This window comes from Erithacus rubecula (assembly GCF_903797595.1).
Source record: "Erithacus rubecula genome assembly, chromosome: Z".
NCBI lineage: Eukaryota > Metazoa > Chordata > Aves > Passeriformes > Muscicapidae > Erithacus > Erithacus rubecula.
In genome coordinates this window covers 6,138,571-6,208,682 of record NC_136661.1, presented here as the reverse complement: position 1 = coordinate 6,208,682, position 70,112 = coordinate 6,138,571, and the positions used below count along the sequence as shown (strand labels likewise).

The 70,112-nt window shown below is 36.4% G+C and overlaps 2 protein-coding genes across 7 annotated transcripts in view; one reads left to right on the top strand and one right to left on the bottom strand.

Moving 5' to 3' along the window:
* The first annotated feature begins 10,926 nt into the window (after nucleotides 1-10,926).
* Nucleotides 10,927-57,430, top strand: RIC1 (RIC1 homolog, RAB6A GEF complex partner 1). Of its 6 annotated transcripts, none has more exons than XM_079329993.1 (26): nucleotides 10,928-11,516; nucleotides 21,225-21,332; nucleotides 25,412-25,488; nucleotides 35,715-35,822; nucleotides 36,889-37,031; nucleotides 37,256-37,389; nucleotides 38,337-38,428; nucleotides 39,489-39,577; nucleotides 40,429-40,573; nucleotides 41,033-41,081; nucleotides 42,170-42,319; nucleotides 42,654-42,857; nucleotides 44,295-44,333; nucleotides 44,599-44,709; nucleotides 45,337-45,426; nucleotides 46,039-46,199; nucleotides 47,236-47,374; nucleotides 48,404-48,520; nucleotides 49,310-50,038; nucleotides 50,362-50,520; nucleotides 50,620-50,753; nucleotides 51,719-52,005; nucleotides 52,762-52,956; nucleotides 54,719-54,908; nucleotides 55,044-55,232; nucleotides 55,528-57,430. In XM_079329993.1, the coding sequence occupies exons 1-26, from the start codon at nucleotides 11,376-11,378 to the stop codon at nucleotides 55,811-55,813; spliced, it is 4,266 nt and encodes a 1,421-aa protein (XP_079186119.1). In that variant the 5' UTR covers nucleotides 10,928-11,375; the 3' UTR covers nucleotides 55,814-57,430. The 6 variants fall into 6 exon arrangements, with proteins under 6 accessions (XP_079186123.1, XP_079186119.1, XP_079186120.1 ...); XM_079329994.1 differs by having other exon boundaries at nucleotides 37,253-37,389; nucleotides 38,340-38,428; XM_079329992.1 differs by having other exon boundaries at nucleotides 10,929-11,516; nucleotides 37,253-37,389.
* Nucleotides 57,431-63,387: 5,957 nt separating this feature from the next.
* The window catches only part of ERMP1 (endoplasmic reticulum metallopeptidase 1), an 18,775-nt gene continuing 12,050 nt past the window's right edge, over nucleotides 63,388-70,112 (bottom strand). The window contains exons 9-15 of the mRNA XM_079330017.1: nucleotides 68,710-68,884; nucleotides 67,973-68,163; nucleotides 67,195-67,347; nucleotides 66,519-66,721; nucleotides 65,705-65,820; nucleotides 65,039-65,202; nucleotides 63,388-63,914 (exon numbers count right to left, since the gene is read on the bottom strand). Coding sequence (XP_079186143.1) covers nucleotides 63,750-63,914; nucleotides 65,039-65,202; nucleotides 65,705-65,820; nucleotides 66,519-66,721; nucleotides 67,195-67,347; nucleotides 67,973-68,163; nucleotides 68,710-68,884 — 1,167 coding nt within the window. The 3' untranslated portion in view covers nucleotides 63,388-63,749. The remainder of the gene's footprint in view (nucleotides 63,915-65,038; nucleotides 65,203-65,704; nucleotides 65,821-66,518; nucleotides 66,722-67,194; nucleotides 67,348-67,972; nucleotides 68,164-68,709; nucleotides 68,885-70,112) is intronic.

Genomic DNA, 70,112 nt, shown 5'->3' with positions numbered 1-70,112 from the left:
AAGACCAGGGCTGCCCCATGAGGGGCTATGGGCCAGGAAAAGAGGGAAACCTCAACACCACATCCTCCCCAGCAGGGCTTAATACCAAGGTTAAGCAGGATGAGGGCTGGTAACACATCCCTAAACAACCCCTTCTCAGTCAAAGTGATTGAGTCAAGTTCAATACCCACCCAGGACACCTGGTTAGGCACAGCCAGCCAGGCTGGAGAGAGGACAACTACACCATGTACCAGTGGCCCAGTCAGAAAAAGCTGCAAGTTAGGATGACAGGGGACAATGCTGGGCACAGACCTATCTACAGCTCAGCTCAGGCAATGTTTGGGTGCCTGGGCATGAACTTAAAAGGGGGTTCATGGGCCAAAGGATGCATTGCTGGGGTCACCAGTGAGGCTGGCCAGGGTAGCCAAAGCCCTCTGTTAGATACAGCCACCCAATAATTAGGAGTCCATTGCCTTCTATAATACATTCTGTGTTCAATACTCCTGGTTTTAATAGCAATCGTTTTTGTACTAGAGTAGGATGTCCCCTATAAGCCTATTTTAAGAGCAGCCACTTCTAGAGTAACTATGTTATTTCTGCTTTAACTGTAGTATTCAACCACTGCCCTGCATATGACTATTTTAAAATACTAAATGGTTTGGAGTTCCTTTTGCAATAAAGAAACACAGATGCTCATATATATTTAATTTAAATGTCTGTTAACAATAGTTGAGTCAGTTAATTTCCAGTTGTTCTTCATTGCACAGCAGCACTATTTTTCCCCTTGTGAAATTCAGAACAGTTTGAGCTCTCGGCAGAGATTTGGAAAACTCTAAGCAGAAATATAGCTGACATGACCCCTGCACTCACTCAAGACTTTTTGTTTTTCTGAAAGTATTAATCAAGGAAAAAACCCTGTCCCAGCTTCTCTTACAGCTAAGTTCTGCTGAATTGACCACAATGCTACTGACAGATCTTATCTCAAGTTAGGAGGATTGGTTACATACTTTATCTACCTATTATCTTTTTTTCAAAATAAACTTGGTTATATCTAAGGAAGTGTCATCTGACATCTGCTTATGATAGATACATATTGTGACTTTGCAATTTTCCTGCTTCTCACAAGTCAGCAGACCAAAAGAGTGGTAGGGCTGATAACACAATTGCAAGTGCTAGAGACCGTTTTTGCAGAAGTTCTGCCTTTACTGAGTAATCACACTTAGGCAAGGTCTTCAAATTAAAAGACAGTGTTATACAAGGTACCACAGAGTACGGAGCCAAGTGATTTTCAGCTAAACAAATCATCAGCACAATTACCACAGACAGACCTATTACCAACCACAGTTAATGGAGAACTATAAAAAGTATCTCATAAGATCTCACCAACTACACGAAAAAACCAACAAAACCAAACTGCAAAATGCAAGAGCAAAGCAAGTACTATTTAAAAAAGAAAATTATGATAACTATGATACTTTCCTGCATCATCTCCACCACACCAACAGGGAATACATTGCTAAAATTCTGAAACAAGTTTGACTAAAGCAGCCTGAGGATGTGAAAAGAAAATAGTTAAATAGCTAAGCAAACTGTATTGATACGCAGTTATTTAACTGCTGTGCTGGCATACTGTGTCTCTCAAACAGCTACAGGATTATAATGGGGGTATTTAATCTGGAATTTGATAGTTAAATTAGTAAAGGTTTTCAGTCCCATTTGCTGTCCGGTTCTTCTTTTCTCCTACAGCCCTCCTCTTCATATTTTGTATTTCAAATTTCTCTTGAGTAGTATGTGCCAACAGCCACAGGGAAAAAAAAAATAGAAAGTACATCATATTTGTTAACATTTTTACCTACATACATAACTAACACTGAGTCAGAGTACCACCCTCAGGCTGATGTTTCGAATAATCCCTTTCTTGCCAGTAAATCTCTAAAAACTTTATTTTACTAATACAGAGATCTAGATATTTTTTGTTCTTTGACTAAGGTGCCATTTCAAGTCAGAATTTATAAATACAGCCAGACAAGCTGTCTGATGCCCAGGCACTGTGCTCTGTACATGGATGTTTGAGGACACATGAGGGATGTTTCTACATGCCTGGAGAAATACAGCTCAAGCTGCTTCTCATAGGAAACACTGAGGGAAAACAACAATATCACTAAGAAATCTGGTTATCTTTCTCCTTCTTTAAAATAAAAAATTTGCTGTGTTTTTTCTTCTTTTTAAGAATATTTGCTGTGCACCAGCAGCACTGTGTTTTGCAGTGTTTCTCCTCATCTCTTCCTTATGGGCCTCCTATGCAAACAGAAACTGCACTCACACAAGCATGGACACAGGTGTTCTGATCCTGCTCCTCCTCTCTGGCTGATCAACAGCAACATATATGCAGGCTCTCACTACTCACATATGTTAAAACTATGTTCACATTTGCAGTCCTTTTCATGCAATGTACAATAATTTTTCACATTCTTTTTGATGAGTTTAACCCTTGGTCAGATCCTACTCAGCAGCCAGCCAGTCCTGAGGCCTTTAATCAGTTCTTGTTGCCCTTGCTGACATCAAAGGGTCAGAACAGCCCACAATATTCATGTGACAATACCAGTCTGAGCTTACTGACAAAATATCTTCTTACTACCATCATAAAGTATTATTGAGCTAGCATTTGTTAGGACAAAACAGTGACTAAAAAGTATTTAAAAGCTGATACTGTAGCTGTAGTTCAGGAGTGTATGCTTCACTGATTTTTAACTTGTCAATAAGAACCTCTTCTCAGTACAGTATGTCACAGTACAAACTACACAGTATATAGCTAAATAATTTAACCTATTTACATACTACTGAAGCCAATGTGAGTTTCTAAGGCACTTAAAGCACGTGCTTGTTAAATGAGTCTTCTGACTCTAAATGAGTCTAAACATCCTCCTGTGCCTGCATCTGACTTCTGTAAGACATACATTTCCTGTCACAGAGATAATTTCAATATATTCATGGTTGATCAGAATTTTTCACTGATCTACATAAGTAAAGCAGAAAAATAACCCTAACGTAAAAGTATAGTATTCTTAATAACATCTGATAGATACTCTTAATGAGAATGTAAGCCAGTTACTCCAAGACCTGTTTTCCCCACAATTACTTAAGAACAACTGGAGCTATGTTACATCACATGATGCCTAAAGAGATGAGTAATGGAAAGTTTTCTGCATGTCCTAAGTAATAACCCAAGTCATGAAGCAGTATCCAAGCTGAAAAACTGGCATTCAATGATAAATAACAGTTACCAAAACAAGTAAGTTTTGTATTTTGTTCTGCCAGTATTTCAACCAGTGTGCATGCCAGTGAATATTTTTGTGGGTATGGTCTACAAAAGCTGAAATTCTCCTCTTTTTCTTATTAACTGGAAATGAGAGCTTTGATTACAATTACAAAAATATCTATTTAACTCTGTCAAGGAACTGCTGCAAAGTTGGCATGATTCAGTGACTGAAAAAATGTGACTGCTGCAGTACAGTCTAAAAGCAGAAGCTCATACAGCACTTCTCCTTTTTACTTTGCTGTTCTGATGCCGATTTAAATCTCCTGAAGAACAAGCTCTACAGCTCCACATAGTGTTCATTTACCGACATCCAACCTCTGAACAGGCTATAGAACACCTATAGATTTTTCTAAATGCGGATAAAGACAACCAATTTTCTATAATTTTTCAAGTGCATTCTTATTTAATAGTTTAATTTTTCCTTTAAGTGATTTAATATTTGTCAGGTCTATCTAGGAATATAACTGACAGTATTCACTGCTTTTTTGTGTGTCTATTTTTAGCCAGCCCTGATGCTACATCATTTGCTACTTCAGATCTCCAGTTTCTGCTGAAGTACAAGCTTCTGCTCGATAAAAACGTCAAATCTGTCTCTTTATAAATAATTTACATACCTAAGTGTGTTGATGCACATATTCTTAATAAGATTTTAGCAACAAAGACTTTGATGACATCTTCAAGACCACAAATATGTCCCTGCACAGTCTCAGACTAGAAGACAGAACTCTTGGCTCGTAACTGTCCTCATTGTTTTGAGCCTCATAATTGGAAAACATACTTTGCCTAATGTGCAGGGCAGAGTCAGGAATGAGAGCAATTTACTAATAAATACAGTAATGAAAAGGCTCTATTTTATGTGATCATATTTTTGCACTGAGTTACCATTTAATCAATGATAATTTGGAATGAGCAATCAATTTTCATGTAATTTATCAAGAGAAAAATTATTTCCAAGTTCTCTGCTGCAACTGGAAGGTACTTTAAGCCATAATACATAGATTATTAACAAATACGTAAAAAAAGAAAGAATTGAAAATAATTTCTTTTACATTGGACTTCTGTGGGAAAATATGGCTTCTATGGCTCAAAATATGATGTCTTCCCAGACATTGGCAATTTCCATTGTACTTGCAGCTGGATTTCAGGGATGTTTGGACAGTTTTATTTCAGTTCTATTACAACTTGGCTGAAAGTGACACAAGGCCCTCACAAAAAAGTTGATTTTTAAATTTTTTGTTCAGTGTAATCATTGTTCATGAAGAACCAAAAGCTGAATTGATCACCTTTTTCTTTCAGACACATTCTGAAAGAAGGTGAGTACAGACAGAAATAAGCTTCTAGGGGAAAGAGAGAGGGTAATTGGAATTCCTGTTGATCAGGACTCTGTATGGTTGTAACACAAAAACCGGTAAGAAACCAGGCTCTTGAAAGAAGTACTTAACTTGTGTGCCATGTTATGAATCACTTACAGCACTCTTGTGTATTCTTTCAAGCAGCTTGGGAATAAAATTCCAAAGTTCAGATGATGCTCTGCTAGGAACATATTTTGAAAGAACCAGCTCAACCACTAAAAACACATAACAAAGACAGAGTGTATCTACTACAGCTCTCTACTCACACGAAAAAAGCCTGCAGAGGGCACTGCTAAACACTGTCTGCATCTTAACATACTTTTAGATGTTATTTAATACACATCTTAGTCCAAATAGGTGCCTACAATGAAGAGACATAAAAGAAAGATAAGGTTAATACCCACTGAGATAATAGAACAAAATCCCAATGTTTTCTTTCTTCCTTTTACCTGTTCCTTATATCTGCTCAAGAAGAAACCTGTGGATGTGTTTTACATCCTGTCACCCTGCCTCTTGGATATAGACTGTGTTCCATGCTGCAGAGGATGTTCAATAGACTGCCAGATCAGGCTCCTGCCTCCAGCATCTGCTGTCCTTTACTGTTCACCTTCAAACCAAAAACATTTAAATTCATCAGCACAGCTGAGGCATGACCTATTTCAGGTAACACCGTATTACACATTTGCTATGACTAACGTGTGGCTTTAATATGTATAGCAATATAATTCAAGTGCATTTCCTTTGAAATTCAGATTATACAATAAAACAGATGTTCACAAGATTTTAGAAACCTAGTATAACCAGTAATTTAAATGTATAATATATGACAAGTCTAGGCCATCCTATCTACCAAAGCTTCCATATGCAATAGCTCCTCTCTCTCCAGCTCTTTAATCTGCTACTCCCATATCCGTCTAATACACTCTAACGCTGCATTTTCATGCAGACAGTGTTACATGGTAAAAACATGTAAAAAAAAAATCACCCAAAAAAATTTTAATCAATTTCTTTCCACACATAGCAGCTTCCATGGTTCTTTGATCAGTTTATTTACAGTGAATATAAAATGTATTTCCAGCACTTGTTCATACAGAAAATTCTGTTAGTAAATGCACGCCAGAGTCAGTTAGCTCCTTCTACAATCCTTTCTTCTTCTTGGAAAATCCTAAATAGTTTATAAACTGACTCTTTATTGAGCAGCAGTGACCCAATGCAATTAAATGACTGCAGTTCATTATGACGATGCTTTGCATAGGAGGCAGCACTGGGTGTTTCAGCATCTAAAATAATTTAATTCTTTTCTAAAGCTGAGATTCCAAAAATGATCTGTGATTTTGGATGTTCTGTCTTCCTAGTATCAAAAATCAAAGGAATGCAGTTTTCTAGACATATTCAGAAACCACAATGGCTTTTGGCAAAATAATTGTGTACACAAAGCAAATACTTCAGTGGTAAGCTATACACAAAACTAAGAGCATATTCACCAGTCACAGAAACCCAGATAATGAAGTCTGAAAGAACAGACTGTATTTCTAGGGATATTTTTAGTGATGTAGAAGATTTTTTTCAAACACCCTCCTCCACTGAACTTACAGCTGTGATGAAAACCAAATTGAAGTCCTCAGGCTGTATAATATGAAGAACACAGATTTTCTGCAAATGTTGTGCTAGCTATGTTAAATCTGACAGACCGTGGTTTTGGCACTTCAAAACTTTGAAATACTTGCCTCCCTTTTAATCTGGCTTTATATATTGGTACGGCTGTTAATGCATGGAATGAGCTCTGTCATGATTTCCCTTTCTATATTCTCAAAGATAATTAAACTAAAGAAAGCATTTTGGCCCCAAATTTATTTGATTTCTAACCTAACTAAATCACAACCTTAACGTTTTTCACTCTAAAATTCACTAGTAAACTTGCAAATTTTAGCTTTGTGTTCTTGAATGCTTGGTGAAAGCCACTTTTCAATAGTATATACATTTAAGAAATTTAGAATACAATTTTTGTCAGTTGATTTGGTTGCCCACTGGGAAAAAAACCTCAAAACAAAACATTGCAACACAATGCTGAATTGTGGGTGGAAGCTGGGTTCTAAAACTACTGGTTATATTGGTTTATGGTCACCCAAATAGCTCAGTCAAAAACTGAAATGTGTGATGTGTGCGAAATACACTATAAAAAGGACGGCAGCATATAACATACAGTCAGAGAATGATCTGAAACCAAGCATTATTAATTGAATTTATAAATTATCAAATGGTAAATAATATTGCCAAATAAATTTTTGACTATTTGTGAGTGACCAATTGCTAGAAAAATCAGGTAGAATTTATATAATTAATTATATTACTTGCACTTTCTTAACTCAAAATTAGAGCTGTACTCTAATTTTACTGTTTTTAAATGTAGCTAGGCACAGTAAACAACTTTGAAAAGTGTCATAAAGTAAATTTAAACATTAGGATTAAGAACTATAGTGTGTTCTGCTCCAGAATTGTTTTTGTCCCAGTACTTCAGGCCATCTCCTGTACCTAAGTACAAACTGCTGTATTGAGTAGTAACAATATAATAAACTGTTCTTCCCCTTCTTCCCAACAACCTTTTCACAGGAATACTCTTTCAGCTCTCTTGGCTGAATTCAGAAATTGTCTGAAATAATCAATGGTTTTCCCCTTTACCAACTAGAGGCAACTAGTTGGTACTAGCCTTAGCACCCAATTGACTGTTAGTTCTGTTTTCTTCCTTTCACTTTTAAAATACACAAGATTTTCTTGTGGTGTTACAAGAAAGCACTTCCCTTTTAATGGGTTCATTTTGGTGTGTTTGGGGTCTTTTAAAATTTCTGATATTATTATTTTTATACTTCTTTAGATTTCATCTTTAAGGATGGAAACAACCATTATAATTCACCCTCTGAGAACACCTCTGTGGATGGTCTGTGGGAAAATTACTTGAATATCTGTACTACCTTATCCTGTTTACCTGGAACTATTCTCAATATAAATGTCGATTTACTGGATCAGAGGATGACTAACAACATGGGCAATTTAAATAACAGACTAGTCTATAGAAATCTTCACACTTCATCAGCAGAAAATTGCAAGGTTTAAGACTCATTTGTGCCACAACCAGTTTTACAAAGTGAAGATGACTTAAGTACATCAAAATCTCTTCATTAACACAGATGCTACTCAGTGTCACGCACTTTCCGTGTTTTATTTGACACAATGCCTGCATGTGTAAGTAGCATGGCAAAAACTTTATGACACTGACTCTGATCATGTCTCACTAACAGTCTTTCTGTGGATTTTCTTCTTTTATTTTGAGCTATATTGCTAGTAGTGACAACAGTGGGGGGTGGAGTAATTACACTTTTTAAACTTAACATGCAGGAACTGACACTGTCACTGTTCACACAAGGGCTGCAGACACATTTAGGTGAGAGCTGCACAGTCTGAAGGACAACTCAGGGCAACAGCTGCATATCAACACCACAAATCTTAACAGAGGAAACTACACAGAACAGCTAACATTGTCCCATATTTTCATTCCAGATCTGCTTTGCCACCAGCAGTGTCTCCTCCTTCCTTTCACTAGTCTGCTAATATCCAAATTATATACCTAGGCTCATGCCATTTCAATGTTCCTGGATGTTTCCACAGCTCCGCAAAAGCTCTTCTTTTCCAGGACAAACAATCTCAGGAGTGCAGTTTTCCAAAACAACATGACTGTCACTGAATAGGCATCTGCAGTCATGACTTATTTTCAATTTGGTGAAGTTGATGACAACTGATAAGTGGACCCTTGTGTATAAAGAGCTTTCACAATTCTGTTGTGCTTTGTTGTCATTGTGATGCCACTATCTCCTGTAATTGTGCCTTGGTAGCCACTGACAGAGCTGTGCAAGAAACTCTCTGAACCAGGTCTACCACACACATTTAATTTCTACACAACTTTTGCATCCTAGAGTATTACAAGTTGCATTCCCACACCACAACACTCAGAAATGTTTTTCTAGACAAGTATGAACAGCCCATTATTAGAAAAAGTCTATCTCTACTGATTTACTATACTAGGCATTTAGATTTGTCCTTGATTCAGCCTACAAAAATGTACCAAAACCATTACATACCTTGAATCACCTCTGTATTATCTCTGAGGATTTTGGTAGTCGCCCTTTCAACAACACACTGCCATCGTCATTATCTCTGATTTCAAATATGTGCCTCATGTCTCTCCACAGAGAAGAACAACAGCAGCAATACACAAATTGCAAAAACTTGCCTCTACTTTTTGCACCATGTACAGTTACCAAAAAATCCTACCATGTAGTTGTTATTAAAAGCAGTAGCTGCTTTCTTCAATAATGCTGGTCTCAGCACACAACCCTGCATTGGTTCACAGGCATGAACAGCACGATCTGGAACATGTTTGCCTCTTACACAAATGTGCCAGGATGCTGCAGCATTAACTAAGGAAACTACACACAAGTATGAAACACATGCAGGTCTCTTACTAACAGGTTTCAAGGAATTTCTTCGACAAATTTCTCCTTATTTTCAAGTAAAATGAGCTTGGCTAAATGCAATTAACCCACAAGAAGGATGATTCTATAGTTTTAACTACTCTTCAGCATGCATTTTGTACCATTTCTTTCATAATCTGTGGAATTGAAGGAGAGTCAGCAAAATGAGATGATGCCACACTCCTAACAAAATTTCCATTTCCTAATTTAGGAGGCTAGCAGTCAAAAACACGGATCAAAAAGGATTCACAGAAGACTAAAGCAAGGACAGTATTTGTAGCATAAAGCACTGGTTGGCATATATTTGAGAGGGGTGAATTTGATTTAAAGGCATTTCCAACTCGTGCAACTAAAAGCCTGAGGCATGAAACATCTGGGTATTTTGTTCTTACAATTTTTTTTCCCCGGGTTGTGTTATGGTTTTCTTAGAATTCTAATATATGTGGACTATTAACTATTTTTTCTTTTTGTGTCCAGATGAAAATATTTCAGCTGGAAAATGGTATTCATATGGTAAATTCATATGGTAACATAACCAGAAAACTGCTGGGAAAAAGGCCTTAGGTGTGCAGATAACTTATGTTCTTTGAAGAGCACTGGGCAATTTGTATGCTGTGAGACCTGTTACCAGACAGCTCAGTCCAGATGAACTCCTCTAACAGGCTGTGCGAGGGGCTGATTCATACACTCTACTGACTATTTCCACCACTAGCTATTTCTTTCCAAGAGGCATTGCCCTTGCAGTGGCACGTGGTTCTCTTCTATGTCCTTCTGTTTTATAGTTACAGAAAGACTAACAAGCCTCATTCACCACCTCTAAAGCTACAGCTTCAGTTTCTACTTTTCATCCTTCACACCACGCACTCCTGCTCTCCCCAGCAGGAGAGAGCAGTGTGTTTTATTCCCAGTATGTGAATAAAAGCACTTGGTCAATGATGAAAACATGATTAACAAGTAAAAATAACCATGGATCCTCCATCCAACTCATCAGCTGGGAGAAATGTTTGTGGTAGCACCTGTCAGAAACCTGATGCCAAGCCCAAGATGCAGCACACTTACTGAGTGAGCAGCTGTGCCCTGCGCTCACGTCGTCCCTAAGACAACCTCAGTGGCAATGTTCACACCGGAGACTCACAAGGCTTCTCACATGAATTTCATCACAGAACCACTGAACAGCCGGGGTCAGAAGGAACTTGAAAGGTCATCTAGTTCCAAGCCCACCGCCATGTGCAGGCTTCCTACCTTCCACCAGGCCAGGCTGCTCAGAGCCCCATCCAACCTGGCCTTGCACACTTCCAGGATGGGTCATCCACAACTTCTCGGGGCAACCTGTGCCAGGGCCCCATCAGGGCCCTCACAGCAAATAACTTCCTCCTCAGAGCACCTCTAAACCCACTCTCTTTGATCCCACACCTCTTTATCCTGCCACCTCCGCTCTGGTTCCCTGCTCCCCCCCGCTCCGTCTCCCTCCCTTTGGACCTCACACGCTCCCTCAGCCCCGACCCCACATGCGCCTTTTCCGCCCGAAGCGGTGACGCGTTGTTATATGACGTCATTTCCGTTCGCTCGGGGCCCGCCGCCACCGCCCCTCGGGGCCTCGCACACCGGAGCGAGGGGAGCGGGCGGAGAGAGAGGAGGAAGAAGAAGAGGAAGAGGAGGAGAAAAAGGAGGAGGAGGAGCACAAAGAAGAGGAAGAGAAGGCGGAGAGGGAGGATCCGAAGAGGAGGAGGAGCGGAAGAAGGAGGAGGAGGAAGAGGAGCGGAAGCGGAAGGGGGAGGAGATGGCGGCGGGGGCCTCAGCGGCGGCGACGGCACCGATCCGGAGCGCGGGCGGGCGAAACACCCGCGGGAGGGCGGAGCCGCTGCTGCCGCCGCCGCAGCGCCCCGGCGCCCACTCGGAGCAGTGACCGCCCGGCCGCGTCCCCCGCGCCGCCTCCCGCTGGCCGCCCGGCCCTTGCCCAGCCCGCATCCGCCTCCGCCCCGGCGGCTGCGGCGCTCCCTCGTCCCCGCACCGGCCCCAGCGCTGGGGAGGCCTCAGCTCCCCGTGCTCAGTGGTGCTGAGCCCGAGGGTCTCCTCGATGTGCCGGTGATTATGCCTGGTCGGCCGCGGACGCTGTGTCTCTCCTTCCGCTGATGCCCCGCTGTCCCCCCGCCTAGGCTAGAGCAGGCTGAGCGCCAGCTCCTGTGGGAATCTTCAGCCATGTATTTCCTCAGCGGCTGGCCCAAGAGACTCTTGTGTCCTCTGGAGTCCCTGGAGCAACCGCTTCACATCCAGACGGATCCCCAGAGAGCTTTCTTCGCAGTTTTGTTCCCATCTCAACTAAGCATCTGGTACTGCAGAGTGAGTATCCATCGTTTTATAAGCTGTCGGACCCTGCTCTCCCAGATGAAAAGATCTGTCGTCTGCTAATTTATTCTTTCAGAAACGGTTGTGAAATGTGATGATGGCTTTATAGGATATTCCAGTATCTGTGAAACTGAGTAGTTATCCGCAATGTTTAGTGATAGCAATAAAGTCTTAAGAAAAAATGCAATATCAATCTGCTTGCAGTTAACACCAGTTTTTCATAAAATATTAGACTTCCAAGCTACTTTTTTTTGAGACTGTACGTTCTGCTTGTACTTAACATAAGGAGTATGGGGTAGTAGCAGTGTGGGGTTTTTTGCATATATGCTTCACATCTTAAACCTTTGCATTTTCTGTGTTTTATATAAAGGAATATATGAATATAGGAGATCTGAAACACTGAAAGACAGAACAAATGCTATCACTACGTGGCATGTTATAACATAGAAGTTCGCAAACTTTACTTTTTATGGGAAGTTTAAAGATTTTGTGGCTCTAACAGAAGGCTTGGCTTGTGATGACATTTGCATGGAAGGTGCTGGTCTAGTTATATCTAGTTTGAAACTAAATAATTGACATTAAGCGCCTTGCTTTTAATTCACATTGTATTAATGTGTGGCAAAAATGCTGTTTGTCAATTTGATTTGATGCAGTCAATTAAAACTGTGATACTATCTTTAAATTTTGGTGCTGGATCCTTTTAAATACTGCCTATATTAGACCCTAAATCTGTCTATAAATATCTCTAGATCCAGGTGGTTTATAGAGTTCATCTCAGATTACCGGGGAAAACCAGCAATCTAGTTTTAGAAAGCTGATTCTGAAAGATGTCAAATGACAGTCCTAGCCTTAAAATCTTGTTTTAAGTTATGCATGTATTTAATCACATTCTGTTTTATTATGTTCAGTAAGGCTGTTCACTAGTTCCTGCCGGGGTGCTGATGCTTGTTTTAAAACCCAGGTGTCCAGCCAGTACATAACCACCCCGGTAACTTTTCTGTGTGAACATCATCATCTGGCCTGTTTTCTTAGGTTCATGGCACACAGTGTTTATAAAGTGTACACTTTATGGTGTAGCTTTTGCCAGTTGTTAAACCTGTAGTTTTAGTCTGTCAACAGAGCAGACCTGATTTTTTGCATGGAAATACACAGAAAACAACAGGCTCATGAAAGGCTTTTCAAGATGTGCACTGTTGTCTGGAATGTAGTTTACTTTATGGTCTGTTCTTAGGGACAAGGTTCATTAGCTTGCATGCTTGGACTTGTTTTGAAATGTTAAACATTGTATGACTGGCTACAGATAGAGCACTAAAATAATTCACCTGGTGCAGAAGGGTTGATTAAACTCACAGGTCATTGATATTTTTAAAATGGATTTTGGTTCACTTTGTAATGGGTGCTTTTGAGGAAGGTGCTGACTTTTCTAGGCCTGATCACTGACTGATCTTATACTGAAAAACGTGTTACAATCTCATGACCTCAGTGGCTGTTATCAAAAACCTGGAAGAATAAAGGTTTTGGTCAAGCTAATTTCTAACAGGATTTTCTTGCTTTATTCTTATGTACGTAGCTGTGGTCCTGGATGTAGTTTGTTGGGTTTTTTTTTTTTCCCCCGACTTTTCTTTTTTTCAGTTTCTTGTTTGTTTTTGAGGGTTTTGAAGCTTAAAATCATATGTTTATATTTGAATATATGTTTGTTGACAAAATAAAATCACTGCATTTTAGAAAATGTTTTAATTTGTCAGAAATACAGTCTTTGTAACAAGAATAAATTCTAGTCAGGTTGCACTAACTTGTTGCAGAAAAGCCTTTAGGCTGGTGTTCTTGTTAAAACTTGTTGCTATCTCAGCTATTTATCAAAGGTTTAATTTAAGAATGAGGTGATGAGATTGGGTAAGTTCTGTTTTGAAATTTTCAGAAATGGGGCTGTTTGAAATGTTTCCAGGTGAGTGAGTTTACATTCAGTATGTGTATTTTTAAGGTGACATAGTAATGTTTAAAGGTCTTTTTCACCTACTGTGTGCTAAGAACTATTAGAGCTAATGAAAGTTGATCCCAAAGTGTGGATTGCTTCTTGTTTTAGAATCAATATAGGTATTAAGACTCAAAACCAGATAACTGGTTTTGAAAAAAAAAAAAACAGACAGAATTCTGCTTGTGTTTTTGAACCAAAAAGTTTACATGTTAGAAGAGATTGAATTATGGATAGAGAAGACCACTCAGGTGAATGATTTTCATCATGTGCCAATATTGGTAAAAGGCTGTTGAGCGCAGCCCCCAGTTACGTTGACATTTATTTATGAATTATATGTATGTGTTACTGTACTACATTATCAAGCATACACAACATAATCTAATTTTATTTCATCTGTTTAGAAGGAACCTAGTCTAACTGCCTGAAAAAATTTGAGGGACGAGAAGTTAAATCATGTTATTAAGAACATTGTTCAAATGCTCTTATAAACTGCTTCACTGTGGGCATCAACCACATCTCTTAGATGCCTGTTCCAGAATTTTAGAAGGAACAAAAAAGAATGAGGTAATGTCAAAATGAACACTTTAAAAAAAAATTTACTTTATTTTTTAGTGGTACAAAAAATCCTTTCTTACTCCCTATTGGATTCTGTTAAATACACCCCACTGTGGAGACCTCTGCTTCAAGCATTTTCCTTAAATCAGAAGTTTTAGGTCTACGTACCACAGATAATTCTTTGAGGCTTAAGAGCCGGCATAACTGTGTTCATTGATAGCATGGAAAAGCTTGTCAAACGTTTTCATTTGGGTACTTTTAAGTATTTGGATGCTTGAAATAAAAAGTATCAATGAATGATAGAACCTTTCTGAAATGCTATGATGAGGTAATTGCTGTTTAATAGATTGACTTGTGAACTGAAGTTTCAGAAGATAGCTGTACAGTCCTGTGTGGCATTATCTTTCCTCTTGCACCTCTATTTTAATGGAGCTTATGGTGGACTGGTGATGTCTTTTTACAGGGCTGTTAAGCTTAATGAACAGATAGAAGCCTATAGAAGTCTGTTTATTTAGTTGATGAAAGGATCAAAGGAATATTATAGTTGGCCCTTTGAAAGTTAGTCCTGTAACAGTTGTGGATTCAATTTTAAATTGGTTTAGTTATCTCTTGAATTCTAGAAGTTCACCCATAGGGCTCTAGGTATTAAGGGCCGGGGTAGGGCAGCAAAGGAAGAAGGTGTCACAGACGAGTGGAGTTCCCTGCCTAAGCCTTGACAAGTGAGTTGTGTGCAACAAGAGCAGTCTGCTGATGTAGTTGTATGTATAAATATGGTTCAGCGTTTCCTTTCTTTAGTATTAACAGTGTTGTGACAATGAGGAGTAAGTACTGGACTTGAATATTTAATAAAAACTTCTGTAGGTTGTTGGGACTATCTGCTATCAATCTGTCAGTGAAAACCAGTTTTGTGAGGTCTTTGAAGCCAAGAGTAGTTTGTCCCATCTGCTCATCCAGAAGAGAATTCTTGATTATCTATATGATTCTCAACTTATGATTTACATTTACTTTCATTTTTTTGAACTTCTGTTTTTGTTTCTTTCTTTCTAATGATCTGATATTGAGTCAGAGAACCTAAATTAACTAAAAAAGCTTTTGGGAAAGCCTGCATGTCAGAATCCTAGATGGTCAAATAGTTGGTATTCATTTGAAATGCTGACTAAATTGATATTCAGACATCTTTCACAGTCTCTCTCTCTCTCATATGTGCTCTTCATCTCTAGCTGTTGCTGTATTAGAGTTGAAGTCAATGTGTGCTTTAAATCTAAGCCTACAGTAGGACAAAACTGGGGACTGGGCTTCTTGTGAGGAAGTGATCTCCATAACCTGGAATTTTGCCGCACTATAAAAGGAGTTACTTTTGATACAGTGCATAGAGTTCATAAGATATATTAATAAATCCATTAAAATTATCTAGAGTTGTTTCTGTCGTCTTTTTTTACTTTAAAAGGCTGTTAGAAAGAAAAGTTTTCAGTATGCTTTTAAGATTGTATTTTAATCTCAGAACTGTAAGCAGAACAATTTACAGAATTATTGTGCTTGGCTTTTTCTTAATAAAATTAGATACAGCCTTTTTATCCAGAATTTGATTGCAGAATGGGACAACAGATGTCTTGATAAAAGTGGTTGTGTTGCTGTGTATTGTGAACAATATGACCCAGATAGCATCAGTGCAAGATAAGATTACCCACTGCTTCTGCCGTGTTTTCTTCCTTAGTAGTTTAATCCCCAAAATGCTGATTTCATATTTATGCCCTTTAGACCCCTGTCTGAGAAGGCCAGGGGTCTTTTTGTTTGTCAGTAACTGTAACAGTTGCTCTGTTGCTTCTGTTAAAGAGATTCATTTATGATTACATAATGAAACAAATGTTACATTGATGAATTTATCTAAAGAAATCCAAAATTGTCATGTGGTTATTCAGTAGGACTTTCAGGCTTTCAGTGTCACCTGTATTATAAAATAGATGACTCCTGAAAGCTGTGTCATAATTACATGTATTATGGTAAAAGACATTCTCAGTTATGACTCTTCAGTGTCCATGTAACAGTTGCATGTAACAGAAAACCAAAATGTATAGAATATGCCTTTGCTTTTTGGCAGTATTTTTGGGCAGTAGGTTAACAGAAAACTTTGACTTGGGATAGGTAGTGGTTGACAATTCTGCACTTTGGTTTTCTGAATTATTTCACAATAATCATGAAGCTCACAAATGGAAGCTATGTCTGCTCTGTTGGGCAGATACTCTGTTGATTCTAAGCTTCCAAACACTTTCAAAATTAAGTTAAAGGAGTTATGGTTTTATAATTAATCTTGGTTTTATAAATTAATTTGTTATCACCTCGTATCTCTGTTATTGACAAAATGGCCTTTTGTAATCTATTTATATGAATTTTTCTGTTCCTTATGCACACATGCTTGCTTTTCTCCATATAACATTTTTGTTTTACTAGTATGTAATTTTACAAAGCTTTGGCATTTTAAGTGAAGCACAGACCGTGTAGTGACAAAGTGAAGAGCACAGTGTCACCAGACTTCTGTTCTGTTTTGTTCTATTTTCTCCCAACCTTATCTTTGTCACTTAGATGATAAGCTTATCTGAAGAGTGTTTTTGGTTTTTGTCTTATGCCTACAGCCTAATGGAGCATTGAAGTATTTGGCATGTAAAACTAAACAGAGATTAAAATTTCTCAGTTTGTCAAATAAATTTCTTTAACCTCAATGAGATGGATTGTTGATGTTTATAATCAGGAGGTGATAATATTAGATTTTAATAATTATCCACAGCCAGGTGCTTAGATTGATTAAGAAACCAAACCTGTACATAAGACCATGTTGCATATGTGCTGTCAGGTCATGTGCTTACTTTTCAGACTTAATCAAGTAGTTTTCTATTCTATTTTCTGCCCTACTTGTAGAATCAACAGTATGCATAGTTTGTCATTAATGTCCAGTCAAACCAGAGAATCTGGTTCAAGAAAATTATTTTTTTCATTATTTTATATTCTGTCAAATGATTGTACCTCTTTCTGGTTGGTTAATGTGTCATTTTCTGTGACATTCTGTAAATATCTCAATAAACAAACTCTTCTGGGAGGGCTGTTGTTCAAGTCTGTTCAGGCTACTTGTCCTATTTAAAGAGGGCCTTTGTAGAACAACATTCACATCTTAATTAAGGGTTTAAATGTCAGCTTGATTTGAATTTACATCAAATGTGGTAGAATGCTTGTGTTAGGTAAGCCAACTGGTAATTTCCTCTATCTAAGCTTGCTGAGAGAATGTGCGGCAGGGTTTGTTACCTTAATGGATTTTTTGATTAAAACTGCTTTGTACATGGCTAAGTGTTCTGACATGGGTTATGCTGCTAACACTTGGTAAGTGAACATGTTACTGTATTAGGTCAGGTAGAATTAAACAAAACAGTAACAAATTGGGATTCTTTCATAATGGGTTTGCTGTGGTGTTTTGTTTTGTATTGTAGATTTTTTAATTGTTTACACAGGTATTTTGTCCAGGTGTTGATACAGATCTTGTCTTACATAGTGGAAAGTCTGGAGGGATTCTCAATGTACAATTGACAATGAAACAACTGTGAGTTTTTAGGTAGTTTGAATTTCAGTGACTTTGTTGATAGTGCTGTCTTGCTACCTTACTTTTACAAACAGTGCAGTTCATTTCTGGTAATGCAAACCAGATTTACTTTCATGTTATAATCTCACATTAGTAAAAAAGAGGCATCTTAAATGCTAGAAAAACATTGTGGTGCAGCATAAAAACTTCTGAGTAAGAACTGTGGAACATGTTCTTGTCAAGATATAGCCAAGGTAGCTGACTGATGGAAGGAGATAAAATTTAGCTGTGAGAACAAGAAGTTCTGTTTCTTTTCAGTAATGTTAACTAGTGTTCTAGGGAGTTTATTTACATTTTACTAATAGTAATGCTATATTCTTTTTAAGGTTACATTTCGTATTTTTCTTTTCACCGTTTTCTTATCATGTAAACATCCACTGACAGTTCCGTTTGTAACTGAGTGGCAGCTTCTGTTTTGTCTGACCTCACATTCCTCCTGAGAGACAAAATTTACTGTATCAAAATGCTAGATTTTCTTTGCAGCAGATTAAAAAATGCCAGATACTCTTCTTATCTATTGTGGGAAGTTTTTTTTAGATGTTAAATTGCAATTTGTATTAAGACTGGCTTGCTTACTTCTTTCTTCCTTAACAACTGAATGTGTTTACTTCTTCCTCTAAACAAATGTTTACTTCTTTTCAAACAACTCTTTATTTATTAGGTCCTTTGCTGTGTTACTGGAATCCAGTTTCTCCTAAAGCTGTGGCTCTGTCATTAATATTTCAGCAAGTAGGTTTTAAGCATTGTAAAGAAGGATTAATTTATTGGCTTATTTGAGACAGTGGGCATAATTCATTAGTTGAGTTTAGTTGCATTTCTTTATAATTTTAGTAGCTGCATGCAGAAGTGTGAACAGTAAAAACCATGGAATTTTAATGAAGCTTATATGGAGATTTAGGGGGTTTTTGACAGAAAAAAAAATAAAGATTTAGGGAAAATTCTAATTAACAGAATCTAAACCCCTGTTGTATCTATACAGAGTATGAACTGCAACAACAAGAGGAGAGTATATAACTAACAAGCCTTCCCTCCTCTTTTTGTTTTGTTTCTGTGTTCTGTTTTGTTTTGGTGGTTTTGGTGTTTTGTTTTGGTCTTTGGTTTTGGTTTTTTGTTTGCTTTGGTTTTGGTTTTATTTGTTAAAATGTGTTAAATATGTTCAGTGGCTTGCTGTGCTTGGGTCAAGTAGTTAGGTTGATATATATTTCCGTTTACAGAAATATTCCTATGCCATTATACACTGTCAGTCACTTTAGATACTTCATATGTAGAATTGCTATTTCTCATGCATAAGCAGAGAAGGATCCTGAGCTCTCCTTCTATCTTTGTTAATCCAGACCATTCACATATGTGTGGAAAGCTTTTAAACAGAGGGGTAAATTTGCGTGTTTTTCCTTACATCTGAATTAATGCTTTTGAGCTATGGAGTATGTGGAAATGAATAGTATCAGTGTAATAATTCCTCATTTAACCCGTAGCTAGGTAGCCTTTGTGACATATTTAATTTGAAGTGGATCTACTTTCTAGTAAGAAGGTCCTTAAATTACAAAGAAATAACATTAAGAGTGCAAGCATTCATTTTTAACTCCTTAAGTCCTCACCTGTGAGGCAGAGTGCCTAGAAATCAATTTGCATAATTTTTTTAGCTGATGTGTATGTAGAAGCTTCTTCCAGCTTTGAAGTTGTAATAGCAGCTTTCTTGTGAATGAATGCCACAAGAATTCTACACTATAAATACTGTAATTACAATCTGTAAGAGAGTAGTAATATAGAAAGCAAACTGTGTATTACTGAGTTTCTGATTTTGCCAGCTGCTGAAATGCTTGAGGCACAAAAGTGCTTTAAGAATGATCTCTGGGTTTGCAGAATATCAAGACAGTACTTTTTCTCAGTATTCTAAGACAGCTAGGGTGGTTCTAAGTCAATCAGTGAAAGGCTGTGTACTTCATTGCGAACAATCAACAAGAATCTGCTAGTAAGAATAATTACTTGTCTGTTTAATGTTAGATAACTAGATGCAAAAGAAGCCACACAAATTGAAAAAGCTGGTTCTTAGGGTAAAAATTAGTGTGTTTATTATACTTCATATATGTTTATAATAATTCAGTTCTGTATGGGTTTGAAATTTAAAGAATGCTGTTAGCAGTACACCAAATCATATTGTAAATTTGCCAAGGCTAAGGCTGCCCATGTGGTGCTAATTCAGCTTGTTATTTACATGCATGATGACAACATTTCATTGCTTTGTTTTGTACTATTTAAAATTAGTATTCAAACTTTAAAATTAAGTTGTTTGTAACTCTACTTTTTTTGAAAGGAAACTGAAGGAAGTGATTCCAAGTAGGATGGTAGTACTTATCAAATTCTGGAGTGGTGGACACTCACAAGATTTGAGGGTAGAATTAATGGTTCTATATTTATTGTACTGCTTCTGCTGGCCCATCGAGCAAGGCAAGAAATTCAGTCAGCTGTGGTTGTAGTGGTGTTTGGGTATCTTTGCCTGGTGGTGTGGTTAATTTCAGTAAAATGAGTGATTATTCTGTACTCTCTTGGTTCTCTTTCAGTGTGCTTTTTCTGGTACAATGTTTCCTGCTCCAAATCTGCATGAAAACTGAAATTGATAAAGTTAGGACAGCTTAGGGTATGAAGATGAGGGGTAACTTTTTTGACAAAACAAAAAGTGTGTCCTGCTTAATTTAACTTTCACCTCCCAGGTTGGAGGATAATGGAGGGGAAATATCCACACAACCTGAAAGCTATTATTGTTTCAAGAGCAAGAAAATAGAAACAGTTGTGCTATATATTTAAGGAGAATGAATGTTTCTAAGCACTAGAACAAGAAAAGGAAACTTTGGAGTAGGTTTTTGTGTTGCAGCTCTTGATTGTATTTGTGAAAGGGAATGAAGGTTTAGTACCTATGGTGGCTTTGTCTGGTCTTCATCATCCAAAAGCTTTTCTCCCTTCCCAGAAGGAAAGGTGCCAATTGGTGCACCTCATTACTTGAAAATCCTTCCAGCTAACTGTAGAAGTGGATTTTCAGCAGGTTCTGACAACTTTTATGTGGAAAACAAATTTCCTGATTATCGTTGTATTTAATACAATGGCCAGCCTATTTAGTAGAAGCTAAGCAAATGGACTCTACCAGATATTCTATAGAATGTTTCATCCTAATTCATTTTACAGTTCTTGTCATAATAGGAGCCTGTTTAAGGTGGGTCTGTTCATCTTAAGCATCAGTCACCCTTTATCAAAGTTGGAACTACCTCTGTAGTCTGTATTGACTCCTTACTATACAATTAAGTATTTTATTTGCATGTGGGTTTGAAAGAGTGAGATTAGGAATGACAGTGTCGCAACAGTTCTCCATGGACTTTCTTTAAAGGCACCATTTTCTAATAGATTGTCAAATACATAATTTATTTTTTAACCTCCTTTGAGGGAAACACATAGCTGTTAAGGAGACATAGTTCTTTACAGGTATAGCACAACATATAAAACATCCCTTTCCTTTTTTATGTGAGATGTAATTATTTATATTTTTTTCCTTCAGCCAAGTGTATTAATCGTAAGCTACAAGGAACTTTCAAAAGCAGCTTCCCAGTTTGGACCTTATAAACAAGCAGAATGGCGGCCTGACAGCACAATGATAGCTGTTTCGGTAAGCAGAATCTTTCCTTCTTACTCTGGTAAAACTGTTGCAAACAGAATTTTGTGTTACCAATTTCTGTGCTTATACAAACTTGCAGATCATAAATACATTTGATTGATACTTGTCTTCCAAAAATATATAATTGTACCAAGGACTTTTTAGATAATATAAGCTTTCTCTTGTAGTTTTCATTAATTTTTCTCTGTGGCAATGAACTACAGTTCTTCATTTAAAAAAATGGTTAGATGTGTTGGCAGGGGTGATACAACATCTCATTACTTTAATAATCTGGTAACAAATAATACAGTAATGTAAAGTTATATGAATGAAAGAAATAGTTGTGGACTTAAGCGGCATAATCATATTTAACTTGATAAATAGGGTTTAAAGAAGAGAAGACATTAAACTATGGCCTTACTACTGGCTTTTGGTGGTAAAAAAAATACTGTAAGTCACTGGGGACACAGAAGCAAGGGCAGTGATAAGTGATACATAAACCCTTCTGTTAAGAATCTTAGAGATGAGATCTTGTCTCACATGGAAATAAAGTCTTGTTTCATAGCTGGTGCTATGTTCACAGCACTTTGAACTATTTCAGCAGCAGTATTTAAAGTTTGAGGTGCAAGGTGAACACAGGAAAGGTGGGAATACAGTTTATAAGAGTTGCAATATGAGATAATGCTCTTGGTGTCTTTTGGTCAGGTCTTAACATTAGGACCAGGTCTTAAATTAGATAGTGTTATCTTAGTGGAAAATACCAGGTGATTTATGGAGTAGTTCATGTCTCTAGCAATGTCATGATAATCATAAATCAGCTAAGCTTTCCATAGTCTACTCTTCTTTTGTGTAATGTAAGTTATGTAATGCAAGCAAGTAGTTAGTCTAAAATATTTAAATTGTCTAAAAGTATCTCTTGAAATCAATGAATTCAAGCATTTTTGTTAGTCTCAGATTAAATTCTCAGTGACTACTAATAATTATCAATACAATCAGAAAGCTTAGTAATTTCTACTATGAGTCAAAACGAATTCTTCAATTTTATCCAAACACATTTTAATTAAACCTTTATGTAGTTCAGAGAAAACTTGAATTTCTGTATTTAAGTACTTGGCATACTATGGGGTTTTTTTCGGAGATTTTGTGATCCATTTGCTCAGGAGACCTTGTGGTTTAGCTGATGGTCAGATAACCTTCAGTTTCTGCCACTTCGGTCACTGCACTTTAAAGTTTTTCTGCAACTAAATGTACAGCATTCTTTTCAGCAGATAGTGTCAGAATCTAAATGCCCATAAAGTCTTAGTTTGAAAACTAATGTTCTGTGAATTAAAATTCAAAATGGTCATTGCTTATAAAATAGTGAGTGTACTAAGATTTCTAATATCCTTCGTGTTTCTTAGGATGATATTTCATCCCTGGATGTATGTATACAAATGATATAGTCAAGATGTTTGCTACCATAGTTTTGACATAAGTTGTTTTGCTGAATACTTTATGTATATATATATATATATATATATATATATATAGTTTAATTTGAAACAGTTAGTGAGTTCTACTGAAAGACCACATTTACAATATTGCTGGTGTTGTTGTGAGACAGAAAGTAAATTTTTTGACCTTAATGAAGAAGGTGTTCTGCAGATGTGTGATGCTTTCATCCCCAAGGAGAGTTCTGTCCAAATGAAGTTTTCTCTCTTTTCTTGACTAACACATTCAGATGAAGGAGGAATAGCAAAGAAAGTTTTTAATTAAGAAACCCAGTAATTTTGAACTGAATTAGCTTCACTTAATTACTGAAGTCCTTGCAACAGCTAAAAATTTTAGTTTGAAAGCTTAGTTTGATGATGTTTCTCACCTGTCACCACCTGTGCTCATGAGTACTTGATTGCAGTAATTTTTTGTAACAAAACTCTTTTTTAAGAAGATGAACATAAGGTTTTGTATGTACTTATTAGCCAGTGGTGCATTCCTTTTCTTTTTTTTTTTCTTTCCTTTTTTTGTTTTAAATGGCATAATGGTGGGAAGTGTAGTCTGGATTTTATGTTCAGCAGTCAAGTGATATACCATGTTTTTTGTTTCTGACAGCCCAAATATTCAGTGTGTCTTTATGAAAACAAATCACTTTGCAGCATATGCTTTGAGGTAAATATTATTTGCACTGCAGGCAGACTTTGGGCTACTGTATCAGGCTTTATAAAATACCTCAAGCAGCTTTAAAGGTATGCAGTTTAACAAGCTTAAGCAGTTTTTGCAGAGTCACTACCCTCTAGAAATTCTAACTTCTTTTTCTGCTAGTATCTTCTGTTGTTAAACTGTTGGCACATTTCCTAGGCAGTTATTATTTTTCCCCTTATATTTTGTAGTTTCCTCATTCATATTGCTGCCTTCATAGTTTTTCCACTGTTACTAGGAAATACTTTTTCTTGTCTAGATTAGTACATACATCTGAGGTAGCTAATTCTAGTAGTAAACCAAACTTAGGAATTGGGTCAAGATGCTTCAGTATGAAGTATAGGAGGCATTTTGGTCCTTTCCCTTACAGGCAGTCCTCCAATATGGACTGAATGCTTTTCAGCATTCATTCCCATAGTTAAGGCAGTGCTTTATTAATCATGGTAGCATACAAGAAACCATGTTGTGAAATCCCTGGCAAGTTTCTCAGTGTTTATACTTGTGACTGTTAAAATGTAGCATGATCAAGGAATGGATGACAGTGATGGTTACTTATTAAATAAGTTTCACTCAGACATTTTTAAATCATGAAACCTCTGTAAATGAATATGATCAATTTGCTAGAAGTTTGTGCTTGAATGCTTCTGCATTTCATCCCCCTCTTGATGGAATTTAAGGTTCTATTTAGAAATGAACCTGTAACAATAGCAATGTTGTGCTTTGAATAGTATTCAGTGAGGCCCTTTGTACCTTAATATCAGTATAAAGATACTTCACAGTATTGTTTTACTCGTCTTTCCAGGATAAGGTAACTTATGTGTTAAATATTTAATGATGTAATGGAAAGAACCTGTAAAGATGTTAGAAATGAACACGTTACTTTATCACATAATACCTGAACATGATATTACAGCACACAGAAAAGCTTCCATTTATTGTCACCTTGTCTCAAGCTCACCATTATGGTTCAGATTTTATTCTTGCTTGAAAAAGACACTCACTTTGAATGAGAATAATAGTATTTCTTGGAATTCAAAGCCAAAGCACAAATTTTCCAAAGCAAAATGTTTGACTGAGGAAAGCTGTGGTCTCTATGAAATGATACACTAAGCTAGTAAGAGTGTTGCTTTGTTCAAAGAAAAGGAAACCAATCTTACAAAGAAATGTGAAACTATTCATTTCAGTGCTTTTTGTCTCCAATGCTTTGGATACATGCCCAGCCTATATTAAAATAATTGGATGGAAACATTATTTAACTAAAATGCATTTACCAATTTGCCTGGAAAATAAATTCATGCTGTAAACAAATAACACTTCTTTGAACACTTAACGTTATTGGTTATCTGCTTCTTTCATGCTTATGCAAGCAGCTTCTAGGTATGACTGGAACATCATGTAACTAAATAATTTGTGTTTATTCCCTGTGTATAGTATGAAGTCATTCTTCCAGAATGACAGAATATGGTGAAGCAATGACAGTGCCTAAACTCTTTGCACTCAGTAGTGTCTCCATGTTTTGAAATATCTGGAGAGTTTATTCAGGTGCTTCCCACCTTCTACTTTCTTTTCTACATTAATTCATGTAGTTGGTATGAATTATGTGCCCAGGTTCTAAATATCTGAAAGAGATTGTTAGGTTTTATGGGTTTGTATGAATTAGAGAATAATTTCTGATGGACTTGTGTATAAACAGCATTGTTTTTCCATTTTTTGACCTCCTGCCTAATCTATTCATTTGACTTTAAGGGCAGGTATGGATTTTACCTGGAATTAATATCAATGGCAGAGTATTTTTAAATGTTTGGATGAATGTCTATTCAAGTTCAATGAATGAGACATACACAGAATCACGTAAAACTAACAGATTTTATTCATGCTGAGACTAGGTATGTATCTTACCAGTATTTCTCTTTCAGACTGCAAATGGATACATCTTATTTTTTGAAATCCCATCAGCAAGAGACAAATATCTTTATGAGCCAATATATCCCAAGTAAGTATTTTAAATTTTGTATCCTCAGAATGTGAGAAATACCAACAGACAACTCCTAAGCAGTTTTTATGACAAAAGATATTTCCTTAGAGAGTATGTTTTAACACTTGATGGGTATATGAACCATTATTCCTATGAGTTAGAGTCAGTACAGGGGAGAAGTTGTGTTTACTCAGAGTGCTGGTATGATTCCTTAGGTCCATCTTACAAGCTCTCAAAATCCTTAATAGCAGAGCTAAAATTGTCTGATTTTATAATTTGAGGTAGTCTGTTGCATATTCATGATCTGCAACAAGATTTAATAATTCCCTTTGAATAACTCAGTTGAAAAATCATGTCTTAAGACCTATTGAGGTGCAATTCAAAAATGGATCCTGTCCCCAATGTTTCATAACTTAGAGATTTTTTTGAAAAGCATGGGAAATAACAGCCCAATATTTTTGAAAGCAGATCGATAGTTTTAGTAAGAATGTACAAGTATTTTTTGGTGCCGTGTGTTATATTGTTGTTTTATCTTACTTTTCTTATTGTGAATGACAATACATCTTATACATTTAAAATGTGGCTGTATTTTGGGTGTATTTGTGGTTGACTTAGCTGATTTTGGATTTTGCAAAATTGGGAAATGCCTAGGACAAATTAAAACTTTGAAGAGCATATGTCTATGTGTTTAGATAGGCAGAATCTTTAGTCATGGATTGGATTGAATTTGTCCATGCAAATAATAACACACTCTTGATTTCTAATTGGCTAGATACTTCTTTTTTTTAATATGTCCCTCTATATATCTTCATCATTATGATAATACTAGTGAGTTTATTTTTTTTTCACATAAAAAGGGTTAAAACTTGAATCATGGGTGTCTCTAGGTAGTCAGCTCTGAGGAGTATTGGATAACCTAGAATGTCATGTGAGAGGATGACATGTTGACATTTTTTTCTTTTCAGTGTAAATGTTAAACCATGAACATCAAAAGTAAATAAAGGGGTTTTCAATAGTATTGAAGTTCAAAATCTGCCTTCTCTCACAAATATGTGTAGGAAGAAATGACTTAGCACATAGTAAATTATTTCAAAGTGAACTTTATTGATTCAAAATTTTTTTGTGTCTTATGGCTATAATGCATCTTTTGACCTCTGAAATAGCCCTTAAAACTCTGGAATTAGCTGGAATTTATTGTTGCAATTTACTTTTTTGTTTTCCAGAAACTTAAGACTAATGTAGACAAGTTATATAATTTTGCTTCTCTCTTTGGAGAACTGAATAGCAGTTTTCAAACTGTCTCTTCACATCTGGCTTAATGTCATCAGGGAAAAAAGGCAAACTGTTGCTGCAGCTTATCTAAATAAATAATAGTAATAGTATATCTTCAGCTGTACATTATATAATGGAGAAAACTAAGCAAGTAGTTTATTATGTTTTTCTTGTTCTTTTTGGAAAGTTGGAGGATATTTTAATTGGGAAAATATGAAAACTTACGGAAATACGTATAAAACACATGGTGAAAGTTGAAAGGCTTTGGAAAGTTTGCTTAGAATATCACTTGTAGGAAGGCTTGAAAATACCTATTTAGCCATCAGTTATTAACCATTCTAACTTTTACATAAAATTTCTGTAATTGATATGAATTGTTGTCCTGAAAATGCAAGTTTTAGTTGTATGTTGACCAGTTAGAATTTTAAAATATATAGCCCAAAAAGGATTATAATGGAAATTCTGTAGATGAGTAGGACAAGGTGTTTGTCTCTGCTGTGTTTACAATAGATTGTTCACAGTCTTCAAAGACTAATTGCATGTGCTTACCTTTACGAAAATCAGTGATCTCACTGAATTTACTGGGGTTACTAGTTTGTCTATACTTAGCCCTCTATTTTGAAAACCTAAATAAAATTACTTCTGTTCTGATTATATTAGATCAAAAGAAAGACACAGTCATTTGTGGGTGAGCTGAGCCTCGTATGATTAATGTCAAATGATTCTTTAAGTTATTAAAATGGAATGAACTTTTTTTTGTAGGTGCAGATACAGTGCACTGCCTGTAGGCAGTTTCACTTATTTTACATTGTAGAGCAAATACTTGGCAGGGGGTTAATCAAACAAAAAATCTCCAATCTAAAATGAACAAACAGACAAATGAGACCCAAAGCTAGAATTGGAATTTTTATCTTTCTTTTGACATATGTTAATTTTCCAAAGGCATTATTTCAATGAAATGCTTGGATTTCACTTCTGCTGGCTGAACAATACCAAATTAGTTTTTTTCACTCAAGCCATTACAGATCAGTGAAAGGCCTTGTATGTGACTTGCCTCATGCTTGAAAGGGGACATCTTACAGTTTTCTCCCCCCGTAACAGTGTGTTCTTGGCTCCTTCCTCTGTGTTGGCAGCAGTGATTATGCAGCTGTGCCTGAAGTAAAGTCGGGTTGCTGACCTGATGGGGAAACTAAACCTGCCTGTCTCCCTTTTTTAGTCCTCCTTGTCCCCTGCTCTGGATTCTAGTAGCTTAGTTTGCAAGTTGGCATTTAATAAAAGACTGGCATTAGAAAATGGCGACCTTGAAGTAGCACTGAGTAGTTTCCCTGAGAGGATGAAAAACATGAAATGACTGTTCAGTGATACTTGTATAAATCTTTTAATTCATGGTAAAGCAATTGCTTGTAACATTTTATCTGGCATGGAGAAATTAATTAGGACTCTTCCAGCTCTATCTTATGTGGTTATTTACCTTCTCCAGGTGAAGCGAGAGAGAGAGTGATGACTTTTGGAAAAAGTATGAGGCCGTCCTTGTATTGGCAAAGTAACAGCTGCTAGAAGCAAGTCCTGAAAACTGAGATGGATGTTCAGTCATGTTCTACTTTTTAAAATTATGGCTAACTCTTAATGTTTATTAGTTGCCCATATCTACTAATTTTTTAAGCAGAATAAAGTTCTTTAGTAGTCTTTCTTTAAATGGCATTGGCCAGTTTTGTCAGAAATACAGATTTCAATGAGAAGTGACTACAATGAGAAAGGGAAACCCTCTTAGTACAGCTTCGTCTTGAACAGTTCTTAAGCTGTGCATATCAGTATAACGAGGTGGTTGTGCACTGGGGATACACACCAGTAACGCCCTCAGCTGCACCAAAATACTTGTCCAGTGTAAAATTTCCTAGTTTAGTCAATATCCTGAAGTTGAAATTGCAGCTAGGTTTGCTAACATGCAGGTGAAAACATTGAGAATGGTTGTGTTTAAGTTCTCTTGTCATCTTAGCTCTCACTTAAACAAAATGTGTGTATTTTACCATAAATGGAAAAAAAAAGTGGGTAGTCAGGTAATTAAAAAAGCAGGTAATTAGGTATATGATAGATAATTTCTTGACTTCAGTAGTTTTTTGCAATCTTCAAAATAGGGACACTGGTAACTGGTACTTTCTTAATAACTGCTTTAAAATTTACTTGATAGTGGTTTAGCTTTGATTTGAAGAAAAGGATCATATGAGTTGCTGAAAGTCAAAATCACTCATCATTTGTCTGTATGGGAGAGGGATGTTTGTGGTGAAAATGTCCTTCCAATTTATAATTACTTTTATACAGAATTGTTACTATTTGTAGCTGTTGAGCAAGATGGTCCAGAAGAGCTTGCCTGTATTTGGTGGGTTAACAAAACTGTTCTAGCATACAGCTGTGGTGATACTGTAATTGCACTTACCTTGCAATTTAAACAAAATGTTTCAAGGTGGAAAGCAAAGCAATGAGAAGTGACAGAAACACTTGTGCTGTTTATAACGAAGTATTCACTGTCGTATATCTAATCACAGTATGATTTATTTTCAGGACCAAGTCTCTTATTTTCTCAATCTAATCAGTATATGTTTAGTAAAAGAGCTGAAGTGTGAATTGAGGCTAAGATGCCATCCTGTTTGAGTGTCAGAGTCTTTGCTTTTCCTCATCTTTCAGTATTATGAAACATAGAGATTTTGGGAAGTAAGGTTAAGTGAACTTCCCTTGCACCCTGTTGTTGTTTGTTTTAAACCAGACAGCATTAGAGCCTAGGAAAATTGATTTGCTGTTTAAAAATGTACATTTGGCATGATTTCCTCCTTTTCATATCAACCAGTTGTAATGGTCTTTATATTCTGAAATTCGATGTTTTAATGGAAGTACTGAAATCCAAAATTAACATTTATGGCTGGAGCTCACAAAATTGTTTGTTATATTAGTAACTGAGGACATAGCTCTTACAAAATCTAGAATATGCTAAATATTTTCAGAAGGGAAACTTCTTAAATACTATTTCATGCCTTTAGAGATTTAATCTATATAAAATCTACTCATATTGGTATAGTAAGAGTTAGTAAACTAACCTATTCAGTATTATGAATCTTATATGTAAAAGCCTGTTACTGGATTTGTATGATAAAACAAGTGCTTATGTCATAAGTGCAACACATAAATATTTATATATCAAAAATAAAACTTTTTATTGCTGGAATCCATTCGTAATTTTCTGTCAAATTGTGATATTTTAGGAATGTAGTTTTTCTTTCAAAGAAAATATTTCTAGCACTCTTGATACTTGGCTAGGAATTGCCAGTGAGTTCTTGGAATGAACTGTCATTCATGCTTAATGAAAACTTATATTTTCCTTCCTAATTTCTGAGACTAAAAACAGGGAGGAAAAAGCAACAATTGTATGGTGTTTCGTTTTTTTTAATTGAGTCCGAGAAGTCTGCAGTTTCATTCCAGGTCTTGGATGCTTTGCTCAGTTCAGAGCAGATTTGGAAGAGAATCAGTATTGGCCATTAGCCCACATTCTGAAATATTTTCCTACAGTGAGCACAAGTACAAAGTTGTGCTTCAGTTATTTCAATCTGGTTTTACTATCTAATTACTAAAGAATCTAAAAGACAAAACATGAAAAATAATGTATGTAAGGTAGTATTGTAGCATGTTAAAATAAAATTCGTCTCTGCCTGCAATTGCTTAAAGAAAGTGGCAATGCTTAGAAGCAAATTTGCAGCTTTTAAGCTGTGGTGAGGTACAGTGGTAACTTTTTGAGGAGTTTCCAAATGAATTTGTACAGCTATTCTTATGTTTGTTTGACAGTGAAGAGATGAGTAATACCATTATAGTAGTCTCTGTACTGAACTGATTGATGTTTCTGTTTAGAGGTTTGCCAAGGAGAGTAACTGAAGTTTTTTTCACTTGAAGACCATATGTGACTTAGTGCTGAGGATATTTTTGCCTTTCCAAAAAGACATAATCAAAAAACTTTACATGGGTAATTAATAAATGTGGTAATTGGTATCTTTTATGTCAGGTTTCTTCATATTCTCAAATGGAGCCTGCATTTGGGGAGTGATATGAATGTTGTGTAAATTTGGAATGAGACCTCAGTTGTGTGGATTATTAAGTCTCTGAAAGTCCTTTAAAAATTAGAGTTATTATCTAACCAGTATGAATATGTGAAGAAACTAGTTCATATACTGGTTTAGAATGCTGTATTGTTGCTTATACACCTGGTTACTGTATTCATGTCTTACTCTTTCTGGCATTTTTAAAAGCTATCTCCTTTTCTTTAGCCTGATGGTTTATAGGTGCTATAAATTACCTCACCAGTGGCCTTTTTTTTTTTTTTTTATTCAACGGACTGAAGATTAGTATGTACAAAGGTTTTGAACTTCAAACTCTGTGAGAGTAATCAATGAGGTGTCTGGTTAATTAACTTACTAGGTAATTTTTGCACAGAATTAAGCTTCTGCTGAATTTTGCCATTGTGCTTTTCCCTATAAGATTTTGGCATTGTTTGGAAAATGTACTTTTTAAACTAGATTATCTGAAGAACTTTTTATTGATCATTATGGCACTTGCAAACTCGATATGGTTCAAGAGGTTTTAAACTCTTACTTTAAGGAAATTTAGGTTGGATGTTAGGAAAAAAACAATTACAAGTACTGGGATGGTTTGCCCGGGTAGGTGGTGCAATCACCATCCCTGGATGTGTTTAAAAAAGGCTGGTTATGGTACTCAGTGCCATGGTTTAGTTGAGGTGTTAGGGCATGGGTTGGACTCAATGATCTTGAAGGTCTCTTCCAACCGTGTGATTCTGTAACAGTTGTCAAGAAATCTTTTTAACTGAAATAATAATTTGGTAAACCGTTTAGCTGTTTTATAGGAATAGCTTATTAATATGCTAGCCAGCTGTTTCTTTTCTCAAACTTCAGAAATCTGCTACTACCTAATTGTGTAGTATAGGCTGTACTAAGAATTACTCTTCTAAGCACTTGCTCTTTATAGTTGCTGCCATAAATTCATATTAATTTGAATTGTTCAGTTATTGCCAATATGTATGAATACAGCCCTGCATCCAGCCAGACATATATAATCCTCAGTTGATGGCTGCCTGCAGTTTTTAATGGAGGATACAGGTTTAGTGGTGAGAAGATGCTATTTGCATGAAAACCAAAGCTCAGAGGTGATGATGCAGGCTTTGAATCTGGTGTGAAAAAAATGAGGTCCTCAGCTTTTCAATGTGAACATTAACTTAAGTGTTCACATGAACCACTGTAAAACTAACGACTGGTTAGTAAACATTGTGTAATTCTTCTGATGCAATGATAATGCTGTTGTCACTTTTTCTGGCTTTCTGCCTTAAAGGAGAGCAACTTGGAGTTCTTGGTGATGTAAATTATTTTAGAAGTGCTGCCCTGGTTTTGTCATATAAATATTGCCATTAATTGCTGAAGCATAATGATTTTTAATCTTTTTTTTCCCTTCCCTCCCACTCCAAGTACTACTGAAGAAGCAATTTTATCAGGAATGACTGAGAATATCATGGCCCAAAAGTAGTATAAAAATGTTTTACCTTGTTTGTATCAAACAGTTGTTCTAGAAATAATTTTTAATTGTCTGAAGTCTTTAATCTATTTTTAATGAACTGTCTCCATTACTTGTGTGGTTTAGCTGGTGAAAATGGATGCTGCTGCCTTGTTTGCTGTTTGCTGTTTGTTTGCCATTAGCCATAGTTATTTTTTCTTTTAAGTTCTGGGTTTTTTGCCTCAGAGCATGTCTGAATTTTTCTAAACTATTGTCCAACTATAACTGCCAACTATATTACTATGATTACCCCAAACAGTACAGTGGAAACTTAGGTATTAATTTAATGCTAATTCTATCTCCAGACTGGAATTCTCCCTTACTAAGCAGAAAACAGTAGACATTATTTAAAAATACTTAGAGCAAACTTAAAAATAATATGTGTTATATACCTTAATTGCAATTATAAAGAAATCTTTAAGTACATGCTTTGAGATTCCTACAATTAACTACTTAAGTATTTCTTAGATACTTTTGGTAGCAGTGACAAATTTGTAAATATTATTTCTCAGTTAATTTTGTCCATGTGTCATGTTGTATGACTTAATTGCTGTGTAATTAGTGGGGGCCATAAATGCAGTACCATGCACCTAAAAAAATTAGCTGGCTTGTGTCCTGTTTCCTCTCTGAACTTCCCACCATTTCAGATAACAAACTTCAATTAAATTCTTCCTACCAATTGAAGAGTCTGTCTGACTCTGCTTTTGCATGGTGTTGCCTCTTTCTTGAGTTTTGGATACTTTTAAGTTTGATGTGGTGGGGCTTTTAAAAACAGCATCCCTAATCTTTCCATGCTTGAGATTTTCTTGGGTTGCAGATTTTCCTCAGTTCTGAGTTTTAAGAGATTTATTCACAGGCTTCATTACATTAAACAGATGCCATGCAAATAGCAATGATTATATTTGATTTGACGTGCAGCTGGTTGGTCACTGGAATGTGTTCCTCTCAATTCTTTGCAAAAGTAAATTGCTTCAAGTTTGGCTGCAGCCATAGCAGATGCTGATGTGGCAATCCAGACCAAACATTCTTTCCTGCCTCAGTCATCTGTGTGCATTCTTCGTTTAAAGGTCATAAGAACTCAGCCAGTGAGGCTGACTCATGCAGATGTGGACTATATGAACACAGTGTACTTTCAGTAGCACTTCCTGTGAACCCATATTGAGGATTTCTTTTTGAATTGATGAATTAGACATAATCACAGGCAATGAATTAAAATAGTGGCATTTTTGGATTTTCAGTCAAGGTGATGTACTTCAACTCTCTGTGGGTCAGCCTCTTGCAAATTGGATAAAATAACCCTTTTTGGAACAGGAATGATAGTTCCCCAGTGGAAAAGATAAGATACCACAGGTGGTGACCAATTTGCTAAAATTGTTCTGTGAAACTGAAAATATTCAAATATTCTTGTAAGTTTTTGTTTTTATCAAAGGTGTTGCAGGAAAAAAAAGCCATCCGACATGGAGACTTGAAATTTTTCTTCCTGCAAAAGATGCCTACCATGTTGTTACCATTCTGGCTTTGTAATTTGTGCTGTGCGGAAATACTGAGTTATGTACTTTGGTCAGTTAAAACAGACATGTTAATTTGTGTCTTACACTTGCCTAATAGTAACATTTGTGCATTACTCAACCCTTTCATCTCAGTTTGTCATTTGTTGTTTGCATTACTCAGTTGTACAACTGATTGTTGATAAACCGGAGTAATTTCATCTAGTTTGGGAGTATTCTGAATTGTGTGTCCATGTGATTTGAAAAGCCTATCTCCAAACACCTGGTGTTTTGTAAGTTTTAAAAACCACAACAATCCCACCATGCCAGTATTATTAAAAAAAAAGATTACTTTTTTTTCAGGGCTCCTGTCAGTTCATGATAGCTAGCTTACATGAACAGTAGATCTTTCCTAAGACAGCTGCCTTTTAAAATTAATTTTTTGTTCAAAATGCAAACCAAACATTCTAATAATTTAAATTTATACAAGTTGCCATCTTTTGGTGGTAGATTAATTAACCTTAAAGTAATTTTTTTACTTTTTGATGCAATTTTTCACAGCCTCCGTAGTTTCATTTTGGAAAAATGATGTTACTTCCATCTGCTAATTCCAGATTTTCAGAGGTTACCTTGGTCTTGCCTTAGCTGGCATAAGGAAAGGTATAGTGCCCACCAAATAATAACAGATATGAATTTTGCGTTGCTATAAAATGGGGATGAATTAAGGAACCTGATATCTACTAAGATAAACAAGACAGGAAAGAGACTGATGTATCCTTGTTGTGGTGTCAGACTTCTCTAAAGCTGCATCTGCTTTGGTTTCTGCCATGTCTTAAGCAGTTGTATTTGCTACCCTGATGTAAATCAAAATAAGTGTTTTGTCAGTTAAAATGCAAGTAAATATTTCATGAATTTGTTTACATATCTATTGTTTCTGACGATTGAAATTACTATAAATTCTGACTTGTCTGCAGTGCTTGTTTCATTCATAGTTTGCTTTGCTTACTAGCATAATGCTCATTAGATAGATAAGCTAGATGACATGTTACAATAGCTGGGACTGTAGGTCAGTTTTCGTGGCACATCTGATAACCCAGATACATAAGGAATACTTAATGATGCTGTAGTAATATGTCATGATGTTGTAAAGTAATGAATGAAATGTGAGATTTAAAATGAGGAAGAAAAAAATAAGAAACTTTCTACATCTAGAAGTTCGTATTGTGTAATGGTCATTTAAAGGGAAGGAATTAGTGTTCAGTCATCTCTTCTTAGTGAGTCTTAGGTTAAAAAATTTGCTGCAGGGAGGAATATTCCTATGAAATACTGTGATAGACGTCTACTTGTTTTATGAATGCTGAATTTATATTATAAACGTGGATCTGGCAAAAAGAATGGAAGAAACAAACATTTTGCAGTGTCTAATATCTGTAATACAGCTTGAAAAAGAATGAATTTGAGATACTTAAGAATTCAACATATTTAATTACTGTAAACAGTTGAGTAACAATTTATTAAATCAGATTTTTCACTGATACATACCACTTATTTTAGAAGTAAAAAGGCAAGCCACACAGCTATTGTAGTGGTCAATCTCTGTTCATTGTCTTATTTTGCCTATATACTGTAAGGACATGGAGTATAATAAGATAGACTAAGTTTTTATCACTAAAATTATATCCTAGAAATTCAGTGATGCTTGTGGCAGATTGCATGTGACTGATGGGTGTGGGGTTATGTATGAGCATATATACATATATATATGGGGGAGAAGAGACCATGGGAGCGTTAGTCAGTAACCCTTGCATCTTTTGAGGGACAACAATGTTTTAATTCTAATATTTCTAATATTAGAAATATTCTAATATTTCTCTTGCATTTTAGGGGAAGCCCACATCTGAAGGGAACCCCACATTATAAGGAAGAGCAATGTGCTCCTTCGTTAAATCTAGAAATGAAGAAAGTGCTGGACTTGCAAGCCTCTATCACAAGGTATGCTTAATGAGAATTTTTCCATGTATACCAGTGCATTTTAAAAAGTGAAGGGAAAACTGGATGGAAGAAAAGGCTTCTAGTAAGTTTTTATGCCTATTAATAGTAAGGACTAATATTAGTGAGTTACTATTAGCAACTAGTAAGTCTGAGGAGGTGAGAAAGTGAATTGCTGTTTAAGAGTTCTTTCTGTGCTTGGCTATACTGATATTTTTGGCATACATAAGTACGTAGTATGTTCAGTATTATAGTGTATTCCTATCAATAAGTTTGTCCTTAAGTTCTAAGTTTTTATTAGAGATTTCATGGAGGCGTTGGTAGGTTAGAGCAAAACTGTATCCAGCATTTCAGCATTTCTCCAGATGGCTGCAGAGAAGTTCTCATTTGTCCTTTTTCTTTACGTCTTGCTTTTTTGTGGTGATTGCCTGCCCTATAAAGAAATTTTGAACATACTAAGTAGACGTGTGAAAAGTTGGTGAAACTTCATAGCATTGGACTGAGGTGGAAGAGTAATATGGTGTAATAGGGGAACAGGCTCCTTAGGAGAAAATGGGTTTTGGAAGACATGCAGTATACACTGGAAGAGGCTTTGAATGCAAGTAGATTAACAGTAGTTGTCAGGATTTTGAAGATGTTTAAGGAAGAATTTAAAAGTCTAATTTCTCCTTCATCAATTTGTTTCAATTGCGGCTTAAAGTGGATTGTGAATTATTTACCGCTAGGCTGTATTGTTAATTTTCTGGGATAGGTGAATAGTTGTTTGTTGGAAGTGATGTCTTATGCTTAATCAAAAGTATTGTAAAGATCTTCAGCAGTTAGTATACCAGTAAAGCAATTACTCTAGCAATACAGACCTGTTCATGAACTGTGATTGCTGGAGAAAAGTTGAGGTGTCTACCATATTTTGTCAGCATGGTACATTTTTGTAATTTATGTATAACTTTATGATGCAGTTGCTGGTACAAGAAGCAGTAATACAGTGTTTATGACATTAGTTGATATTTCTGTGACATGACATTGATTTGAGATGAAGTTTTTCTAGGGATTAACAAATATCTTTTATTAGTCTGCAGTCCATGTTAGAAGATCTACTTGTGGCTACTGCTGATGGATTTCTCCATCTCATTCACTGGGATGGTATGACCAATGGAAGGAAGGCCATCAACCTGTGTACAGTTCCATTTTCTGTTGATCTGCAGTCTTCTCGAGGTAGATTTTAGGGATTGTATTGCTTACAATAGTTACCCCTTAGTAAAATATTCACTCTGTTCTTAAACAGAAATGGGGAAATTTTGCCGTTTGTGAGTGGGAATGAAATAGCTTCCTTAAATTAGGTTATCTCTTTGAAGTAATAAGTAAACATCTGAAATGTGTTTTGGCTTGCAATATTTCTGCGTTCACGTATTTTTAGATTACTGATACTTTCTCAGCAGGTTCACTTTTGGGATTTGAAGATGTTTTTATCAGAGATATGGAATACTGTGCCACGCTTGATGGCTTTGCTGTTGTTTTTAATGATGGCAGAGTTGGTTTCATTACACCGATGTCAAGTAGATTCACTGCTGAGGTATGTTTCCTTTAGCATTTTTACCATGCACAATACATGTGTTTTCCTTGGTATTTGCATTTCAGTTAGTTTCCTACTTTAAACTTTGTTCAGCTAAAAAGAAACTAAAATGTAATATCTGCTTAAGGGGTGATGTAAGACTGCATTTTGTAGCATAATTTGAGCTAGATTTTTATAGGGTTGGTGCCTCTGGGAGACCATAATTGATTTAGTAGATTTAACTTCCATGTATTTGTTCAAATTATCATTATAGACTAAGTCTTAACTGTGTCAGACCAACAGAGTTTCTTCTAGGCATTACAAGTGGGATGGCAGGAAATAGTTTCCCTAGGTAAAATGTGTATAATAAGTACTATGTCTAGGACTTAGTCCTAATCAAGTCTGTCTCTTTCTCATAGTGACAAGCATAGTTCAGATTCTGTTTTACAGGAATCTTTTCCAAGTTAGGTGTTTTCCTACCTGTAATTCAGTCTAAAAACTATTACATTTTGTTGTTAGATATCTTTATTTTAATTACAGAAAACCAAAAAGAATACATCTAATGTCAGACTCCTTCACCCACTTAAAATACCTGTGATCTCAGCTGTTGCAGATGGGAACTTACTTTCCTGTCTTTTCTCTTCGTTCTTAATACCATCTACCGATTTTTATTTTTTTTCGCTAGGCAATGTTAGGGCCTTTTTTGCCTTTTATTATTAAGGTCTTATAAACAGTTTTCTTGCATACTGATACCTTTCTGTAATTTATATTAAGAAGAATGAAACCAGTTTTGCATTTGCTGGATTTTGTTTGTTTGAGCCATGTCAATTATCTTGACGTTAATAGAAATTTTGAGATAGTGAAGGCCAGCTGGCAGATATGTAATATGGTGTACATGGATAGAAACTGACTGATATTAATATAAGCAGTATTTAACAAAAAAATCTTCTGAATTCCTCTCTTTACAGCAGCTCCATGGTGTTTGGGCGCAAGATGTAGTTGATGGAACTTGTGTGGCAGTGAATAACAAATACAGGCTAATGGCGTTTGGATGTGCCAAGTAAGTTTGTAAAGGCTGGTTCAGAGCAGGGGGGAGATTGTTTCATAATAAAGCTGAATTTGTAGTTACTTCTTACTAAGTTGTGTTGCAAGTACTGTAAAGATGAAAATAATCAGTCTGCCTAGAGATTGCATTATGTGCTGTCAAGAAGGCGGAAGAGAGGTGGAAAAAAATGGCTGCCTGCTTGAGCTGCAATTGAAATCTATGTTTGCTGTTCCAGTATGGGGGAAAAAAATTAAAAGGTGGCTTTACCAGGAGCAAGGATTGGAAAGTTCTGATATCCCAGCTAATCTCAAAGTATTATAAAGTAGTTATAAGTAGCTAGCAATAATAATATTGGACAAGAATCAGCGCTTCGCACTCAACTGAGAAAATGCTCTGTGCAGTCAAGAAAAAGGTTGCCTGTTTGAATAACTGTGAATATTTGTAAATGAAATTGTGGAAGTGCTTTTAGTTGTGGTATTTTGCTTACTGGTCCTTCAAGTTCCCCCTGTATAATACTGCTTTAGATGGCTTTAGAGTGCAGCTCTTTATTTTCTTTTATTGTATTTTGGGGTTTGTTTTAGAAAATATTTTAGAATCTGGTTTATTTTTCATCTGCCTTCTTAAGAACTAGTATTCTTGTTTGTAGTAGCAATACAGTGTATCTGTGTTTTCTCTGAAACAGGAATAGTTACTTCAATTTACTGACCTTAGTATGCTTTAATACATACTTTATGAAATTTTGGCACTGAGTAAATACTGCCTTCCCTCATGGATTGTCTGGCAATTGGAAGCCAAAAATATATGAGGATTGTGTGTACATATGTGTTTTAGGAGAGTGAAGTAATTTTAATGCATTGATTATTCTAGGACTGGTGTTTTGGGTCCTCTGAAGCCTTCTGGAAAGCATCTTAGAAATTTATTTCATACACTTTAGACTGTTATTTGATTCAACATCTCTGTTCATTTGTTAGATGAATTTGTAATTACTGAGAGAAAAGGCAGCTTTTCCTAGCCTCTTGAAACTGATAAGAAATCCAAATGGTCTGTAGTCTAAAGCATGTGTAATGTCTTCCAGTGGCTCTGTGCAGGTTTATACGATAGATACCACCACTGGCGCCATGCAGTTTTCTCATAAATTGGAACTGACACCAAAACAATATCCTGGTGAGTTACTTTTATTGCTAGAATTTTCCTGCTGTATTTAGGGTATAGTTTATTTTTTATCCTTGGCTAGTTAACTTCTGTTTATTTGTTTGCATGGTCACTGATGTTAATAGTATTTACTCCTGTTAGTTTATAGTAATTAACTCTTGTGTCTTGGCACTTACAGCTGCTTGCTTTTTAATTAATTTTTGGATGTGTTTTGTATGTGAGGGTTTGGGTAGGTGGTTTGTGGTTTTTGGTTGTGGGTTTTTTTTAACTAATTCCTAATCTTGAAATTATTTTTCAATTACCTGAGTAAATAAGAGGTTATTGTCAAAACTGATAATGGATATAATAGAACTGTGAATTAATTTGAAACAACTGACAAGTAGGGTACAGAAAAATACTGAGTAATGCAGCATCCTTCCTGCACTGCAGTGTATTTTTTCATGTAGTATTCTATGCTTGAATGTGGAACATACCAAGTGGTTGAAATGCATCCTCAACTGAAAATGTGCGTCTCTTGGTTTTCATTTAAAAAACAAATCTGTAAATAAGTTTTACCGTTGTGTTAAGTGCCTCTATTGTCTGAAAAATAATTTAATGAGAATTGTGGTTCTGTGCTTGTGTTATAGCAGTATATGTACTTCTGGCATGTTTTCTTGTATTCTTAGCTTTTATGAAACCAAGCATGGAAAAAATAATTTTTGGTTTGTTACTTACTCACTTTGAGATTGTCAGTTTGATAAATGCATCAGTTAATTGAAAAATCAAATATTTACTTCCATGTATTTTTGTTTATACTCTTACGGTGAAACTAGTTGAAGGACTTTCAGTGCTTTCACTTATTTTATTGTCTGCTTTTAAAACAGATATTTGGAATAAAACAGGACCCGTTAAACTAATCAGATGGTCACCAGATAGCTGTGTTGTGATGGTGACCTGGGAATGTGGAGGTTTGTCCTTATGGAGTGTTTTTGGTGCTCAGCTTATCTGTACTTTAGGAGGTGATTTTGCGTGAGTATTTTTATTGACATTGTAAAGAGTTTATTAGAAGTCTTTGTTTTTCCAATTGAAACCATATAATTAGAAATTAATTCACCAAATTAGCTTTTAAAAAATCTTTTTCCTTTGCAATTTCTTAGGTATTGAGATGTCATTGGAAAATATTCAGGAGGGGATCATTTAAATATAAGCAAAAATATATTATTTTCATTTTGTAGTGGTCTTCTTATCTGTAAAAGAAGATTACCTTAGAAGCAAGCTTGAGCAAGCCAATATTAAAATTCCCTCTGTGCTTGTATTTCAAATAGTTTATGCTAGACATCTGACAGTTGCATTCCCTTTTTTGTTGCCATGGATGTACCATGTGAGATAAGGTTCAATATAAAACTGCAAAAATACAAAGATAGGAATTTAATTTACAATCTGATGAAGTTTTTTGCAAACTCAGACTTGTTCTGTTCTGTTTTTAAGGTATCAATCTGACGGTGCCAAAAAGGACCCTCTGAAAATCAGTTCCATGGTAAATATGAATGTAAAAATACTGTAATAGCATGGCTCTTAAATTGTAATAGGATAGTTTAAAATTGTTTCTAGTATAACAGATTTTCAGAAAATCTCTTTTGCTTAATTTGTTTTCATAATAAGATGCCTTTACTATACTTCCTAACTGCAGTGTTGCATTGAAGGCAAAAGGGACAGCTGATGATTTTTTTTTTCACTAACTATGCATGCCTTTTCTTGCCTTTGCTTTTAATATTAAAAATGAAGACTTGGTTTTTCTAAATTTTTCTTTTTTATCTGATGTTATATTTCAGATTGCAGTGAGACACAGATCAACACTAGTTGTAAACTCACTTACTTCTCTCAAATTACTAGCTGGCCTTTGATAGTTAAAGTAACTTTACTCAGATACTAGTTAACATTAAATCGAATCCTGCTATCTATAAAATCAATAAATAAATAGAGTAAATTAGAGTAAATTTTAAATTAGAACAAATTTTAAACACATTCTACGAGGCCTTATAAAAACCATGGTGAATTTTGTGTAGTGTTTCTAAAACAATTTAGGTTATTTATCATGACATAGTTTCTATGAAGATTGGCAACTCTATACATCCATCCCAAGTGGAAGTACATGTATGCAATGACAGTACCTTTTAAATGTACCTTTTAAAACATTTCAAATATTGAAATTCTGATATAATTGAATTAGATGAAAAACCGCCAGTGTAATTTTGGAAATCAGGATTATTTCACACCTGGCTCTATGGAACTTTTGTTTGTTGCCCTAAACTGCAAATTAAATAGTCTTCATTACTTACATGAGTGTCTTTGCATACTTACACTTCATTTAATCATTATTTTTTACATAAGACAGGAAATAATTCAAACTAGATTCCTACTGTACTTTGTGAATTTTACTGTTTGATTCATATAATGATGCATTTTAGGACAACAAAATGCATGGATTTTTTCCAGGCTCATGTGTATCATAAGATCAGTTACAGTAAGTTTCTGTAGTTTTTGTTTTAAAATAATATATAGAGTTATATATATGTATGTAGAGTTGGGTTGGGGATTTTATTGTTGTTATTCTTTTACGTGCAGACCTGGGGATCAGAAGGGTATCATCTCTGGGTTATAGATGGGAATTCTTCAAACATGAAGCCTGAGAGAAATGCAAATAATGAAGCTCAACAGTTTGGTATTCTGCAGTTTCAGTTCATCAAGAGTGCACTCACTGTTAATCCTTGTATGGTAGGTTTTTTTGGTTGATAAATATATCCTTATTTTAGGTCATAGTTCCTGTTTTAGGAACTGAGTTGTTCTCTCAGATTTTAAGTTCTCTGCAGCCATTATTTTTTGTCATAGAGCCTTTAAAGTGACACTGTGAAAATACTGCTATGCAATACTATAACATAAAACCTGTTAGTATATAGTGATACAAAAACTGAGAACTGCCTCAACAGATGTTTTTCATATTGTTTACTTAGAATCGCTTAATATATTGATCATGTGTTTCCCTTTGTCTTCCTGTATGTCAAATTCAAAGTTGCTTTTTTTCTTTTGTTTTGTTTTGGTTTTAATATAGAGTAACCAGGAACAAGTCCTCCTTCAAGGAGAAGATCGCTTATATTTGAACTGTGGAGATGCAGCACAGGCTCAGAGTCCCCGAAATACTTTGGCACACTCTGAACATAACCACAGCAGGGAAAGAGGCCCATTTTCAGATGGCAGTTTAGATTCTCAGGGTTTAAGCACTTTACTAGGACACCGGCATTGGCATGTTGTACAGGTAATTGATCCTGGTAGCACATATGTGCTTTGTGCTTACAAGAGTTTGTAGGAATAGAATATGCAGCTGATCTCCTCACTCTCTGCCATACCTTTTTCCTCTGGTATGGGATCATTACCTTTCTATTGTCTGTGGGGATTTGCCATGGTACGGCTTTTTCTTATTGACAAAAGGTAAAGCAACATTGGTCGTGTCAGCATTGTGGCTGTGAGTTTGCCTCCTAGCTGATAAAAAGTCTTATGACTTTGGGAAGGAGAAGTTAAATTACTTTCCTGTGCTTTGAAAGGGAGAATAAATGCAACATGCAAGAAATCATTTAGGTATTTGTTATTTATGCAAAATGCTTTAAAACATATTCAGCTGATGAAAACAGCCTTCAGACTCCAGCAGTATTTTCAAGCATGAAATATGGCATCTATTTAAACATGTAACTAAAACGTCACAGTATCAGTCTTTCAAAGAAATAATTGCTTCCAGGGTAGCAATGGGACTTCTTCTATTTTCACTGTAATATAAATTAAAGGATAAATATCTTTTAATCTCTAATACTAATGTGTGTTCTTCCATGCTTGCATTGGTGACACTTTTTAAAAGAAAGGTTTCTGAAAGGTCCCCGGGATTTTCTTCTTCACTTCAGCACATAAATCAGTAGTGTTAAAAAGTATTTGATTCTAGGCATGTAAGGCAGGTTCTAGATACTGTTGAATTTCTTCTTTAGCTAGCCAGGTAGCTCTTCTGTCTAGTGAAACTTGTGTAGGAGGGAGAGGTCTTTGTTCTGTGGTAAAAATAAAGCTAAACCAATTAGAATTACTGTGGGGAGCAACATACTGATGAAAAAGGACAGTGGCCGGGTCTCAAAAGTACCTACCTGCCTTGTGTCAGATCAGATACAGTTTGAAGCTGGATTTGTATCATCCCATGTGACATGAAGAATCCAGCACTGAGATTTTATCTGACGTATTCCAGTCAAGTTCTCTTGTAAGAAGGCTTTTGCATATATTGGTGTGTATTTGTGACAGAATTAGAAATTTCATCTCTGTACTGAAAGTCCTGCCTCAAGACTGTATTTATCAAAACCTTTATGTTCCTGTGAAAGATCCCCTTGGAGAGGGAAGTAGATGGGAGGAGAGATGAGCAAATTGTGACTATTAATCTGTAATATAGTATTAGCTGGTGTATGTTGTTAATGCATTTTGGTGTTTCATGTATTGAAAACGGTAACGTTTAGGCATCAGTAACTTTTGGTGTGGGGGCAGTAATTGTATTTAAGACCAAAATTTCAACATTAAATACCTTTTTGATAGTGTTTTGAAAAAAAATCACTGATATTTTCCAAAACCCTTTAGGATATTACAATTAATCAGTACTTTAATTGTAGTTGGTCTAGTCATATAACAGTTTTGGTTTTCTCTCTTTTTTTTTTTTTTTTTTTTTTAGATTCATAGTACATATCTAGAGAGCAACTGGCCTATAAGGGTGAGTTATTTTAAGAACACGTTCATGTTTATTTAAAAATGTTGGAGGGTTATAATTGTCCATTAGGATTGGCTGAATTCTGAAAATGAAATCATTATTTTACATTACAGAAAGAAAGCTGTGTTATTATAATAAGTATGAAACATGAAGATACTTTACATGTTTTAAGTCTGATGTTGTATTGCCTTATGTGCTGTATTTGGATAGGATTTAAATAAATTTCCATTTTGAGGTTCTGGTAACTTTTTTTTTTCTTTTTTTATAGTTTTCAGCTATTGACAAACTTGGACAGAATGTAGCAGTTGTTGGCAAGTTTGGTTTTGCACATTATTCTTTACTCACCAAAAAATGGAAGCTGTTTGGAAACATTACCCAGGTGGGAGGTTATGGAATTTTATTCTGGTGTACAGGGAAGATTTTATTTGTTGGGCTGTGAGACTTGGACAAAATTGAAAGAGTATCATTTTCAAGTAAACAGCCTGTAGACACACTTGGGATTAGGGAATGCTGGTTTTACATGTGTTTCTCATAAAGTGTCTGAAACACAGATCTTGTGGTTTTAACACACTAATTTGTGTCTGAGTATTAGCAGAGTATTCCAAATTTGACTGCGTATAGTCAGACAGTTAATTCTATTTGTCTTATCTGAGAGTTCGTGTGACATAGCTTTGGATGTCAAGCTTGTAAATTCTGGCGAGAAATACATTTGAGAGGGTTCAGGGATGCCAATAGCATAAAGAACTATGGAACTGTATTTTGTTGGATGAGGTTTGTCCTTCACATACTACTCTTTAGTACTTTGCTTTTTTTAAACGTTAAATACATATACATATACATATACATATACATATACATATACATATGCATAGTCCTGCCACTCTGAGTAAAGCTTAAAGAGATTATGCATGGCTTTCAGAAATTACCCATATAATGTACATGTCTGTGTGTGTAAGTATATAAAAATACATACCTATATGTCGTCTGCTTGCTTTTTTCTTTTCAGGAGCAAACTATGATGGTAACAGGTGGCTTAGCATGGTGGAATGACTTCATTGTTCTTGCATGTTATAATTTAAATGATCACCAGGAAGAGGTGAGATACTTTTCTTTAAATATACAACGATTAGAATATCTGATCTGTATGAGAGTAGTATAAACATGAAAAGTATTGTGGTATTATAAGCATGTTTATACACTATAAACATTAGTAGCTTTTGGTCATATTCATAGTTTATATATTAATATATAAGTCATTCTTTGCAGAAAATTTTTGTTATTACTATTAAAAACTTTTCTGCTGACTAATGTGAATATACTCATTGTTCTGAAAACTTGGTGACATTTTTGCATGTTAGCACAAAGTATATTCTGAGATACCTGTTTACATTATTTTGGGACACTTTTGCAAGCTTTTAAACCTTGTGAACAGAGGAGATTTACTTACTCATTGCTTTTTTAGACTGAATTAAATTCCTTCCGTATGATTGTTGTTCAGTACTTCAGAGTTGGCTGTACTGTGCTTTAGCGGCTTCAGATGTAATTATAAAGTGCAGTGGATAAAATACTTGATGAAACAAAACTCAGTAATATGTCTTGGTAGAAATTCTTGACAGCCATTCTACAATAAAGAAAACAACCATAAGTGGAATTACTATTAGCTTGTTGGTAAGCAGAACTTGTATTCAAACTACTCCTTTCCTTGCAGCTGAGAATCTACCTGCGAACATCCAACCTTGACAACGCGTTTGCTCACATCACCAAAGTGCAAGCAAACACATTACTACTGAGTGTTTTCCGGGACATTGTGATATTGTTCAGAGCAGATTGTTCCATTTGCCTTTACAGTATTGAGAAAAGGTCTGAGGGGTGAGTGTCACTGTTAGAGTGCTTTTGCAGTAAGGTACCTGTTGATCTGCTCTCAGTCTGAGTAAATTCTTAGAATAATACAAAAGTGTGTGATAACTGGTGGAGTCGGATTTTTAAAATATAGTGGTAAGTGTTATCTCTGTGCACAAGTTTATGAGTGTTGTCACCTGCATGCATGCTGATAGGCACGTTAGGTGTGGAGGTAGGTAGTGACATACATGCACATTTCCAGCTCTCTGAACAAACGTGTTCCAAAATTGTAGGAATTTGAAAACTGAATATGAATAGGAGGAAAAGGTACTAAAAGACACCCGCATATTTGAATATTTTAAAAGCAAAATGTGTTTCTAACGTTAGAAGCAGTAATTAGTGAAAGGAAGGTGGCAGCAGGCTTGCAAAGATGAAGAGAGGAAAGGTTTGGTCTTGGTGTGGTTGTGAGGAATTGTTTCAGTGCAAAAGAAGTAGCAACATAAGATATTCCAGATACTTTCAGACAATTGTGAACCTAAGGAGGAGATAAAGATTCAGAGTTAAACGGGGGTTTTTAAAGTTCCTTAGTAGGTGATTTTTCTTACAGTTATGGTATCTTCTTTTTGGCAAGAATGGGCCTTTTTGTGGTAGAAGGAAGCAAGTTGTTGATGAATTTCAGAGAAAAATATTTTCAATGCTTTTTAAGAAAGCTCCCAACAGAACCCAAACCTGGGAAGTGTCTTTGAAGGGTTGATAGAGTAATATTCTAAAGTATCTGGTATTATCTTCTATGCACTCATAACTGAATTTCCCAAAGTATCAAGATAACTAACCCAGTTTGGGTTTGTTTGGTAATTTTATAGTAATTTTTATAGTAATTTTATAGTAATTTTTAGTAGCTATGTGGGCATTTCTGCTGATGTCTGATTAAAGGAATATCATTTGTTCTGTAGAGCAAACTGTTTGCTAAGGATATGTTGCTTATTTTCATTAGGTTTATTTCAAGGTAGTTATTTTGTGTTAAGTACTCCTGTAAAATTTCTAAATGTAATCATTTTCCTTTCAGTCTTAATCCTACTGCCAGTATCCAAATTCTTCAGGAAGTGTCCATGTCTCGGTACATTCCTCATCCTTTTCTTGTAGTGTCTGTTACATTGACATCAGTGAGAACAGAGACTGGCATCACTCTGAAGATGCCTCAGCAGGTAACAAGTCTCAAAATTTAGTAGAATTGGTGTCTAAAATTGTTGGCTTACTCTTTAAAGGTTACGTGGTTGATAAATCAATCATAAATCAGTTGCTCTTCTATGTGGTAAAATCCAGAATGTGTTTTTTTCTGATATTCATTATACAGACATTTTATATTTGAATTGGGGATGAGGGGGTGGATAGAGGAGTAAGAGTTCAGATTTTATTTCATACCTTCTCTTGTTAACTTGCAAAGTTTGGGACTAAATCTTGGTGAACAAATTAAATTTAACTCTGTCAAGGGGAAGGTTATTACAAGTCAGAAACCAGAGCAATCCATGGCATTAGGAATTTATTTTTCGCAACAATGTCTCCATTACTCAAAGAATAAATAGAAAAAATGGAATAATGGCATGATAGTATAAGGTAGCCTTTGACAATCCTGCAACAACCAAACAACAGCTTAAAAGGTGAAGTGCCCTGTCTTAACTTTGAAATTTAGTCATGACACTGAAAGCACATGCAAAGAGACTTTGTTGTCTGGGTTTCAAGCAGAGGAGGCTTAACTGAGCAGAATTATTGCCTTTCTTGACACACCTTACTAAAACAGTTCTTCTCTAACTGCAGCTAAATAAAAATTCAAGATGCTGTACAAGTGTAGCTCAAGTCTTGGCTCAGCTCTTGGGTTGTGTACCAGTGTTAGTCTTTGAAGTCAGATATTGACAATCATATTCTGATGATAAGAATACAGAGCTTTATTTTTCTTAGAATGCTGTCAGATTGCCCATTTTAAGACACATAGTTGGAAGAAGTCCATATTAAACACATGGAATGAGTCTGGTGAATAAGAAACCTTCCAGTATTTACTCCTTTCCACAAGAACTGGTTCTTGATTTTTCTGAGTATTTCTATATTGAATGCAGTTGTTAGTCATTTCTGTGGCACATTTAATTTGCACTTTTTTTCCTGGGTTTTTATTGTGGTTATAAGTGAAATTATAATTCAAAAAGCTTAAATAATTTGCATAATATTCTTTCTATCCATAGGCTTGTGAAGCTGAAAGCATTATGCTTAACTTAGCAGGACAACTCATCATGTTGCAAAGGGATAGATCTGGACCCCAGATACGAGATAAAGATAATAATCCTAATCAAAGAAAGCATGTGAGTAAATATATTTCGAGTATTACATATGGCTTCAAAGATATCAGTGATGGAAGAAGCCATGCAAGAGAATGTTCCAGACATAAAGAAAATAGGACTACAAGCAACGCAGTGTCTACACTTGCAGACTGAATTGTTATCTGAAAGTATATTAGCAATTGCTTGTGTTTGCTAGTTAGATTGAAATGAAATAGACAAGCTTTAAGAGTAAAGATATTGCCCAAAATTTGGTATGTATCAATAACAGAAAATTTCTAGTCTGTCTAGAACTGTTTTATTTGTTCATGGAACATTATCATTTTTTGCAGAATATGTTTACAAAGTTCTTGGAAATAACAGTATAAATCAGTTATTGAACTTTCAACTTTTCTGGGCTGATGAAAACAAATTCTCTGTGAAACGAGCACACTGGGAGAGTGAAATTTGAGAAGTTCAGATAAAGATTTGTCAGTTCTAGGTTCAACTTGTGGGCTAACTGAAGAAGCAGAGAGCAGGTTTTTATTTTTCACCTTTATTCTTATCTCTCTGCTTCCTGACCAAGTATTAAGGAGGTTAAAAAAATGGAAGAAATTACTTGAGTTAACACAAGTATTAAGTGGTCTTTTGTCCCATGCTAGGATGCATATAAGAGAGAAGCAGATTTGTTTCTTCTTTGTTAGAAGAATAACATGTTTGAAGACAGTAGTTCTTAGCTGAAAAATAGAGTTCTTGTGAATAAGGTAAAAATAAAAGGAATAATGGATACTGATTTTTTTTTTTTTTTTCATTTTTATTTTTCATTTTAAATAGCTGCCTTTTTGTGCTCCAGTTGTCCTAGCCCAGTCTGTTGAAAATGTATGGACTACTTGCAGGATTAACAAACAGAAACGCCACTTACTGGAGGCTCTGTGGCTCAGCTGTGGTGGGGCAGGTATGAAAGTCTGGCTTCCCCTGTTTCCCAGAGATCATCGAAAACCGCATTCCTTTCTGTCAAGACGGATCATGCTGCCTTTCCACATCAACATATACCCATTGGCTGTTTTGTTTGAAGATGCCTTGGTTCTTGGTGCTGTTAATGACACTGTGCTCTATGACTGTTTATACACTCAAACCAGTGCTAGAGAACACTTAGAGGTTCTCTTTCCTTTCTCCATTGTTGAGAGAACCTCTCAGATCTACCTCCATCACATTTTACGCCAGCTCTTGGTTAGGAACCTCGGTGAACAAGCCTTGCTTTTGGCCCACTCGTGTGCCACATTACCATACTTTCCTCATGTACTAGAACTGATGCTTCATGAAGTGCTGGAAGAAGAAGCTACCTCGCGGGAACCCATTCCCGACCCTCTCCTTCCCACTGTGGCGAAGTTCATTACAGAATTCCCCCTCTTCCTGCAGACAGTTGTTCATTGTGCTAGGAAGACAGAATATGCCCTGTGGAATTACCTTTTTGCTGCTGTTGGAAACCCGAAGGACTTATTTGAAGAGTGCTTAATGGCCCAGGACTTGGACACAGCTGCCTCTTACCTTATTATCCTACAGGTAATGGCACCAAATATATTGCAAGAGTGCTGATATTTACTAACATTGCAGTATTTTAAAAATAATGTAATTCCAAAGTTGTGCATGTTCAACAGGTTTTTAATTTAACAGTTTTCTGTTGATATGATGTCCATTTATGAAGGGTGGTAAGATCTTGAAGTGTAAGTAGTTAGTTTACTGTTTTAAATAGGAAAACAATAGCATGACATTACTGTTTATAATCTTCTGTATACTTGAATGTGAAACAGTGTGGCTTGACTAAATAGAACTTCTGATGTCCTATAGAAAAAATAAATCACTTAATTGTGCTTTGTTGCTTGCAGAATATGGAAGTTCCAGCAGTTAGCAGGCAACATGCTACTCTCCTATTTAATACTGCCTTAGAGCAGGGAAAGTGGGATCTCTGTCGTCATATGATTAGATTTCTTAAAGCCATTGGCTCTGGAGAAACAGAAACACCCCCAGCTACACCAACAACTCAGGTTTGTGATGAGAAAAGCAAATACTGTACTGTACTTTTATTATTAATCTTCATGTTATATATCATGTTTGAGTGTATATTCTGGTTTTCTTGGTTTTAGGAACCTAGTTCAAGTGGTGGCTTTGAATTCTTCAGGCATCGCAGCATTAGTTTATCCCAATCAGCAGAGAATCTCCATAGCAAATTTAATTTGACAAAGACACTGAGTATGCCCTCCGGCCCATCTGGAAAAAGGTAATGTCCTCTCCTTCTCCACTTTATTAGGTACAGGACTAACTTTCTTACCAATTTAAGGTATAGAAATAAATTATATGATAGATTTGTCATCATATCCTTCTACATCTTTTGCATTTATCACTTCACAACTTTTGTATTGTTTGTGTCTCATAACATGCTTGGAAGAATATATTCTCACACATGTAAATATATGTATGTGTGTTTGTATGTATACACAGGCATGCTTACATAGATATTGCTGTCCAAAGGACTCTGGATGTGGTGGTACACATTACATGTGGAGTAATTTAAGTAGCTAGTGAGACCACATGCTTCAGATATAAGGGATCTGTTTTGCTGAAAAATACATTTTGGACAGCTCACAGTTCACAGCATCACTGCTATGCACATCTTGATGTGGCTGTGCATTTCCATGCTACAAATTAGAACCTTTTATGCCTTGGGATATACCCCTCTAAAGCTTCTGTATACAGAATCGATGTTGACAGGTATCGCAGTTCAGAAGTAATATTGATCTGAAATTCGTTATTCTCTTTGCTTTGGTGTTTTTCCCCATCCTGATTTTTAAAACAATCCTAGTATAAATTCTGAATTAGTATTTTTAATAGAGAGTACAGCCTTAAAGGTTTTGATAGGAAGAGTTTAGGCACCAATAGTTGACTATTTCTCTGAACTTTGCAACATCATCTGCCTTTTATCTCTTTTTTTATGCATTGCTAGTAGTTTAATCCTCTGTAAATACTGCTGCTGTTGTAACTTAAATCCTTAATTTCACCTACCTGTTGAGGCAGTGGGATCTTTTAGAGAATATAGACAGCAAGGAATGATGGAAACTGATTCTGCTGTTATATAGAAAGCTCCCCTTCTATTACTCTGGTCACTTGATGCTCTGCAATTGTGGCCAACAGCCTGTGCAACTCAGCTTTATCAGTGTTCTCTCGGCTGTTCTGTGCTGTGTGTAGGTGGAGTAAAGACAGTGACTGTGCTGAGAACATGTACATTGACATGATGCTGTGGCGGCATGCTCGGCGTCTGCTGGAGGAAATCAAGCTGAAAGACCTTGGCTGTTTTGCTGCACAGTTGGGCTTTGAGCTGATTGGCTGGTTGTGCAAGGAGCGAGCCAGAGCTGCCCGTGTGGAGGATTTTGTGTGTGCTTTGAAAAAGCTACACAAGGATTTCCTCTGGCCATTTCCAGTTATACCAGCATCGTCCATTAATTCACCTTTCAAGAATGGAAAGTACAAGACAGGTACAATAACATCTGAGTTTGATATTAACTAGACTTCCCTCCTGCAATGCTACATCTGTGACTTTCACTCTGTGCTGTCTCTGGTCAGCCGAGATAAGAACAGGCTGAGGCTTGCCACCTGCACAGCTTTCTCACACAGTATATTATTTGAAGAGATTCTCTTTAGCATAGCCAGTATCTCTTGTGTTATTATCATTTTTGTTGAAACCTGTTTTCTCAGGTGCACTGAATCAGACATCAGTGTGGATGTTGAACTGAGCAATGGAAATTGCTCCAGTGTAAATTGTGCTGCAGAAAATTACTAAAATTTTGTAGTCTCTAGGTGAGCTTTTGATTAACTTTTTAAAAATTAAATAGTAATGTAAAGTTTGAAATTTACTTTGTAGATGGTAAGAACTTTGAAGACTGCTGTAAACCTCTTTCATATTATTGATCTCTCAGTTCACTACCTTACGTCCATGTGGCAGGGTTGACATTGGCTGCCAAGTCTTACTCTTCTTAGTAGTAACATCATTATTTACTTCTGTTGTTGGTAGCACTTTATGACATCATACTTCTTTTATGCCAGTGCTCACATATAAAGGTGATCAGAAATTCCTGAAATGCCTAACTTGCTGCATTCCCTTTTATTTCATTGGTCCCCTGAATATTGACTTAGATGCAAGTTTTAGCTTCCTGAAATGCCTGGAGAGAACTGTCTAAATGTCCTTTTGGATAATTACATGATTTTTCTATGGTGTGTTTTGATTTTCTTAGCTGTGGGGGAGCAGCTACTAAAATCTCAGTCTGCAGACACCTTTGTAAACATGGAAATGGACCAGGGGGTTTCAAACACACCTCGCAGTCGTAGCTGGCTCGGTACTATCAGCTCTTCTCAGCGAGAGATTGACACTGTTTCATCCCATGGTCCACACATGCAGGATGCATTCCTTTCTCCTTTGCTAAGTAAAGGTTAGTCACTCTTCCTTCTGTCTTCTCGTTGGAAAAATATGAAGTGTGTGCTTGTATTTTGATATTTGTGTGTCACTGCTGCATTGTTGCTTCTCAACTGCTGATAAGAAAAATTCAGGGAAAAAAAAGGACTTACTGAAAAGTGAACTGAATCTTTTACAACACAAGGATAATGCCCGTGTTGTGCATCTTAAGTACATGAAGTTGAATATGAAATAGATATTTGCTGAAGTTTCTGTCTGTGGTGACGTCTTGAAGCTCAGTATTTTTTCTGTCTGACTAGGAAGAGTGCCCTGCATTGTGGATTTTTGTTTGTCTCTTGCATGCATCAGCCTCCTACAGGAGTTAGAACAACTCTAATTGCATGAACTTTGTGCTTTTGGGTTTCTTAAAAGTGATATTAGATACATTACTTATTGAGGAAGTTTATGAAATTAGAGACCTATATAGTTGTGGTTTTTTCCTATGGTTTTATTTAAATTGCTTTTTAAAAGCTGCAGTGTATTATCAGCTTACTGAAAAAGAGAAAGTGTACTTGGTATGTCTTTTTTCTGAACACAGAAAGAGATGGGAAAAGTTTTTCAGACCATTCTAGTATTTATAAAATCTAATTTAATTTTTCTTATACTTCCTCTTGGCCTTGAGCATAGAACAATGTTTTCAACAGTATCTTAATCATGTTATTCCCACTCTATTAGGGCAAAGATCTAAGTACACAGTGCACTACAATCTCTTAATTTAAAACTGTAGAGCCTTCTTTGAGTTCAGAGCATTTGGAGATCCTCTCTGTCTGCTTGGGCACAGTCTCATTTTATTTCCACTCATGTTTCTCTTGTTTTTTAAATCTGGAGACTGCAAGAAAATTAGTATCTCTTTTCATTGCACTGATTTACTGCTGCCTGCAGTAAAATTCAGCAGTTTACTACTGCTCTTTCTATAAACAAGCACATCAGGCTGGAGGAAGACCTTTGATTTCAATGGACTTTGGTACGCATTTTGAAGCAGTTTATTTCTAAAGAAAATAAATTAATAGCCTTTAAAACATTACAAGCTGAATTCTAATAACAATTTCACAAATTACTAATGCAGCACTGGTATTCAGGGGCAAGAAGATGATAAAATAACTTTTTGACTTCCTAAACATTTCCAAGAAAAGATGCATCTGCTTTAATATGAAAATCATTCTTAAGAGTTGGTGCCTTTGTGACTCACCACTGTAAAGGTTTTAGCTTTGATGTTGCTGTTCCTTTGAAAATTCTGTTACTGCATGTGCTATTCATGTTTTTACTGGAAATACTTATTTTTGTAATTCATCCAGGTAAATATTTGCATTCCAAAGCATTCAAAGTCTTCATGGTTTTGTGTGAAGAAAGTAATTTTATATTGAAACTGAATTTTAACAAAATTAAGTAAGCAGAATTTTAGGCAGACTGTAACCCTTCCTAGACTTAATTCTAGGACTATAGTATGCAAGATGCTGTATTGGTGCTTTTATGATGATTGCCAACACATACCTAGGATCTCTTACTGATAATAATTCTCCTGAGTTATTTTTACTGGATAGAAAAACTATTGCATTCCTGCAACAGTAGTTCTGCCATCCAGTGTGACAAGAAGAATGCTGAAGCAGGATGGACAGTATGCCTGAAGTAACTGTGATACTCCATAAAGCAGTACTGTTTGCCAGTTTTTATAGGAATTAGTTCAGAAATTCTGGGTCTTACTAAAGTAAGTAGTTTCTTTTTTCCCTTATGTTTCTGAGTGTTTTTGATAGGTGATGAATGCAGCATTGGTTCAGCAACAGACCTGACTGAAACAAGTTCTATGGTGGATGGAGACTGGACCATGGTGGATGAGAACTTCTCCAATCTAAGTTTAACTCAGTCAGAGCTCGAGCAGCTCTCTCTAGAGCTGGCCAGTAAAGGGCCACACAAGTCACAGGTGCAGCTGCGGTAAGTAATGACACGTGTGCCTTTGAGACTGCTTCTTTCTCCAAATGCTGCATGCTAGCAATTATCAATCTACACAATTGCACTGCAGTTTTTGTCTTGGGAGTAGAAAAACAGACAGCCTCTTTTTCCATATAGGTACTTGCTGCATATCTTCATGGAAGCAGGATGTCTGGATTGGTGTGTTGTCATAGGCCTTATTCTCAGAGAATCTTCAGTTATCAACCAGGTTTTCAGTATCATGCAGTCCTCTGATATTGATGGAGACATCTGTCAGAATATCAAGACTGGGCTAGATGCTGTTGACAAGTGGGCTTCTACAGATTGGTAAGTGTTACTTTCCACCTTCACATTCGAGGGGTAGATGGTTACTTATAAAGTAACTTTGCTTTATTATGTCAGCCTTAGCTGTAACATCATTTCAGAGAGTTGTAATTGAACAGGGGAAAAAAACCTCAAAACATAAACCAAACCCAAAGCAACCAGCTTTCCAACTTTTATTTTTTTTTTTTATTAAGGTTACATTTTTCTCTTTATTTAAAAAACATTTCTGCTTTTCAGGCACATGACAGAAGTAATAATTTTAATTCATTCATGGTGGTCTGTTCTATTCTCTTCTTAGCCCTGGGTACAAGCCATTTCTAAGTATCATCAAACCACAGATCCAGAAACTAAATGAAATAGTGGAAGAGCAAGTACAACCTGAAGCGTTTCAGCCAGTGAATCCTTCTAAGGTTCCTGAACAAGCGAACCCAAGGGCTGAGGAAAACAGGACTTCATCTAGCCATGGCACTAATCCTCAGAGTGATGGTGGCAGCAGCAGTGCAAGCAGACATGAAGAAGACAAGGCTAAGACTGAGGATGAGGATTCATTCCAAGAAGGCAGTTATGACTGTGTTGTGTCTTAAATGGAAGGTGAGCAACTTCCCAGCATCAGGTGTGAAAGGAAGCAAACCAGCTCTTAGATCTGCTTCTGTGTTTTGGATTTGAACTCTTTTTTTAATTATGTTTTCGTTTTTTAGTATTTCAATCTTTGAAATTTTTAGTGGGGATAACTAAACATCAGTTTAATCTAATAATTTCAAAAGGAAGCATGACTCTTTTTTGATGCAACCACCAGACTGCAGCTTTACATTTTGATACTTTAAATAGTGCTGGAGAGACAGTGAACATACACAGAGACAGATTCAGTCAATGTTCATCAGTACCTTTATATCACCAACAAGGTCTGAAGAAACTACTTACATATTGCTTGAGTTTAAAAGGCAAAGAGGGGATTAAATATAAAAACTGTTTTCTTTGTGGCTTGCCTGCCTAATAAATGTCTGATCAATGCAGTTCGGATTGGTTTGATACCGATATTTTGTATTAAAGGACTGTAAAATATATTGTATGTTTTTGTGAATAATCTTGTATAAATACTCAAGACTGTACCATATTTGGAGGTACCTATATGTATTTGCATGTTTCTAGATGACTAGTAAAGTTAAAGCAGAGTTGCACTTCTTTCTGGATGAGGCATACTTTACTGACCTAACGCTGACACAAGGTGGCTTACCTGTTTTTTACTGCCACTTAACAGATCTTGGGGTTGGGTTAAGGGACTGCTGAAGGTTATTTATTTCATTGTAAATTCTTTTCTGATAAATGGATTTTTAAAATGTAAATAATCATCATATACTCTTGCTATGGAAAGCTAGTTTAACAGCTCATACTTAAACATTTTTCAAACATTTTATAATATGCATACTTCTAACTAAGACATATTTAACTTTCATACAATGTTATGAAAACCTGGCTGCAGAAGTCTGTTGCTTTGAGGTACTTATTTTTTCTAGCTGCTGTCCCTATGTAATAACTACCTGTAACAGTATTAATTTAGATATTAGCTTGTTTGTACTGTGCAATCTGAACAAAAATGCAACATTATTCATTTTATACACGATAAACTAGTTTATTTTTTATAACATCACTTGATTACTGACATGGACCAAACTAGTCATCATAGGGTAGTTACAGCATCTGTTGCTTTTCTAGTGTAGTTACTAAATGCACATTCATTTAAACTCTGAAAATGAAGAATATTCACAATTAAGTTTTAAATGAATTGTGGTTTCATCATATTTCCTTTGTAGATAAGATCAAGTGCTTTAAAATGTACAGATATTAAACTGTTGCTTTAGAATGGCTTTACTAAGCCAATACAACCAGTACAAGTGCAATAATTGCGAGTATTACGTGGAAAGCTGGAGCTATTAATGAATGCAACTTGAACTTCATTTTAAGAGTTAAAACTGAGGCTGAAGTTAGAGGAAAGAAACTCAGTCTGAGTCCCAGCATTAAGCTTATTCTGCATTGTAGCTACTGGTTACAGATAATGTCTATCATACCTACAAGCCTGTTGTGACCTGACGTCAAAATTCATTATTGTTTTAAGGGGATAATACTTAAAGCTTTTTTTTTAATGATAAAGAAACCTGCTTAATCTATGTTAAAAGAAATAAAAGCTGTGCTTCAAGTTAATATTTTTCTGTGGTTCTGTGGTAATGATATAAGTCAAACCGATCTTGGCCAGCGTTGTGCTGTTCAGGTTTTGGATCTGTGCAAGTAAAACATACATTAACTGATATATTAACATTCTTAATATTCATATCTTACTACTGTGCTACTGTTGTTTAGCAGGTATATCTTTTTAGTTGTGAAATTCTAGAAGTTTGTACTTCTTTAGTAGTAATTCTTTCTATGCAAATCTTACGTGCTAATTTTGTATTTTGATTTCACTGCTGTTATACTTGTAATTAAAAGACAAATGTATTCAATTTTACTTGAAGTTACTCCTGTGAAAAATAACTATTTCTGACTTCAAGCCATTCAGGTAGGCCATCTTAGAGGGACAAAGCTCTCAGAGAAACCACCTGATGAAGATTGTTTTTTATACTCCTGCAGCTTGTTTTTTAATGAAGGATGGAGGAATCAAATCTTTACCTTATTAGTGCATCTTTGAATTTATGTCCACCTGCTGCTGTGAAAAGAGATGTTGTGGGTCTAGGTGGCGAGGGTGTGGTAGCAAGGGTGGCTGTGTCAGACAGAGCCAGTTCCAACAGACACAGGGAAACCTGTCAGCCAAGCTAGTACCTCCTCTCTTTAATGTATTTAACGAGGGGTAAAAAATGCTGTGGGAGATGAATGAGGAAGAGTCCTGCAGGCAGCCAGGCCCATAAAGGAGGAGCAGGAGGAGGTATTCCAGGTACTGGAACAGAGATTCCCTGCAGCCTGTGGCTCTGTGCACATTAAATTATATACTAACAGTCTTGCTGTTAGCCTGTTAGTGCTGTTCAGCAGCTCAATCCTTTTAGACAATGGGGAAGCAGGCTCTCCACCTGCAACCCACTGTGGAGCACGCTGGAGCAGATACCCACAGCAGCAGCCTTGGAGCACCCACTCTAAGCAGGTGGATGGGTGAAACCTGAAGGAAGCTGCAGCCCAAAGAACCCACACAACAGCAGGTTTCTGGCAAGAACTGAGGCCCACGGGGGCTCCATGCTGTAACAGTCTCTTCCTGAAGGACTGCCCCAGCAAGAGGAGCCACGTTGTAGTTTATGAGAGACTGTATCCCGTGGAGTGGACCCCATGCTGGAGCAGGGCAATAAGGAGAGGAAGCGGAGACTGGCCATGACTTGACCCTTAACTCACCATACCTAGTTCTTCTACACCACTGTGAGAGAGAAGGTAGAAGAGTGGATCTGGGATAAAAAGGGCAGTTGGGGAAATGTGTTCTATTATCATATTTTAATTAGCAATAAATTAATTTCCCCAAGTCCAGTTTGTTCACCTGTTGTGGATACCAGTGAGTAATGCCACTGTCTCAACCCGTGAATTTTCTCATCCCATTTCCTCCTCCTGGTCTGCTGAGGGGAGGGTGTCAGAGGGCAGTTTGGTAGGTACCCACCAGCTAGCCAGGGTTAACCCACCACAAAAGATTTATTCACCTATAAATCTGCACTCTTTAACTAAAGATAGGAAAAATTGGCCACTTAACAATTGAGGATCAATATTTTCCATCTTGTTGGAATTCCTACATGTTGACACTCTTTTCACTGTGTGTATCCAGCTCACATAAAACTGTCTGATGTCAGATTTCCTCCTTCTCAACAATTAGCTTATCATCAAGTTTTCCTGATCTGTTTCTCATCCTGTGCAAAAGTGCCTCAGAAAAACAGGAACAATACACTGAATTCTTTGCTGCCAATTTAACAGATCCTTTCACACTGGGTGTACTTGCAAAACTGCTTCAATCAAGTCACATTTCTGAAAGTAATTTCTCACAATCACTTTTGTCAACCCAGGTAAGCTAATTTTTCCTCAGCATGTTTTAGGTCAAAGAAACCAGTTCAAATGGTTTTAGAGCCAAACTGTCTCTAAGCAACAGGTCTGAGACAGACTGTTATGTAAGCAGAAATACCTGAATTCATACTATAGCCAGAACTTGTACAAAAGAGGTCCTTTTCATAATAAACAGGGGAGAAGTTGTCTATGGCTATAATGATATTATAAAAGATGATGGGTAACTTGCTGAGGGTGATAAGCTGTTTCAAACTGAAGGATGGATTTTCCACAAGGGGGAACATAAAAGCTACAGGCAGCTTACTGTCTCAGCTTGGTTTCCTATCCTAGAGCTGAACACTGTTTGAAGTACTCTAGTAGGCAGTGACAGGAATGGCAGCATAGGGTGAATGGTCTAAGTTACCCCAGTGTTCAAGCAGAGAAAAGAGAGATACAAACTTGAGTATTCTGTTTATCACTGGCCCCTGAAATAGGAAAACTTCTTTGGCCTACTTTTTCAGAGAGCACTGAGAAAAAACTTAAAAGTCTACAGCTGGAGCCTGAAGCTACTATACAGCAGATACAAGGTACCTAACTACTCTTTCCTTATTTTATCAAGTTGTTTCCTATCCAAAAAACTCCAAACTCCCCAAAAAAACTCAACAAACAAAAGAATAAAACAAAAAAAACCCCAAACAATACAAAACAAGAACCTATAAACAAAACGAAACCTAAAACATCCAAGACCAACCAACCACTCCCTCTTCTGGAAAAACATCCCAAATGAACTCTGCATGGTTGACTTTCTAAGATGGTTGTTTAAATTTATCTCTACATTTACTGGCTTTGAAGCTTCTATTTGTTCCACTCTCAGAACAGAGTCAAAGAACTGTTCCTTTTTAGATTAATTACTGATAGATTTTAGGACAGATTCCTTCAGCTATCTAAAACTGAATTAAAAAAAAAAAAAAGTTTGCTAAGGACCACTGATGCTTGACATCCTGCTTGAAATACAGACAGCAGTGTCTAGAGCTCCCTAAACTGGCTTGTACTTCCTGCTCAAGACTGCTTTAATGCTTAGCATGTTCTCAAGCTGCACCCACAGTTCTGATGGAACCATGAAGAGCTGCAACCCAACAGAACCTCTTCCACAGTGAACAGGGGAGCCTGGCTAATTTCTAGGATCAATTTATCCCCCAATACTGACAGGGATTTTCATGAAGGCTGAGAATGCATGTTCTGTCTTCAAAATGGAAGCCACAGTTACATAAACTGACACTAACCACAGAACATAGGTTTACTGATGTTGCATGCCTTGCATTCTCCACCAAGACCACATACCAAGTTCTGAAATGGGTCACCATGCAGGCCCCTTCCACGTAATTACCAAAAGTCAGATTATGTTTAGGCCTCATAGAGTGAAAAGAACAGCTTTGCCATGCAGACAAACTGTTCTCCAGCTAAGTCCCACCTGCTACAAACTGCTCTGCACAGACTTGTAAGATCTTGTCTCTGGTTAGTGTTTTTCCAGGACTGCAATCCAACCCAGACCAACATGTTAAAGACAGGTCTTGTTACCACAGAACAGCCCCACTCAGCTCAACAGTCTGTTTGTGTATAACTGAAATTTTCCCCTGTTCACTGCACCTATCCCAACACTTTCTTTCTTCAAATGCATACTTCTACTTGACAGGCAATCCTGAAGGTATGGTGGCACACTGTAAGGATGCACTATATTGTATAACCACAACATACAGAGGCCTCCTTTGCTTAAACTGATGAAGTGCTTAGTACTCAACTTCAGAAATACGTATTTTAACAGAGAACATAGTAGATTACTAAAGCCATCAAAATGAGATAAAAATAGAAGAAAGCAATTCAGAAAATGCGGTGGATGTAAATTGTTGCAGATGACCACAAGTTTATTCTAATCAACTGTTTACTGCCTCCACTAAGAATAAATGTTTCTACTCTATGCCCTTGTATCCTAATCCCTTGTATCCTTGAAGTTACCAGCTGCTTGCACTTATTTCATACACTTCAAAGTAAGTCACACAATGCTTTTTTAGGAGAAATAGTAAACCACAGCAGCAGACGACTTACCTGCTTGTACTTGAATAGGGAAGCAAACACAAACAGCAAATTTTTCCATGCTCCTTTTTTTCCTTAGATGAACAATAAATTTGGTCTCAACCATCAATTTTGCAAATAATACTTAGCTTGCCTACCAGTGACTCCCCTGAATCACATCTTATCTCAAAACCACCTTCCTCTCCAGGAAACCAGCCAGAACTCCCATTTTAACTTTTCTCAACTCAGATGATTTTTGCATTCTTTGGCCAAGCTTATTTTCCACCACTGTAACACCAGCTGTCTAACCCAGCACCTCTTAGTAGTATTTCTACTGCAAGCTCAAGTAAAACATTAGTGCAATGAATGAAAAGAACTTAAATATATAGCCTTTAATCATGCTAAAAATCAAGTGCCACCAATCAAGTTTTGCTTTTATTTACAAAGACAGAAAATTGCAACAAACCATACACACCTCATAATTAAATTATTCAACAAGGATTAAATCCTGAGATAGCAGAAGTTATTGCTTCACTTAAAGTTTCAGAAATTGCCAACAACAGGCATTTCTATATTTTTGGCTCCCAGTATGAATTCTTCACACAGCACTTTCAAAGCTTTAAATCATAGGCAAAATACAAAAACCAAAACTGAGGATGATGGTAAATATCAGTGCAGCTTTAGTTCACTAGCTGTGCATCAGCTAGAGTACAGTACAACACATTCCTTGAGATTCAAGACACAGGAGTTTTAGTTTATAACTCTTATCTTTAAATCACTAGTAGCACTTTTAAATAATACAGGGATTGTACTTTCAAATCAGATACAATCAAATGAGCAATAATTAAAGCACACTAATGTATAAACCCACAGGTTTTAAGATACTGATGGCCAGTTCATTATGATTACAGTAATTAAACCTCTTACCCTGACTGAGTTGACAATCTTTGTTAATGTTCCTTGCAACCAATGACACTGGTTCTTTCCACTATTACACACAGAAAAATCCAAAGGAAAAACACCTGACTGGAGAGTTGTTATCCATCACAGCTCACACAAATTAACTGTCACACAATTTTCTTTTATGTGCTCTGCAACCTTACCAGTACCAGCATGTTTCTACTTGAAATGATGATGCTTGCACAAAATCTGCTCTGCATGATATTAGGTAATACTCATGAGATTAAAAAAAAAACCACTTAAATTTGTAGCGTGGTATTGATATAGCCAAATGTTTTATATATAATAAAAAAACCCCATGAAGTTCCTTCAAATATGCCAAGTTCTTTGAATTTCAGAAATTACTCTTAACTATTAACCACTGCACTAAAAAAACCCAAAAATCTGGTAAGTATAAAAAAAAAAGAGATCAATATCTTCTGATTTCAAAGCTTGTCAATTAAAATTGGAAAATACTCTAAAACACTTACAGTCATTTATAAAATCCATCCTATGAAAATAAGAGCAACCCAGAATATTAGACATATTTTCAAGATTACTCTTTTAGGTACTTTTCCTTATGAAATCTTATTTTCAAAACAGTAAAATGTATTAACAAGTGCAATACTGACAAACTACCAAAAATTTCTCCAGAGGAGATACCAAAATTAGCCAATTCTAATAAATTGGAAGGTAACTTAAAATTTAGAGTAGATTAATTATAAGACACCCACTTACAGGAGTATGGACTTTGGACTCACACATATGAGTGAGAAGTCACATATTCATGTGCTGATAGTGAAAGATCCCAATAGGAACAAAATCACAAGGTAGTTAGGTTGAACTTAGCCACTCATGCTGTGACACCAAAGAGACAAGAAAAGGGGTAGAACTAGAGTTTTTTAACAGAAACACAATTTGGATAAACAATTACCACATTCCATCATAATATTGATTTCTCTGCATTGTGCATTTCCCAAGGACTCAATGCAACCTACATGAGTACCAGAGCTTTCAGTGAACTTCATCCAGTGACACAAGTAATGCTCAGGACTTTGCCTCCTCTGCCCTGCTCCCGCAGGAACAAACATGTTATAGCTGGAGATCAAACTTGAACAGGACGGATAGGATTGGCAGGTGATACTCCATGTATCAGTGAATGTATGGTTTTATTTTATGCAGCATCAAAATAATCCCATGAAGCCCTTCCATTACAATTGCCACCATTTATTATGCTAATATTACTTTGTCAAGTGCAGTTTTCATTTTAAGAAACCCACTAGCCCAATGGTCACTTCAGTGGAAGAGCCAAGGTGAACTGCATTCAGAAAAGTATAATTATATCCCCAAGATAGTAGTAGTCTTTAAACAGTCAAACTGCCAAAGAAACACCATTTGTTGAAGTATTTTAAATTCTTGCTGAAGTCTCTGGCATCTTGTTAGAAAGTGCTTGCCACAAGGGCATTCTGCATCAGAGGTAACCCTATCAGCCCTGCAGCATTGTCGTCAAAATTAAAAGACAAAAAGATCGTAAGTACAGGACCAGCCAGAAGAAAACGTCCAGTTTGGAAGCCTCTCCAGTAAGGCATAGAGTTGAGGTGACTTTTGATCTTCCCCAAAAAAGTAATGTGCTGCTATGGCAAGGGAGACTATTCCATCAGAATGGTTTTCTGGGGCCTGAAAGTGAGAAAAGGATAACATAGTCTTTATGATTGTTCATGACTTTTCAACATGGGATCAATTCAGATGCACTTTTCTACAGACTGTACCTATGCAGCAAAATCCATCCTGCAGTTCTCTCTCCTCTATGTTTAAACACTTCCTATCTTCAGTATACCAGTCTGATTACATTATGAGTTCAATTTGAAAAGAACTGGCAACCAGATGTTTAGATCACAGTGCCTCTAATGCATTACACAGCTTCCACAAGCTCCAACTTCAATGTTTGTATCTGTCTGTTTTGCTGGCAAATCAAGATATGGACTCCAACACAGTACTCACACTGATCCTTCTATGGCAAATCCTGAGGATATACAGCCCCATTTGCCTAGCTCTGCCTCTATAACTCTTGCAAGGCTTGTTACACTGGAGACTCCAGTCTGCCTTATCTGCCTTAATAATCCTTTGAGGATTATTTTGTTTAGACTGACTGGTGCAGGAAGGAAAAAGAGACTTTCTGAACTTTCAAACATACTTGTAATATTTACTCAAGGAATAAGACACTGTTAAACCTACAGTAAAAACAAACAGGTCTGCAAAAATTATTCCTTTGCAAGTTAGAAGGGTGGGGAGGCAGATCATAAATCCCACTGAAACAGCATAGCTGGAAGCAAGGCTGAAAATAATGTAAAAGAAAATTTAGAAAACAAAGCTTTTACAACTTTCTTCAGCTTCAAGACAGATAAATTTTCCACCGATTTCCCAAAACCATGCAAACAAGGGAAGAGAAAGAAAATTATTTATAATAATAAAAATCAACTCTGAAATAAGAGTAGTAAAGATAAAACTTCAAGAACTGTGAGGTTAAGATCAGAGATAATCCAAACTTTTGATCAAAGACGATGCAGACAAGAAAAGTATTTTTCCCTTGGCTGCTTGTCAAGTTGGCAGGTTATGCATGGAAAACACATGGGAGATGATCTACAAAGCTGACATATTAAAAGAGGGATACCAGAATTTAGATCTAGCAAATAAAGCAAAGCTTTCATAAGTTACTGTGACATTTTTCACACAGGAACGCAGCCATGGTGGGAAGGGGATGTTCCAAGGCACCACCAGGTTTCCAGCAGTGCCACACTCACCGTCAGCTCCACCCAGAAGTGCCAGGGAGCTGCCTGCAGCCCGCGGGAGTAGAACACAAAGTAGTCTCCCCCCAGGCTGGCGACCGGCATTCCATCGCCGAGGGACCAGCGGGACAGCGCGGAGCCCGCGCGCGGCCGCGCGTACAGCGACATGTGGCTCGGGCCTGCGGGACAGAGACGCGGCCGCACCATCAGCAACCGCTGCTTCCCCGCCCAACGCCACGGCAACCGCCAGACACTACTCGCGTCTTCCAAAGCATGACAGAAACGTCTGCTCTACAAAAGATGCTTCAGTTTTTTCTAAGCATTGGGATAAGTGAGATGATGATGTAATAGAGGAATACAGGACATTTTATAATAATAAATATAATAGAGTCTTATACATACTAACACATAAAATGCTACAAGATTCAGTTTAAAAAGCACCTGCTGTAGAACAATCAAGACTTACTCAGGACAGAAAAGGCTATCAGTCCCAGAAATAAGAAGTGCAAGATACCACTCACAGTTTCTAGTGTGCTATGAAACTGAATTACTTCATGATAATCTCAAAAAGCTCACTATCTTGGGAATGGTACTAGAACCTGCAGTACTGGAGTCAAAGCCTGATTTATTATGGGCATAAAAATGAAAACAAATCATAAGCCAGAATCTTCAGTTACTCACCAGATACTTCAAAGCTTAACCTCACAGAGTTCCATGGCATCAGCTGCTTGGACAGAAGTTTAAACTGAATCGGACTTCTTGGCAAAATTTCTGGAGCAGGAAGATACCAGTTTTTCCTGTGGAGAAACAAAAGTTGCAAGTTATCATCAATGCAACACCCTGAGGTACTAAACATCAGAAGACATTTCCTTATAGTACAGCTGATTGTGCTGCTACTACATGAAATATTCAAAAGGGGTTGATTCCAACAGAAGGCAGGTAAAATCAGCTTGTGGCCAGATAAATATTTAAAGGGCATATTAACAGAAAAAAGTCACCACTGTATTAATTCATTACCTTCATCTGCCTTAAATTATATAACAAATGAGTGAGAATATTTTCATCTTGAAACAGCCAAACTTTTGATCTCAAGATTCTTGAGGTGTTAGAAATAGCCACAGCAGCTGGTTTCCTCCTGTGGAGACCTGCTACTCTAGACATCCTCTGCTGTCAGCTATGATGAAGGAAGGGAAGAAGGGAGGAGACATATATCCTCCTACTCTGAACTGCCCTTCAGGAGACCCTTCACCTTTTTCTCCACTGGTGCTTACATCTATTTCCATCACATCAACTTCTACAGACCCTGCAGCACACCCATAAATCTCTTGCAGAGACTGTAGCAGAAGACACAGTACCCAAGCAGAAGTTTGTCTTCTGAAGAGGAACTTTTAGACCAAGATGATTGTTAGTTTTTCTTCCCTTAAATAAATGAAATTCTATAAGTGACCCTTGACTTTGTAGTGAAGTGCTCAAGCAAAGCAGAGCTCATACGAACCGAAACATGAAATGCACTGGCAGAATCCAAGGAAGGCCACAGAAGGGAGCCTGCTCCTCACATGAAGTTCTAATGGTGTCATTGATTTCAGGTACATGGGGAGTTATGTGAGATATTCCATTATAATCAAACCCATTAATCCATATACCAGAGTCACTTTTAACCACATTTCCATCTAGATCATGAAATCTTCTGCTCGTGTGCTAGAAGAAAAAAAAAACACAGAAAGAAATTGGAGCCTCTGGTGTTTGCAAATGTCAGAGGTGATTCTGAAACATTCTTCGTGTGAATCCTTAAGGTCTACTGCATTTTCAGTAGGCCTTTCAGCACTGAACACTGAATACACATCTGAGTATTTATGAATATAAATGCAAGAATTACTCACATAAGAAACATACCACAGAAACACAATCAGAAGATGACTGCTTCAGCCCATGGCAAACCACAGTCACTTTTTAAATCTGAATTGCTTACACAATTCGCCCACTTAAAACTCCCTACGATGTCCTACTCTTCTGACACAGATGAGTACACTGAGAGTGAACTAGAGAAACATTACTAATTGTTTCAAACCCAGGAATAATCACCAGAGCTTTTAAACCAAGAAAGAAAGGGAATATTAAACCTTGAAAAAACCAAACACTTCTGCAACCAAAAGAGGCAGAACTTTTCTTACCTGGAGAAAGACTCGCTTAGGCTTTGGATTAGCTGCATCAGAACTGTAAGGAAAGAAGATTCCACTACAAACGAGAATCAGAGTAACTACAAACACAGTAGTTAAAGTTACTAGCGTCGTTTTTGTACTTTTGACAAGGTAAATGAAGTTAATCTAGAGAATAAAAAAACAGTCCAGTTACAAAACTGCAATACTTACATCTAAGACATCACTTGTATAATTCTAAAATTCAATTACAGAACTGAGGATACATTGCAAGTACCACTTCATACAAGACACTTCTTTTTAATCTTAGTACTTAAAATCAGGACTTTTAGGATTATCTATTTTATAAAAAAGGAATAAAGCAAGTGCTTTCTGGAGGTTTTCAAACTTTCCTGTTTTTAAAATATCTACAAACAAAAAAATCCCACCCAGCAGAATCTTTCCAGGTTTTATGGCAGCAGAAAAAGCTCACAAATCCGAGTACTCTTTCTGAAGTTTGTAAATGTATTGTTCAGTCATATATTGCATCTAAAACAAATCTCTGCTCAAAATTCAGCATTACATTTTGTATTTACATCAGTTTTACATCAGATCATAGAACAATATAAGCTCTGCTTCTGTTTTCTTTGACTAACACAAACCTTGGAATCTTTGGCATATGTTCTAGAACTTTCCTGTAACATTCAAGATACTGTCAAATTATCGCTAACTTCTAGTATTAACCAAAAAAGCCATCTTATTCTAAAGTACAAAGAAAGTTTAAGGGCTTTAAACATTTACAAATTATACTTACAAAATAGGAAGACAGGATCATAGTGAAGATCACAATAAATCCTGCTAACACCATGTCTGGTGGAATTTCTGAACCACTTCGTCCCATGACAGGTGTAAACATTTCAAACACAGTCCAACTAAGATACAGCATATACAGATAGGGAACAAACATTCCCAGCATGTACATCATAATAAACTTTATTGTGGCACCTGTACAGAACAGGAAAAAAAACAAAAGACAAAAAAGTAAAAGCTTAAAAGGACATAAACACACAGCTTTACTGATAGAATAAAGCAAGGACATACTGCTGCAAGGCCCAATACACAGTACTGGTCCTCACCTCTGACATGGATATGGAAAGGAGATCTCATTTTGCACAGCCAACACCAGTATAATTTTCAAAACCACCACAAAATTTATCTTGTAATACAAAAAAAGTTCAATCAGGTTTTCTGTCCCAAGCATTCTTTAAATACTACAATATTTTTATGAACCTTCACTGTTCATCAATATTCTGATCACTTATTAATACACTCACATATTGGTCTTTTAGCCTGAGACATGGGATGTTTTTCAGTGTATTTTTTTAAACCTTCTTACACTTTCAAACTATCTTTAGTTCAAGAACACTTTTTGCATTACAAAAATGTGACTTAATTTTGACTACTCAAAGTCAATGTTTGCCATTTCTTTTGCTTAAATAAGAATAAGAATATAAGTTTTGAAACACAACTCCTGCCCCTGAAAACCCATACCTTTTTGGCTGAATTCCTTGTGGATCATCAGCTTAGTGAGTAAAGGAAATGCTACCCATAAGATACAAATGAATGCTGAACAAAGGCCCATTCGAGTCATCACAGCCAATGCTATTGACCAAATCATCAACGAGGCATCAAAAAAAACATCTCCCAGGTACTGCTCATTCACATTCTGTAACAAAAAGAAGTAAATACATTTCATTACTGTGCACATTCCAGAGATCACATCTCATGAGAACACATAGAAAAATCCATATTCCTTGTATACAAATTTTTTCCTTGGGCAAAACAATTTGACAAGCAACATCTCACCATTCTCTTATGATACAGAAATATCCAGGACAGTGTATTTTTTATTAGTTAGTTTTCTAAACCTGCTGACATAACTTGAAAAACAGATTACACTGATTGGGGAAGAAGAACGTACAAATGACAACACAAAAGAATACACAAGGCAAAAAGGGCCTTTTTTAAAAAAATGTAACACAGCACACTAAAAAATTATGCAATATTTATGGGTCAAAAAAATTATCTGGACCTCCTGAGAGCGTAAAGTTGTTTTTGAACAGCTGTTAACAGACTTCTTACACAAGCACTGTTATTAGTGCACAAATATTATACTGGTGCCTTTTTAGGTCATGCCACAAGCTGTCACTTCAGAAGGATGCTCATTAAAATATGTTATCTGTTTTGAACAAATGACATCATAGGGAAAACAACAAACCAAATATGTTTCAGGGAGAAAACAAGAATAAATTTAACCATCAAAAATGTGATTTGCTTTGGGTTTGGAGGTTTCTTTATGTTACATGGGCAATGCTGCAATGTTTTCAGTGCACTATTCTTAACTGCAAATCCTGCAAGTAGCAAGAGGGACTGCTTACAGGAACAATGGTTATCAGAAAGCACCTACTTCAGTTTCGGGTGAGAAGAAAAAGAAGGAGGAGAGTGAAGAAACATACACATTGCCAAACCTATTTCAAAACATAAATCTTATCAACTCACAAGTTGTTGAGCCACAAACAGGCACTGATACCCAAGGAAGAGACTGGCTTCCAAAATTTTTATGCAACTTTTAAGTCAAACACAAGTTACAGAAGCAAATTAACTGCATGTTGTGGTGCAAGCTACAGCATGCGACACTTTTGATTTTCAGAAGTTTGATCTGATTAGGCAATCGGCAGGCTGAAGTGGATCCAGAAACTGAAACGTCTTAACAGCTAATGAAAGTATCAGCCAGTTCATCCAGAAGACTGGAAAACAGGAACATTGCATCTATTTCATCTTTTCCACAAAGGGTAACTTGGTAACATGCATGCACCAGTTAACACTCCCCTTCCCCAAAAAAGATTTTAAAACTTCATTTCAGACAAAGACATGATGGTTCCACTTAGAAATTT

What these genes read in the sequence shown, in the direction of transcription:
- RIC1 (XM_079329992.1), top strand. Translation starts at nt 11,376, where the DNA reads ATGTATTTCCTCAGCGGCTGGCCCAAGAGACTCTTGTGTCCTCTGGAG. An exon ending in GACACCAAAACAATATCCTG is followed by an intron (nt 39,578 to 40,428) that starts GTGAGTTACTTT and finishes CTTTTAAAACAG; the next exon opens with ATATTTGGAATAAAACAGGA. An exon ending in GGCATTGGCATGTTGTACAG is followed by an intron (nt 42,858 to 44,294) that starts GTAATTGATCCT and finishes TTTTTTTTTTAG; the next exon opens with ATTCATAGTACATATCTAGA.